The sequence below is a fragment of the Papaver somniferum genome, unplaced genomic scaffold (genome assembly GCF_003573695.1).
Source record: "Papaver somniferum cultivar HN1 unplaced genomic scaffold, ASM357369v1 unplaced-scaffold_128, whole genome shotgun sequence".
NCBI lineage: Eukaryota > Viridiplantae > Streptophyta > Magnoliopsida > Ranunculales > Papaveraceae > Papaver > Papaver somniferum.
This window is the reverse complement of record NW_020621936.1, coordinates 11,499,696-11,571,784: the sequence shown is the minus strand read 5'-3', so window position 1 is coordinate 11,571,784 and position 72,089 is coordinate 11,499,696. Positions and strand designations below refer to the sequence as shown.

Genomic DNA, 72,089 nt, shown 5'->3' with positions numbered 1-72,089 from the left:
TGCCTACGTACCCGAGTGGGATCAAGCCAACGTAGCTCACGCTTAGTTTAGGAAATAAGCATCATCGTTGAAACCAATACATAAATGATAGGTATCTTTTGGATTTGAACCTTCACTTAGTGTAAGAAATTCAAATCCTTATCGAGGTTCAGTGGTGAAACTAGTCTTGAACCAAGTACCCCTAATGATAAAACCGGAATTTCAACACATATTGATTTATGAGAATAGTGTGTTCTGTAGCTCGCACATTAATGGCCATGTGCTTAAATCCTGGATTCCTGAGTCTTCTTTAGAGAACGGTCTTCTTCTCTTAGGAAACAGCCTGATTTCCATACTCATATAGGTAAGTCTCGAAGGTATTTCTGCGAGACACCTTGTGATAAAAGTTAGACTTATTAAGGATTTTAATCCATTCTGTTTTCTTGCAGAAAACCAGCACTAATTAGAAATGGGAAGTTTTGTATTAGTGCTCCATAATCACCTCCATAACTTGTTGGTACCACATTGAACCTTTTTTATCCTTTCCAAAACATAGGTTGGGTTTCTGCTATGGGCGATCAAACTTCATTCACAGACCTTAGTCCCAGGTCGATCACCGTATAACTTTGCGTAGTGGCAAACCTTGAAAATATCCAACAATAGTTGAATGGCAGCAATATGGACAGGGAGCTATGGAAGTCTCTTGTTCTTGATGAGCTGCGATCATGTTGATGCTTGTCATTGGTGGTATCCATGTCTGTGATGCTACTATGGGTTATGAAGAATGAGAAGAGAGATATCAGTTGAGTTCGAGATGAACTCTAAGGAGGAGTTATCTGGTGATTCATGGAAGACGATGAGAATGGTTGTTAATGGCTTTGGTACGCATATGGAAGTTGTTGATCGAGAAAATGTTTGCTGCTATCATTCACGCCATTGCTGTTGTTGATGAGAAGGCAGGGAACGAGGTCAGCGATGGAGATAATGGAGTTTGAAACTGGCATACAGTGATGGTGATTGGCAGAGACAATGAGTATCTCGTATGATGACTGGTGCCATTGTTGGATCGGTCATTGGAGGAGTTGAACGTGGTGCTGGTGACTTATGGACGTGGGTTTGAGCTGCTGCCAATATTGGCAGTAATAATGCCGATCGTGCTGAATAAGAAAGAGGAGGAAGCTGTTGATGGATTTGCTGGCAGTTAATGGTGGTCACTGGTGATGACAAGAATGGAAAATGAAACTGTGAGAAGACAGAGGTGAGCTCGATATAAAACAAAGGTCGCTGCCTGCCATTCATGGCAGTGTGATAATGATCATCGGTGAAGTGAAAGAGTTTGACTGGCGGAGTTGGATCTTGGCAGTGAAGGTGATGGGAATAATGATGGAGTTGAGGTCTGTTGGGTCGAGTCTGAGACGAGAAGATGAAGTTTGCCGTGGAAAATGAGGAGCTGCTGGAAAGAAAGGTTCAGGAATTGATACGGCTGGAAAGCCTCAGTCGTAAAACTGTTTAGAAAAGTAGGAAAACATCCAGGAGAAGTTACGGCCGGATTACCTGGCCGTGGTGGAAGAAGAAAGATAGAGGTTGTCAGTTCCACGGAACTGAAAAGCCAACTTCGATAATAATAAGTTGGGGCTGAACTTTTCAAGCTTTGGACGCAGGCCCATTTTGGAATTCTTTGCACGACATACTTTGGCAGCAACCAATTTTGGAATTTGATGAGTATTTGGCAACTGTTTTGGCACGGAATTAAGCACGTGCACTTCTACAACTTGGAGACTATTTAAGAGAATTCTTAACCTAAATCATATATCATATCACACATCTCATAATACACTTTTGTTCTTCATTAATATTCTAGGGTTTACCTCTTTAGGGGGAAACCGGGTAATTGTGTAATCATGAGAAGCTAAACTTTTGTTGATTGAGGATGAATTCAATGTTCTAGCGTGAAGCTACATTATTATATAAATCTATTCGGCGTTTTATCATCTTATCGTTTGTTTTCACTATAATTAGGGTTTATGATTGATTTCTAGATTGTTCAAGTGTACAATTGGATGAATCTATTGATCATTCTATTGCTAGTACAGGGTTAGGATATCCGTGTAATTGTTGAATAACCCTTACACAAGTAGAGAACGCGAGACCTCGCAGAGGGATTCTGTGGAGCAATCGTGTGTGAAGACAAAACTAGTAAGTGGACCTTGCGCTAAGAGTCTAACTGCTAGGATCAACCTAAGTTCACATAACTTAAAGCTTTCGCTGGATTACACCTTGAGTGCGCTACTACTTGGTGGTTCGGTTGGATAGAACTTGATGTGCGAGCGCTTCGGTATCCGGTTACACAAGGAACTTTGGGGATATCACTACTCTAGCTGCTTTCCTACGGTTGGTGATGAATGGTTCTAACGAAGATAGATAAGTATACTATTGAGTCAGAGTTTGGTAACGGCGAAGGACTCCTTCATCATCCCTTTTATCTTATTCTCTTTTTATTCTTTTTTATTTATTTCATAAACCAATCCCCCTTTGTTTTATCTTATTTTGCTATCTAAATAACCTGTCAATTACACAGCTCTCTGTTGGAACGATCTCTTACTACCGCTATATTACCAGTTAATTAGTGGGAAATATCTTAATTAATTTGTTGTGGTTACGACATGCATCAATAAGTCAAGATAAGCTCTACCTTGTCATCTAGTATTGTTCATCTAAAAGATATTCAATAAAGAACCGGACCAACACATTCATGATTTCCCTTTCAATTATGAAACAAGTTCATAAATCTACTTCCTTAAACCAATATAATAATACATAGTATTTTCGGATGAAATCACACCTATATCCCACACATAATCAAGTAACTAAATACATAGATTATGTTGATTCGTATTTATGAAGTTCAAAAGATAAGCGTTATACTTCGTAATATATTTTTTTGATACTTTGATCATAATTATATGATCAAGTCTAATCACTAGAGTATTATATATACAGCTTCGCATGTTATGTTTTCAATATAAAGAGACTTCAAAGATACGTTAGGAATGGAAACAAGATCAAGTCAATATTACTAACCTCAAGAGGAAGGATGATGTCTTCGTTTCATTCGTTACTTCTTCACTTACTTCAGGTCTTCAGAGTAATACTTGTACGCCTCAAAATTACTAGAATTTCTAGTCTAACCTAAACGAAGTTGAATCTAGTGAATAATCAAGCGACTCTAGATGAGTTTTGATACTAAATTATGACAACCAAACTTGAAATACCAATGTTTGGTGGGTTCAACCGAGCTATGCTCTAACAGTTAAGAAGTTCTTTTTCAGGACCTGAAGTTGAAGCCATCATGTCCATATACATACCACAAAGCTATTGTGTTGATCGCTTGGTTTGGACCTAAACCCATGCTGGTATGCTTACTTCAAAATCAGTTTATAAGCTACTTTAGTCTGATATGTGTTCTCCTTCGGCTTTAGCAAAAAGTTTTTCATGGAAGTATTTTTGGAAAATAAAAGGTGTAAGCCCAAGGATTTCACACTTCATATGAAGATTAGTAAGAGGAGTTTTAGCACTCAGGGTTGATATTGCTCGTTTTGTTAGAGAAGTAAACATAACTTTCCCTCTTCGTAAAATTTCTGGGTAATCAGCTATGCACCTTTTTTTTAGTGTGATTTTGCAAGAAGGGTGAGTGGTTCAACTCCGATCCTAATGAATTTGGTCTAAGATTTGCATGTCACACTTTATGGAAGATTTGGAAGACTAGAAATGAATGTATTTTAAAGAAAACAAAACCTAATCCTTCATCAGTTAACTTCTGTACTGAAAAATCGGTTTAAGACTACGAGAACCCCTAAGGTTTGGAGGAAATAATGAAAGTCCGTATTATCAACAATGAGGGAGGTAGTAATAATCATTGGAATAAGCCTTCTCCAGGTTACTATAAGATCAATGTCGATTGAGCTTTCCTTGATTCTGCCAACGAAAGTGCTTGGGCGGCTGTATCTAGAGATGATCACGACCAATACCAAGGGTACGGAGTTCTTTTGGACGCTCGTTTTCCCCTCTAGAAGCTGAAGTAAAGGGTTTTCATTTAGGCATAATACTGGCTAATGATTTAGTTATCAAAAATTCATTTTGGAAGGAGATTATTTAACTGCGGTACATATAATTAAAGGCGGCATCAACTGCTTCTCATGGAAGATTCAAGGTCTGTTGCATGATATTCGAAATTAGTTATCCAATTTTGAAGATTTTAAAGTCAGTTAGAGCAGCCGAGACACAAATAAAGCTGCTCATGATTTAGCTAAGTTTTCTTTGTCTAACAGAACTTCTAATGTATGGCTATACATACCCTCACATTGTATAACCAAAACTATGCCCTCAGAATATATTATTCTTCCTTCAAAAAATAAATAAATGTATTTTAAGCCCACTACCGTTAGAGTGAGAGAGAGTGAGGAGAGGGCCAAACATTTAATTTTCACCTTTTAAAAAAATAGTATTATGGGAGATTAAGGTTCGTACACAATATTGGGTGGTAACCAAGCAACAAGCTGGGCACCAACATCTTTCTGAATGGCAACACCTAGTCTATAAAAAGAAAACTTTCCTACGCCACTACTAGCATCATTACTAATTAGATAATTCTTCAATCTCTTAAAAAAAAAAGTATCCTCACTAAGCTCACCCAAAGTAGAGAAGGCTAACACACCCAAACCATATCCGCGTAGTACACATTTGTCTAAATACTTAGTACGCGTGCGCAATAGAACATTATGAATAGCTTGGCCCGGAATAAAACACGAATACTTTCACCTGTGAAGGGTGAGACGCCTGTGACATCCATACAAACATCCTGTCCATTCTCCCAATTGCAAACGAGAATATCTGCATGCCTCAAATCTCGGTTATCGTATGACAAAAACCTCAGAGCTACCTCTTTATGCACATGCACACCCACCTTGTAGCAAATATCAACAATTACATCACATATAAGGTCATGTCGGAACTTGAGTCCAACATCTTTGGCACAATGGAGCGCGCGATCACCAAAAATATCCATAGGACTGCTACAACTTGAGCACAAGCCACCCTCGACAAACAAAAGAATACTGAGGCGATAACAAACTACGATTCTAAATTGTCTTGGCCCGAGACACTGATTCATCCCACTAATGGGTACAACCAAAAGATAATATTGAGCATGCTTAATACGGTTGGATTTCCATAGAATGGAATCTCTCGCAGACATGGAAAATTGGTTGCGGATTTACTTCTTAACTGCTGAAAAGCGGGGGTCTAACAACAACACCCAATAATTTGATTAACAATCTGTATGGACTAACTCCGAAATACTTTACTATAGAATCAACTAGACAGTCAGACTCAATCTAGAGAAAATTATCTCAAGGAGTTAATATCTCTCTCTTGGTTTGATTTTTACTCAAGCTAAAAACAATAGCAAGTCTTTATCAAATACAAGGAATAACTTGGACGGTACCAAAGACCAATATCCAAGGATCAATCAATTTCAATCAACAACCAAAGGTTGGATTTCCAATTGATGATCATGAACGCACAACATGTATTATTTCAATTATATAAAATATAATGCGGAAAAGAAATAACACAGACACCAGAAATTTTGTTAACGAGGAAACCGTAAATGCAGAAAAACCCCGGGACCTAGTCCAGATTGAATACACACTGTATTAAGCCGCTACAGACACTAGCCTACTGCAAACTAAGTTCGGACTGGACTGTAATTGAACCCCAATCAGTCTCCCACCGATCCAAGGTACAGTTGTACTCCTACGCCTCTGATCCCAGCGGATACTGCGCACTTGATTCCCTTAGCTGATCTCACCCACAACCAAGAGTTGCTGCAACCCAAAATCACATACTTGATAATAAACAGATCTGTCTCACACAGTAAAGTCTATCAAAGGATAAATCTGTCTCCCACAGATAAACCCTAGGTTTTGTTCCGTCTTTTGATATGAAATCAAGGTGAACAGGAACCAATTGATAATCCGGTCTTATATTCCCGAAGAACAGCCTAGATTAATCAATCACCTCTCTACAATCCTTCCTGACTACACAAGCGGATTCTCGAGGAGTCACAAACAGTGAGACAAAGATGTTTGTGACTTTTTTTTATCTTTCCTATCGGAGAACTCTCACGATCTCAAGCCAATCAATCGATTGTACTCGTACGATAGAAGATGCAAGATCAGATCACACAACTACGATAAAGTACTATCGGTCTGGCTTCACAATCCCAATAAAGTCTTTAAGTCGTTAACCTGATTTTAGAGAAGAAAATCAAAGGTTAATAGAGATCGACTCTAGCGGGCGCACTAGTAGCACACAGACGTGTGGGGATTAGTTTTGCACAATGCTAGATGTCTCCTTTATATAGCCTTCAAATCAGGGTTTTTCCTTAGGTACAAATCAATCCTTATTCACCGTTAGATGAAAACCTGATTTAGATTCAAGCTAATATTTCTCAACCGTTAGATCGAAAACTTAGCTTGTCATACACACTTGGGTAGACATTTACTGGGTTCGTGAAAACTATGCCCAAACGTGTACGTGTATGTTGGTTCAACATAGTAACCCAAAAGGTTAACCATATGAGCATTTCATATTAACCTTGTTCTTCTTCACCATAACTAGTTCAATTGACTCAAATGAACTAGTTAAAGAGTTGTTCAATTGTTATGAGATCTTATGTAACTACACAATACACAATTGAAACAAAGATGATTCGATTCGATTGAATCGGCTCATGAACATTATAGTCACGGTTTGCATAAAGCATCCCTTAGTAATTTAATGTTTCATGTTCAGAGCACATCTTTAGATCATAACCTCTTAAGTTCACAAACAAGTTCGCGGACTTAAGTTAATCGGTTGAGTTTTCCAAACTCAGCAAAAATTCTCGGAAAGAGAACTTCCTCCAGTTCTAGGACTGGGTTCGCGGACTTAGCACACAAATGACATTTGGAAAATCCAGCAGAAATTCTCGGTCGAGAACTTCCGACAGTTCGCGGACTGAGTCTGCGGACTAGGTTCGTGGACTTGGCAAGCCAATTCCACAATCCTCCTGATTTCTCTTGATCAACAAAGTTCGAAAACTTCGGTTGAAGGAATATATGGTTATGTAATCTAAACTCTCATTTCAATCATTGAGACATTCTCAGAGAACGCTATGTAGCCGTTATTCACAGACCGATTCACGTCATATCAATTCTCAAAGTGATTGAAACTTTTCATGACTTTCGTCACTAGGTGAAGAAAACTTGATCAAAGCAAAACGCTTTACCAACACACGATTTCGAGATAAAAGATAAGCAATGAATGCTCAGCTCGAAATGTCAAATATGTATGATCTAGTCTATATAGCATACGACTTTTGTTTCATAAGAAGTAGGAGATAGAAGAGATAGACTTTTGAGTGATAGATAAGTTCAAGTCTCCACATACCTTTTTTTAGATGAAGTTCCACGGTTCCTTATATAGATCTTTGTCGTTGTATGATGAATCGCCATGAAGTCCTTGAGCTCAACTTCATTTTCTATCCTAGTCCGAGGCTTAGTTATGTAGGCTAAAAATCAAGACTTATAGTTTTGATCACTAACATTGACAAACATGCTTGAGATAGCAACGCATGCGAGGTTGACTGAACTATGCTCTAACAAATGCGTCAAAATAAGTAACTGTCAGGGAGTGCATAGAAGGGGGGGGGGGGCAACATCGTTATCGCAATAATTAGAAGGTAATCCACATACCTGGATGAAGTTCTGAAGAGCCAACTGATAATCAGATCCTTTATTCAACGGGAATAAGCCACCAAGTATCACCTTTTGAATGGGAACAGTCTGACTCTGGGAAGCAACATAATAATAAGTGCGAGTATCCGCCATAGTAGCCACCATCTTTGTTAGGCAAGGTAGTTAAACGCCGCTGTGGAGGCGCAAAACTAGCCCCATCTCCCGTGAACAAAAGTCTCAAATACTGAAATAAATGGTCATCAAATATTTCAGTGGCTTGATGCAGGGCTACAGGGTTGGTAGTTCGCATTGCAAAATATAATCTGGATACACCGGTGCAGTTGCAAAGCAATAACATCTCACTCTGAAGGCCTTTAAGGTTTTTGATGGAAGACATTAACTGAATAGTATTATGGACCCTACTCAGCATCATGTCACTTATAAAACTCAGGTCCTGGCTCACTAGTCCCCCAAAAAGTTTAACTCCTAAGGAAGGTCTACCAATATCCCGAGGGAAAATACCTTCTGCAATACTTCGGGGATCAATAGAGGGTCAAAAGATCTCTGTTTTCTTTATATTGAGATGTAGTCCCCTGAACGGGCCTTCAGATTCTATTATGCTCAAAGGTTTAGCCACCTCAAGAGTGTCTCCAATAATTATGCCATTATCCAGGTATCTAGCATGCAAATCAAGTTTACACCGAGAGGCAATGGATTTCACAAGGGGATGTAGTGTCAAAGCAAACAACAATGGACCAATAGGGTCTCCTTGTTGGATAAAATAAATAAAATAAAAATACACCATGGGTAAACAAATAAGCAATTGTATTACGAATTAACAAACAACAACATAAAAATAATCCTTTATTACTATTCTCTTCGTTTCTAAAAGATAGGTTTGTTTGGTTTTTGTTAGAGAACTGCTCGGTCGAACTCGCAAGCGTTGCTATCTCAAGCTTGTTTGTCAAGTTTAGTTGCCAAAACTATAAGTCTTGATTTCTAGTCTACTTATAGCTAAGTCTCGGATTAGGATGGAAAGTGTAGTTGAGAATTAGACTTCACGGCGTTCATCGATTAAAGACGAAGAATTACTAAGGGGAGCTTGTGGAACTTCATCAACAAAAGGTATGTGGAGACTTGAACTCATATATCACTCAAAAGTCTATCTACTCTATCTCTAATTTGAGATAAAATTCGTATAGCTATATAGACTTCAATTATGCACATTTCATATTTAGAGTTGAGTTTAACTCGCTTACACATTTCTCGAAATATGTGTTGGTAAGCTTTCGCTTTAACCAAGTTCATCTTATATTCTTGATGAAAGTAAAAATATGATCATGTGAAAATCGCCTTGTAACATCTTACATGATTTGTGTGAGACAGTCATTTGATGTAGACTCGGAATGTTTCGTATTGATCATTCGATCACTTGAAAATTGCTTAGAAGCTAATAGTTTGTGTGAGATAACTATTCCCGTCTTCCGAGAATGTTTCAATGGTTGAAATGAGAGTTTAGAACAATTGGATATAAGCATGGTATGCCTGCTTGCATATATGTAATCCATGTCCGGGAACCATGGTATGCATACCCGTATACGTACTGCTTGGTTTAGTGAAAGTCCAGGAACTTTGTATGCATACCGGTACGCGTACTGGCGTAGGTTCAAGTCCGGGAAGTTTTGCTGAGTTTGGAAGGTATGCGTACCTGTTCACATACTGGCGAACCCAAAGTTAGTCCGGCCATTAAGATATGCATACCCGTTTGCATACCTAGGTGGATAATGTTCTAAAATCGGTTTGTTCATGAACTAATACATTTATATAATAAGGAATGCAATCTTTTGCAAACCGTGGCTATAATGTTCATGACTTGATTCGAGTGAATCAATATCGATTTTGCTTCAATTGTATCTTGTATACTTCTATGAGAATATAAACAATTGAACAACTCTAGAACTAGTTTCATTTGAGTCATTTGAACTAGTTATGGTTAAGATGAATAAGGTTGATATGAAATTTCCACATGGCTAACTTCGGTTAACTGTTGTTGAGCCAACAAGGTGTACACATTTAGGTACGGTTACTCATATCTAAATGAAGTCACTTTTCATTTGTGTATAACAAGCTAAGTTCGATCTAACGGTTGAAAGATACTGCTTGAAGTCTAATCAGGTTTTCATCTAACGGTGAATATTGAATGCTTTGTTACCAAATACCAAGGTAACATTGATTGCAAACCATGATTTGAAGACTATATAAAGGAGAACTCTAGCAACTGGTAAACCTAATCCCCACACCTCGTGTGTGATACTAGTTGCGACTAGAGTCGATTCTCCTTTAACCTTAGGTTTTTCATGAAACCATGTAGGTTAACGACTTGAAGACTTCATTGGGATTGTGAAGCCAGACCCAACTATTTTCTCTGTAGTTGCGTGTTCTGATCTTGTTGTTTTTTATCGTGATTGAGTACTATCTTCTCTAATATTTGGTCGAGATTTAATCTCTGATAGGAAAGATAAAAAGTAGTCACAAACATCTTCGTCTCATCGTTTGTGATTCCACAATATCTTGTTTCGCTACCATACGATTAAGATTACTGTGAGGTGATTGATATTTCTAGGCCGTTCTTCGGGAATATAAGTCTGGTATATCAATTGGTTCCTGTTCACCTTAATTTATCAAAAGACGAAACAAAACTCATAGGTTTATCTGTGGGAGACATATTTATCTATACAATAGACTTTTCTGTGTGAGACGGATTTGTTTATCAAGTCTTTGACTTTGGGTCGTAGCAACTCTTAGTTGTGGGTGAGATCAGCTAAGGGAATCAAGTGCGTAGAGTCCTGCTGGGATTCAGAGACGTAAGGAGCGCAAATGTACCTTGATCAGTGTGAGATTGGTTAAGGCTCAACTACATTCCAGTCTGAAGTTAACTTGGAGTATGCTAGTGTCTGTAGCGGCTTAATATAATGTGGTTTTCAAATCTGGACTAGGTCCCGGGGTTTTTCTGCATTTGCGGTTTCCTCGTTAATAAAATTTCTGGTGTCTGTGTTATTGCAATGTTAGTCATCTGAAATCAAGACTTATAGTTTTGATCTTTGACCATGAGCATACATCCAAAGTCGGTAAGGATGTTGACTTTAAAGCACAGAAGAGCACTAAATTACTTGCCAAAGGTAAAAGTGTTCATGTCTCTGAGGATGATCAGTCTGAGAATGATTTTTAAGATGAAGACCTTGACAAGTCGGTCTCCTTGATCACAAGACAGTTTAGGGATCTTCTGTTAAAGAGAAGTAAACAGTTTTCAAGAGATAAACCTAGGTCATCAGACAAACCTCACGGTCGCGTACCTCCTAAAAACAGAGATGCTGACGAGGATAATGACGAGGACATGCCTCAGTGCTTTAAGTGTAAGGGTTTTGGCCATTTTGCTAACGAATGACCAAATCGTAGAAAATACACTGGGAACAAAGGTCTAGCTGTAACACTTGATGAAATGTCTAAAACCTATGATTCCGATGAAGATAGGAAATCAAGTGTAGGGCTCCTTGGTGAAAACATCGATTTTGATACTTGTATCAATACATATATCAACCTCAATGGGTTCGGAGAAGAAGGAAACCCAATCAAGCTGGAAGACTCTCTAACTGGAAACCCTGTCAGTAATGTTTCAGGATCTACTGTATGTCTAGCTGCTTGCACATATCAGATGCCTGAATATTATCCAAGTTTGACGTGCTCGTTTTGTTCGATGAAGGGACACGAACTATCAAGGTGTTACAAGTACAAGCACCAAATAAGGCACGCCAGCAAACTTCAACGAAGAGCAGATCGATTAGCAAGGAAGCTGAACCTTGCTCAGAAGACCGTCGAGGTATGTAGGATCTTATCTTCGTCTAAGAAGTTGGTTTCCAGGGATAGAGTAAGACCATTTGAAAAGAAAGTATGGTCGAATCGTTTTGATAGGCAGAATTCTGAAGATTACTCCCTTGAGGAAAAAGATGGACAAATCGTTGTTCATCGCAACACAGCTTGATTGTGTTGTTGGGAAAATCTTGTCTCATGTGCCTGATCGAAAAGAGACAAGATTGAGTGATGTTTCAGGCTTCAATAAATTTTTTCCTTATTTTCTTAGATTTGTTATTTTCTGTCTATCAAGTAAAATAAAGGGTTATTATCGACAATTCTACTCTTTATAGGGTTTTAGAGTTGGGCGTATACGAACCTGTCAATAGTTTTCGAACCCTACATTCCTTTTTTCTTTTTGACATCCTATATAAAATTGCTTGTTGATTTAAGTGATTCAATCACACAAATCCAGTTGTTTATAACTGTTCTCAAAGCACCATGTCAGATGGAAAGGATGTCAACATGATTGTTAAATCTTCAATCAAGGAAAAAGAAAAATCTCTTGTTTCCAAGTCCCTGAAAAGAAAAAGAAGGAATACAAGAAAGCCCAGGGTTGTGCCTTCTAACTCTCAGAAGTTTTCCGATGTTCTTGATGAGTTGAAGGAAGTAAGAAAGGAGATTCGTGAAATAAAGGCTTTCGTGTCAAAGTCCTTAGAAATTCAGAGAGCCTTGGTAAGACATAATCAGCCAAGACAGTTTGTTGATATAAACTCCTATCTTCGTGAACCGTATGTTCCAATGGCTGTTGACAACAAGGAGTTTGGGAATGATGCTGAATTTCTCAAAGGCATTGTCGCCTAGGATGTCTTGTTTTTCGATTAGTTGGAAGAATAACTAGTGCTTTGAATAGCGATGATTGTGACTACACATAGCTATTTTTTGTTTTCATTCTTATGTTATTTTTTAGGTTTATTGGTATTAAATTCTAAAAATATATGGAGGATGATGTTTATTGCAGTATTTTAATGGTTTGTGATATTGCAATATTTTTATGGGATATGTATTGTTTACGTCCGTGAACTTGAAGGTCCCATATTGCAGTCAAAAGTAAAGTCGTTCATGAATCGTTACTCGTATTGATGAAAGGACGAATTGACTTTTGACATATACAAAAGTTATGCATATGCAATCATGTATTTGATGAAAAATAGGATAAAATCTTTTGTTCAACAAGGATAAAGTCTATTATGTCATTATGATGGAAAATAGAATAGATCTGTGTATGTTATCCACGGTATTGATCTTCATTGATCCATTTTATTATGTTTTACCATGAAGGCTCCATTGTGTATCTTATGTTGAGCACCTTACAACTAAGTCGATTTACCTTGGCTTTGTTGGTTGTTCCATAAGATGCTATATGTCGAGCATTAGGAACTAAATTAATCAACTAGTTTGGTTATTTAGTTAGTACTCCATAAGTCTTATTTCTTATGTTGAGTACATGTGGTTAAGGTTGTCATATTCTATGATGAACTTAGTCGGGGTTCCATAAGTTCTCTTATGTTGAGCCCAAAATAATTAAATTAATTACTTCGGTGATTAGTTTGGTTATTTGTATTCCAATTAGATTAATCATAGGTTCTCTTGTAATTAATCTAATTGAGTTTTCATATATTCCACAAGTTCTTGTGTTGAGTATATGAAAGGCTACACTATCATGTTCTTTGGTTAATGTAGTCATATATTCCGTAAGGTTTTCCTTATGTTGAGTATTTTAACGGTTAAGTTAGTCATCTCCATATGATTGACTTAGTCGTAGCTCCGTGCGTTTACTTATGTTGAGCACTTTCAATTAAATTGATCACTTTTGTGGTTTAATTTAGTTGCGTATTCTAATTGAATTAATCATGGGTTTACTTTTGGTTAATTTGGTTGAGATTTGGATATAGAAAATCATTCCTATGGTTTTTGGTGTCCAATACAAAATCCATTTATTCTCTCGAAATTAAGGCCGCTCTTGTTGTTGTCTCGGGAATGACATCAAATGGGGGAGAGTTCTTTTAAACTTGTGCTTAATGGTAATATCTTGCGGGGAGTGCGGCAGTGGAATTTTATAGGGGTTATCTTGTATCTTAAAACTCCTTGATGAATAACGGCTACATAGCGTCCTCTGAGAATGTCTCAATGATTGAAATGAGAGTTTAGATTACATAACCATGTATTTCTTGAACCGAAGTTTTCGAACTTTGTTGATCAAGAGAAATCGAGAGGATTGTGGAATTGGCTTGCCAAGTCCGCGAACTGTCGGAAGTTCTCGACCGAGAATTTCTACTGGATTTTCCAAAACTCGTTTGTGTGCTAAGTCCGCGAACCCAATCCGCGAACTGGCGGAAGTTCTCTTTCCGAGAATTTCTGTTGAGTTTGGAAAACTCAACCGATTAACTTAAGTCCGCGAACTTGTTTGTGAACTTAAGAGGTTATGATCTAAAGATGTGCTCTGAATATGAAACATTAAATTAATAAGGAATTCTTTATGCAAACCATGGATATAATGTTCATGAGCCGATTCAATCGAATCGAATCATCTTTGTTTCAATTGTGTCTTGTGTAGTTACGTAAGATCTCATAGCAATTGAACAACTCTCTAACTAGTTCATTTGAGTCAATTGAACTAGTTATGGTGAAGAAGAACAAGGTTAATATGAAATGCTCATATGGTTAACCTTTTGGGTTACTATGTTGAACCAACATACACGTACACGTTTGGGCATGGTTTTCACGAACCCAGTAAACATCTACCCAAGTGTGTTTGACAAGCTAAGTTTTCGATCTAACGGTTGAGAAATATTAGCTTGAATCTGAATCAGGTTTTCATCTAACGTGAATAAGGATTGCTTTGTAATTAAGGCAAAACCCTGATTTGAAGGCTATATAAAGGAGACATCTAGCATTGTGTAAAGGAAAATTTGTTGTTTGGTCCTAGGCCCAAAATATTAGTTATAGCAGGGTCCAACCGGAGAATAATCTTAGCTTAGGGTCCATATTTGTTTAAAATATGGAAAAGACATATTTAGCCCCTGGCGTCGAGCGTGCCAAATAAATAAGAAAATGATCATTTAACAAGACCAAGGCGTAAAACAAAAACATAAAAAGAAAAAGAAATAACATAAACTTTTGGACAACTAGATTCGCACTTTCCTCCTCCAAGTTACAAAATTTACCATTGACATTAGTTACTGGAATCCTTTTTTTTCAAGAATCCTCACAGTAGGCAGTAAATCTGGACATGCCTCCCATAACATAAAACAAACCTTAGTGGAATATGCTTAGTGCCACGAGTTTCCAGCTTTCCCTACCACCTTTCCAACTTTCCCTACCACCCAACGAGCCACTACTAGCCGAAACACTCCCTACTGCTCCACTTTCGTTGAACCTTATCCTCCCAAAGCACCAACAGCCTCATCAAAAGAAATGTCGAAAATGTCAGATCCAATTCAACCTGTCCTCTTCGAGTCTACACCAACACTGTCAGCAGGTACCTCATCATTATGAGGCACCACTCAAAATCCAGGGAATTGAATTAGGCACAATTGTTAGTACAACATATATGTACTGTTCAATGACTACTCTGCAAAGTAGCTTGAGAGATTCCACTGTAGTACTAGTGGCTTCATGGGCTTCACGAGTAGTGTATTCGCAATGTAAAGAATCTATGTTTAATTGGGGCACATAATATGTATTTATAAAATTGGTGCAGCAAATATGTACTCAATACAAGAGCATATTTTGTCTGCACTAGAAAATGATGACAATATGTTGGAATCTTGCAGTCAGCATGCTAGTTAGCTATCAACAGTGGTGCCGAAAATTAAATTACCATGGTCTACAAGGGGAAACACACCCTTGATCCCATTTTCGATTTCCAGTTGCATAAAATGCTAAAAAAAACTAAGAATATATCAGCATACTTAACTACCCTCAGTAACAACCTATGCGTTACACCTTCATGCAAATTTACAGCTAGTTTGGAACTAATCACTGATTTCTAATCATTACCTGACCATCTGAACCAACAAAAAAAATACTTTATTATGAATAGGAGAATATGCCAAAGCATTGACATTACCCTTGTGGCAAAGAATGTGTGTGGAAAGGAATTTTTTGTTCACCGTCCAAAAACTGTACACTACCAATACTATCTCGGCTAACCACGGTACTGTACCTAGAAGAAAAAAAGACAATGATTAACGACTGCAAATCGAAACAAGACAAAATCAGTAGATGATTGAATATTAAACAACTTATGCCAAAGCTTTTTGTTCCTGCAATACAAACGAAATGGCAATATTAAACAGTCGAGATTTGGTACACAAGTTAAATCAGTCTTACTGGTAACCACACAAGTTATTGAAGTCTAACACTCAATGCAAAGTAAAACTTTGGAATACATCTAGTGCAACTGAAAGATCCGTAGTGCGATTACAAATCCACAACGCCTAACACCAGCTACCCAAATAGCAAAAAACGAAATGCCAAATCCGACAAAATTAGTAATTAAGAGTGCAACCTCAGTCAGATTGTCTAAACTATTTGCTTTGTCTCCTCCAATATATTTGAGAAATAACACATAACAACATTTATACAGTGATTTTTTCTTGAGTGTGTCCGGTGGCGATTATACACTGAGAAGTATCACAGTACATCATTTATACACTTATTTTCTCAGGAGTGCAGCGCTTATACACTGTGATTTTCGATTAAATTATGGGCCAAAGGAGGTAATCTCCGTAGCTCACCAAATACGACATTGTCAATTATATACTCTATAGTTATACTGCAGAGAGACCATAGGTGCTTACACCCATGTAATTCACAATTTTTATTTTTATGAATATGAAAATTGTATTCGGAATTTCTTGTTTGCAAGGTGGCTTGGAAAGTTACTTTCTCAATTATTTGCATATGCACCATCGGCTAATGAACATGTTATCGAGAACTTAAAGAAATGCTTCTAAAAAGAGTATTTAGTTATGTGCAAGTGTAATCAAAATAAGATCAAGTGGCAGATACAATAGTAACAAATGGAAATTTATTTTTAGGAGTACGTCATTTATGTACTATGAAAAGTTCTTATTCCCCGATTCATAGAATGCCAGCAAATCTACAAAATTTCATAGTAACATTATTGGTATGTTTACACAACATAACCTATGCGTAATGCAAAGAAAGGAAATTCTTCTTGTCACAACAGTCAGTACATATTAGCTACACTCATACTTTCATTGGATTTTAAACATCATAACAGGGATTGCATTCTAAAATATAACTAATTCCATCTAAAACCTTTGCATAATGCTAAGATAACAATTCTTCCTTTCACAACTGTGTCAGTACATATTTGCTACACTCATATTTCAGTGGATTTTAAGTATCATAAGAGGGATAACATTTGAAAAGATAACTAATTCCATCTAACACCTATGCATAATGCGGCACAAACACAAATCAGGCTAATGTAAATTTCATTTTGGAAAATGGTGCACTTGTCTTCACAACAGAGAGATGAGTCTGTAGTAAATCATGGTGTACTGTAATTTACACAATAAGAGAGAATAGACTTACATATCTTGTAGATGTTTTCTTTAGATCTCTTGTTTGTTCATCAAATGCTTGTAAAGTCTAGTAGCACCACCACCTTTTGAGTACAAAATGAACAACACCATCAACACCATTAATGAAACGGAATAGAAAAAATTTAAGTGAAGTCGTGGCGAAGATCTCAAAGATCTAATTTAACAAAACCAAAAATTACCAAAAATCAAAAAATAAACTCAAGATAATCCTCTGAATATGAAATCAAAAACAACAATATTATAAGCACTACTGTCAGCTAAATCATTGACAAGGACCACTACTCAGTCATTGGTTTAAACTACTCCTGACAGTAATGAAATCTGTATATGTGTATGAAGGCTTCGCCACATATAAATTTAGGAAGTACGAAGTACATCGTTTATGCAACGATTTTCTCTTGAGTGTAGAGTTTTCAGCAGTGCAACATATATATACATTGTGTCTTTTTAGCAGTGCAGTGTATATACACTATGACTATCGAATGTAAGCTAAACGAGGTTTAGGATTGTGGAAACATTGGCATTAACATATGAACAAGGTTAAACCAGTACTCCATAACATTAATCTTTCACGAAATAACTACCATTCTAATCAAATTTCTAAATATTGTAATTATGGGCGAACCTGTGTATGAAAGCTTGTCCTATACAAGTTTAGAAAGCATTGAGCTGCTGCTGGTGCACTTTCATATCCATGTAGAAGGCATTTATGCAGGAGCTACAAAGACTATCTCTCCATGCCTGTAAAAAAAGAAAAAAATGCAACATCAGAAACATCTAAAATCTAAAAATTCAAGTACAGTTGTTATGCATTGTTAAAAAAATCTAGTACAGCTGTTATGTAGTGTATGTTCTACTCTAGTCTCAAACATACTGCGTTGGGTAGTAGTGTGAAGACGGGTATGCAGTAAGAAGAAAAATTACTTCAATAACAAATCCAGTATAGTTGTTATGCACTGCTCAAAAATCCAATACAGTTGTTATGTATTGTACATGTTTTATTCTATAATTTTGAACATAGTGCATTGGGTAGTAGTGTGGAGATTACCAGCCTCTGATTTTTCAGTAAACCAAATATACTCACATCAAAGATTAACTCGCATGATGGGTACTATACTCTCATCAAAAATTAACAACAATTTAAGAGCCAAAAGCACAAACATATACAACCAACAAAAACATAGGAATATATCAGAACCGAAACACTTTCAATTCAGTATTTCATATGTACTGCTAGATCATATGAATTAACTGAGTATAACTATGAACACAACAGAATTACAAGCAATTATTTTCAGTATTCCATATATGTACTTCTGATTCGTAAACTAAAAATCAACTGCATGTCAAAAGTAACTTATAAACCTATGAATCTAACAGAATAAAAACAACTCCATTCCAGTATTGGATACAGGTACTTCAGGATCAAATAAAAAAAGTAATAAAACAATGAATATAACAAAATTAAACCAGTTTTTTTCTTCAGTATACCGTTTATGTACTGTTGAATCAAATAATCTGTAACAACAAACAATCATGATTTTAACAAAAAAAAAAAGAAACAAAAAACAAAATTATGGCTATATTACTGAATAGTCTAAACAATAACAATTTGTGTTCTCAAATCAACACATCAATTCTTCCTATAACGTTTCAGTGGCCAAAGTGAGATCCATTAATCCACTACCAAACGTAACAGATCATTACATCGAACCAATTCACGGATCAGCAATCAAACATCCAAAATTAGATCTATTTTACTAGACTGTAACTAGTAGATCGAATCCAACAAATCATTCAAATTTCAGTAAAAACCAATTAATTGATGATAAAAAGAACTCGAACAACAAAGAAGAAGATACTGAAAATATCAAAACCCTAAGAAAACAATAAAAAGAAGACTAAATTAAGAATCTCACCATTTTTTAGGGTGTTAGAAATGATCAATCGAAGGAGATACAGAGGAATAAATCTAGGGAACAAAATCTTGCGCGGAGAAACTGATTAATCGATCAAAGACCTCGTAAGAATCTTCATCGCAAGTCGCCAGAGCTCTTCAAATCGAGAGAGAAAATAGAGAAAATGAAGAATGATGAATTGTGAATTGGTCTGTAAAGTAGAAAGGTTATTTCTGGTATTTTTAAGTTACACATAAATGTTCCCGCACGTGTACAGGACCTGGGATTAAAAGGTTGGGTCCATTTTACTGTTTTCTTTTTATTATGGACCTCTGGTTACTGGGCTTTAGTGGGTGGACCTGCCACTAACCAATACTAGGATATTAGTACCTATAGGTAATTCACCAATCCCCACACGTCTGTGTGCTACTAGTGCCCCCGCTAGAGTCGATCTCCATTAACCTTTGATTTTCTTCTCTAAAATCAGGTTAACGACTTAAAGACTTCATTGGGATTGTGAAGCCATACCGATACTACTTTATCGTAGTTGTGTGATTTGATCTTGCATCTTCTATCGTACAAGTACAATCGATTGATTGACTTAAGATCGTGAGAGTTCTCCGATAGGCAAGATAAAGAAGTCACAAACATCTTCGTCTCACTGTTTGTGATTCCTCGACAATCCGCTTGTGTAGTCAGGAAGGATTATAGAGAGGTGATTGATTAATCTAGGCTGTTCTTCGAGAATATAAGACCGGATTATCAATTGGTTCATGTTCACCTTGATTTCATATCAAAAGACGGAACAAAACCTAGGGTTTATCTGTGGGAGAAAAATTTATCCTTTGATAGACTTTTCTATGTGAGACAGATCTGTTTATTATCAAGTATGTGATTTTGGGTTGCAGCAACTCTTAGTTGTGGGTGAGATCAGCTAAGGAAATCAAGTGCACAGTATCCTGCTGGGATCAGAGGCGTAGGAGTACAACTGTACCTTGGATCGGTGGGAGACTGCTTGGGGTTCAACTATAGTCCAGTCCGAAGTTAGTTTGCAGTAGGCTAGTGTCTGTAGCGGCTTAATACAGTGTGTATTCAATCTGGACTAGGTCCCGGGGTTTTTCTGCATTTGCGGTTTCCTCATTAACAAAATTTCTGGTGTCTGTGTTATTTCTTTTCCGCATTATATTTTATATAATTGAAATAATACAGGTTGTGCGTTCGTGATCATCAATTGGATATCCAACCTTTGGTTGTTGATTGATATTGATTGATCCTTGGACATTGGTCTTTGGTACCGTCCAAGTATTCCTTGTATTTGATAAAGACTCGCTATTGTTTTTAACTTGAGTAAAAATCAAATCAACAGAGAGATATTAACTCCTTGAGATACTTTTATCTAGATTGAGTCTGACTGTCTAGTTGATTCTCTAGCAAAGTATTTCGGAGTTAGACCATACAGATTGCTAAGCGAAATATTGGGTGGTAGTGTTAGACCCCCGCTTTTTCACTAACATTGACAAACATGCTTGAGATATCAACGCATGCGAGGTCGACCGAGCTATGCACTAACAATCTCCCCCTTTGTCAATTTTAGTGACAAAACTATTAATACATATGGAATACAAAAAAGATAAACTTTAGTGGCTCCTATTCCATAGTTTAATCTTCAACGTTCCCTGAAATCTTCGTCCTTCCAAGTACTCCAATGATCCCAAAGGTTGTAAGTTTAGCATCACCGTTGTTGAAGATCCGTAGCTATAACAATGAGAGAAATCGAGATTCTCGATCATTATTATACAGTGTCATAGTATTATTGTGTAATATCAAAGTCCAATTGTATCACGACTTTAACAATAATACTACGGTGATATGTATCACTCCCCCTTAGTCAATACTCCATCTCGATCATGGAAACCACTCTCCCTTACACAATGATCCGAAAACCATATGTATTTGTAGTGTGAACTACATTATTTCTCCCCCTTTTTGTCAATAAAATTTGCAAAGGTACAAGAACGGGATCATAATGAAATTTCCACAAGAGACATTTCATAGACTAAAAGAAAAATACATACCAACTTAATTTAGATGCAATCATAAAGCCGAAGCTAAAAGCATTCATCAAGGTGTTTTAAGATACAAGATAACCCCTATAAAATTCCACAGCCGCACACCCCGCAAGATATTACCATTAAGCACAAGTTCAAAAGAACTCTCCCCCATTTGATGTCATTCCCGAAAGAACAACAAGAGCGACCTTAATTTCGAAAGAAAAGAAGGATTTTTAAATTGGACACCAAAAACCATAAAAATGATTTTCTATATCCAAAACTCAACCAAATTAATCACAAGAAAACCCATGATTAATTTATTTGGAATACGCAACTAAATCAAACCACAAAAGTGATCAATTTAATTAAAGGTGCTCAACATAAGTAAACTTACGGATCTACGACTAAGATAATCATACGGAGATGACTAACTTAATCGTTCACATACTCAACACAAGGAAAAACCTTACTGAATATACGACTCTATTAACCAATAGAACATGATTTGTATAGTCGTTCATATACTCAACACAAGAACTTGTGGAATATATGAAAACTCAACTAGACTAATTACAAGAGAACTTATAATTAATCTAATTGGAATACAAACAACCAAACTAATCACAAAAGTAATCAATTTTATTGTCAAAGGATTTGCTCGACAAAAGAAGACTTTCAGAGCAAATAACTAAATAACCAACCAAGATGATTAATTTAGTTCATAATGCTCAACATATAGCATCTTATGGAACAACCAACAAAGCCAATAAGAATAATTGACTTAGTTGTATCGTGCTCAACATAAGACACACAATGGAGCCTTCACGGTAAAACATAACAAAATGGATCAATGAAGATCAATACAGTGGATAAAGTACAAGGATCTATTCTATTTTCCATCATAACAACATAATAGACTTTATCCTTTTCAAACAAAAGATTTTATCCTATTTTCCATCAAATACATGACTGCATAGGCATAACTTTTGTAATTGTCAAAAGTCCATTCGTCCTTTCATTAATACGGATATCAATTCATGAACGACTTAACTTTTGACACAATATGGGACCTTCAAGTTCACAGACGCAAACAATACATATCCCATAAAAATATTGCAATACTTCAAAACAGATTAATACTTCAATAATATCATCCTCTAAATATTTTTAGAATTTAAAAAACCAATAAATATAAAAATAATATAAGATGAAAAAGTTGGACATAGATATGTGTAATCACAATAATGGATATTCCAAGCTCTAGTAATCCTTCTCAAAAACAAGAATAAATTCTCATAAGAAGTTTCTTAGGCATCAAGACAAACTCGTAATGCACATATAAGATGATTTGTCCTTAGAGGGTAGAATCAATCTTTTCCCCCCGGATTTACACCAAGAATAGCTACCAAAGGCGTATAAAAATATTTTCACAAAGAAGAACATACAAAGTCACGAACGATCATGCACCATAGTTCACAAAGGATGATTGTGAACATTCAAGAATCCCATAACAATGCGTACTAATTTCCATTCTTGAACTTCCTTCTTTGTGATTCACCAACAACATTCTAGTAAAAGCTAGCTTAGAAGAGAAAAACCCAAAAGGAACTGTTTTTATAAGTCTATCAAAGATCTTCAAGAGAACCCAAAAGGATTTGTGTTTATGATTTCTTGTTTTCCAACTTATAAAAAACAGTTTCTGCAGATAGTTTTTAGTAATGCGAGGGGAAACTCTTTTGATAAACAGAGACATCCTAGCTTCTTCATAAAAGAAGGCAATACTACTATCTTGATATGAAGTATCAGGAATTGAGCAACGAATCAATTCATGCTTTGAGGTGATACACTCAGATGACTGAGATTTAAACTTCTATTGTAATTCGTTTACTTTGTTACAACTAATTGGATTACGCAAAGGAGTAGCATTGCTCTCACTGATTAGTAAATCAATATTAACCTCAACATGAATATTATTCATCATAACTTGATTTAGACTGTCAAGAGATTCTTGCTCTTTCTGGAGGTATAACTCAACATCAAGAGATAAGCTCTCAAGCTTCTTTTCAAGTCCTGAAAACACTTCAAGGGATTTTAAACCTAGTGGAGGTTTATATAGAATTTCTTATACAGATTTAACTAAATCATTCATGGAAGAGAATTCTGAAATCCCTGAATCTTGTGATGTATTTATTGAGATAACACTACTGTCCATAGAGTCAGATCGCTTACAAACACAGACTTATAAGGTCTTTAATGTGTTTTCCTGCTCTGATACCAATTGAAAAAGCGGGTGTCTAACAACACCACCCAATATTTCGCTTAGCAATTTGTATGGACTAACTCCGAAATACTTTGCTAGAGAGTCAACAAGACAGTCAGACTCAATCTAGATAAAAGTATCTCAAGGAGTTAATATCTCTCTCTTGATTTGATTTTTACTCAAGCTAAAATCAATAGCGAGTCTTAATAAAATACAAGGAATAACTTGGACGATACCAAAGACCAATGTCCAAGGATCAATTAATATCAATCAACAACCAAAGGTTAGATTTCCGATTGATGATCACGAACGCACAACCTGTATTATTTCAATTATATAAAATATAATGCGGAAAAGAAATAACACAGACACCAGAAGTTTTGTTAACGAGGAAACCGCAAATGCATAAAAACCCCGGGACCTAGTCCAGATTGAATACACAATGTATTAAGCCTCTACAGACACTAGCCTACTCCAAGCTAACTTCAGACTGGACTATAGTTGAACCCCAATCAGTCTCCCACCGATCCAAGGTAAAGTTGTACTCCTACGCCTCTGATCCTAGTAGGATACTACGCACTTGATTCCCTTAGCTGATCTCACCCACAACCAAGAGTTGCTGCAACCAAAATCACAGACTTGATAATAAACAGATCTGTCTCACACAGAAAAGTCAATCAAAGGCTAAATCTGTCTCCCAAAGATAAACCCTAGGTTTTGTTCCGTCTTTATATATAAAATCAAGGTGAACAGGAACCAATTGATAATCCGGTCTTATATTCCCGAAGAACAGCCTAGATTAATCAATCACCTCTCTACAATCCTTCCTGACTACACATGCGGTTTGTCGAGGAATCACAAACAGTGAGACGAAGATGTTTGTGACTTCTTTATCTTGCCTATCGGAGAACTCTCACGATATCAAGCCAATCAATCGATTGTACTCGTATGATAGAAGATGCAACATCAGATTACACAACTACGATAAAAGTAGTATCGGTCTGGATTAACAATCCCAATGAAGTCTTTAAGTCGTTAACCTGATTTTAGAGAAGAAAATCAGAGGTTAATGGAGATCTACTCTAGAGGGCGCACTAGTAGCGCACAGACGTGTGGGGATTAGTTTTGCACAATGCTAGATGTCTCCTTTATATAGCCTTCAAATCGGGGTTTTGCCTTAGGTATAAAGCAATCCTTATTCACCGTTAGATGAAAACCTGATTTAGATTCAAGCTAATATTTCTCAACCGTTAGATCGAAAACTTAGCTTGTCACACACAATTGGGTAGACGTTTACTGGGTTTGTGAAAACCATGCCCAAACGTGTATGTGTATGTTGGTTCAACATAGTAACTCAAAAAGGTTAACCATGTGAGCATTTCATATCAACCTTGTTCTTCTTCACCATAACTAGTTCAATTGACTCAAATGAACTAGTTAAAGAGTTGTTCAATTTCTATGAGATCTTATGTAACTACACAAGACACAATTGAAACAAAGATTATTCGATTCGATTGAATCGGCTCATGATAATTATAGCCACGGTTTGCATAAAGCATTCCTTAGTAATTTAATGTTTCATGTTCAGAGCACATTTTTAGATCATAACCTCTTAAGTTCACAAACAAGTTCGCGGACTTAAGTTAACTGGTTGAGTTTTCCAAACTCAGCAGAGATTCTCGGAAAGAGAACTTCCGCCAGTTCGCGGATTGGGTTTGCGGACTGAGTTCGCGGACTTAGCACACAAACGAGTATTGGAAAATCCATCAGAAATTCTCGGTCGAGAACTTTCGACAGTTCGCGGACTGAGTCTGCGGACTGGGTTCGCGGACTTGGCAAGCCAATTCCACAATCCTCCCGATTTCTCTTGATCAACAAAGTTTGAAAACTTCGGTTCAAGGAATACATGGTTATGTAATCTAAACTCTCATTTCAATCATTGAGACATTCTCAGAGGACGCTATGTAGCCATTATTCACAGACCGATTCACGTCAGAGCAATTCTCAAAGTGATTGAAACTTTTCATGACTTTCGTCACTAGGTGAAGATAAACTTGATCAAAGAGAAACGCTTTACCAACACACGATTTCAAGATAAAAGATAAGCAATGAATGCTCAGCTCGAAATGTCAAATGTGTATGATCTAGTCTATATAGCATACGACTTTTGTCTCATAAGAAGTAGGAGATAGAATAGATAGACTTTTGAGTGATAGATAAGTTCAAGTATCCACATACCTTTTTGTTGATGAAGTTCCACGGTTCCTTGTATAGATCTTCGTCGTTGTATGATGAATCGCCATGAAGTCCTTGAGCTCAACTACACTTTTCTATCCTAGTCCGAGACTTATCTCTGTAGGCTAGAAATCAAGACTTATAGTTTTGATCACTAACATTGACAAACATGCTTGAGATAGCAACGCATGCGAGGTCGACCGAGCTATGCTTTAACAAGAAATACCCCATATTTCCATTGGGTCACTCTTTTCAGGAGAAAAAGAAATGCCATCAGTTGGATTAAGGACTCCTCTTGTACAGTTCTAGCTGATAGAAAGAGTATTTCTTTTGTTGATTATTTTTAATCTTTATAATACTCCCGCCCTCAGCAATATCAGGATGAGATTCTTGAGAACCTTCCTGTTAAATTTTCTGTGGATCAGAATACCCAGTTGGATCCCCCCCCCCCACCCCCCACTGCTGAGGAAATAAAAATTGTTGTTTTTCAAATTGGTGGTAAAAAAGCTCATGGTCCTGATGGTTTTACAGGCCTATTTTATCAGAAACATTAGGACATTGTTGGTGAGGCTGTGATTGATATGACACATACTTGTTTTCGAACTGGGTATATTGCAAATTTTTTAATCACACCAATATTGTTCTTATCCCTAAAGTTCTTTTGGATGAACTAGTTTCCCATTATAGGCCTATAGGGCTTTGTAATTTCATTTACAAAATTTGTCCAAAATCGTGGCTAATAAAATCAAACCGTTCATGGATAGTTTAATTTCCCAAAACCAGAGTGTTTTTGTCCCTAAAATAAGTATTTCTGATAATATCCTTCTAGCCGATGAAGTTGTTTATGCAGTAAACTATTATAAGGGTAAAGATGGTATTGCTGCTATAAAACTGGATATGTCTAAACTCTAAAGCCTATGATAAATTAGAGTGGTCTGTCCTTGATAAGGTTCTGAAAAAAATAGGCTTATCTGATCATCGGGTTAACTTAATTGGTTAATGTATGTCTTCTGCCTCTTACTCTGTTTGCTGAATGGTAACCCTTCCTGTCTTATTAAACATGAGAAAGGCTTGACACAAGGAGTCCCCTTATCTCTATATTATATGTTTTGAAGCTTTATTTTCTTACATAAATGCTCTTACTAACAAAGGCCTTGTAGAGGGTATCAAGGTCTGCAAAGATGCCCCTGCATGACTCATCTTTTGTTTGCTGATGATTCTCTTTTATTCTCTAAAGGTACTGTTAAAGATTTTAAATATATCAAAGACTACCTTAGAAAATATTGTTTAGCTTCTGGACTGGAAATAAACTTTGATAAATCTGGTATTCTGTTCAGTAAAAGATTATTCGATCCCCTCATGAATCATCTGTCTGATATCATGATCATTCACAATAGAGACCTAGGAAAAATATCTTGGTACCCTATTGCTTTTCAGACCTCTAAGATTCAAACTCATATGGGTATTTGCAAGCAGTTGATGCTAGAATTTCTTCCTGGTTTCATAGACTGCTATCTTAGGCTGCTAGAACCACTTTGATTAAGCATGTTGTCCAGATTATTCCCCTATATCAGATGGGTGCCTTTCTTATCCCTAAAAATTTATGCAGAAAAATAGACTCCCACCTCTATAAATTCTGGTGGGGGAGAAACCCTTGATCCCAAGGACATGAAGCTTCATCTTATTGGTTGGGATATTCTCTGTTCCCCTAAATCTGTGGGTGGTTTGGGTTTAAGAAAATCTGAACTGAATAACTTAGCTTTGGCTAGAAATGCCTGGAAACTTATTGAAAACCCTGATTGTCTGCTAGGTTTTGTCCTAAAAGTTAAGTATTCCCCTAAAATTGATTTTCTCAATTCCAAGTACCCTAGTGTTTGCTCTTGGACTTGGAGATGTCTTCATACTATAAATTAGATGATTAAGCCTTTTATATCCTGGATTGTGGGTGATGGAAAATTTATTGACCCCTGGTGTGATAAATGGATCCCTAATTTAGGTTTTGCTACTCCTAATCCTCTTGTTCCTACTGACCATAGTGTTAAAATAGTCTCTTATTTTATTGATGATGAGTCCAGATCCTGGAACATTGATAGATTAAATACCCATTTTGATGATGCTTCTGTTCATAAGATCATCACAATTCCCATAAGTCAGCTTTGCACTTCTGATAGCAGCGCTTGGGAGCTTTTAAAGAATACAAATTTTCCTCTAAATCTGCCTACCTGGGACTCATAGATCTTAGGCCTTCCCCTGGTAGCAAACTTTGGAAGTGGATTGTGAAACTTCGAGTGCCTCTCCATATTCGAATTTTTATTTGGAAAGCAACCAGAAATGTTTTGCCTGCTAGGACTGTTTTACATATTAGAATGCCTATGCACTCTGTTGACTGTAGTAGATGCTCTGATCCTAGAGAAACTATTATGCATGCTTTGGTCATCTGTCCTTTTTCCAGTCATGTTTGGTCTTTGGCTTCTTTCTGTGCTAATACTAATGTTTTTATTGATAAATCTTTAACTGATTGGTTAAATTTCTGGTTAATTGATCTTGCTTCTAAGGTTCCTGATGATATACACTGTTTATTTGTTGCTATCATGTGGTATTTATGGAGTTCTACAAATAATTTGGTATTTAAGAATCTTCAGGATAATTATGCTATTGTCATTAATAGAGCGAAAGTTATGCTTCTGACCATTACACTAAAATCTCAGAAGTCAGAACCTTCCTACTCCACCCCCTACCTACAGTGATACATGGATTCCCCCAACTTTTGGATGGATAAAGTGCAACGTTGATGGAGCCTTTGATGACACTACGTTGGCTAATGGTGCAGGCTATGTGATGAGAGATTTCTCCAGTAAAGCTAGTTTTTGTGCATCTATTGTCTTTGATGTTACGTCGATTGAAGAGGCGGAAGCAAGAGCAATCTGGGCTGTGTTGAAGAAGGTTGTGGAGCTAAAGCTTACCCATATCACTATTAAGAGTGATGCAAAAGACCTAATCAACCAATTTTCTACAGGAAAGTTTGATGGAAATGCCAGAACTAATGTTGTTTACAAAGTGGTAATTGAATATTTGTCTCTACTTTTGATGGTATATACAAATATCCTTATCACACAATAAATATGTCCATCTTCATCCCTAAGCCCATCAGGGGTCCAATAAGGTTTTTATTTCTTCCAAATTGTCCCTCTTATCTATTTTTTTTTATTTATCCCTACTTACTTCTTCTTCTTCTTCATTTAGCAGAGAACCCTCCATTGTTCCACCACCATCGGCATCATATCCATCGTCACCACCACTACCATCTCCATCACCACCGGCAGCGAACCCTCCATTGCTCCACCACCACCATCACCATAACTACCAACACCATCTCCTTAATCACGATCTACATCTCCATCTTTTCAGATCGAAAATTACTTTCTCCTTCTCTTCTTAGAACAGCCATCGTCACCATCACCACCATCTCCGTTGTTTTTCATGCTTTTTTCGCCGTTGTTACAATCGAAATATCGATTGAGAGAAAGATTTTCGATTGAGAGATATTTCAATCGAAATATCGATTGAAATTTATTTTAGGTTTCATTTTAGGTTTCAGAGATTTTTCAAAATTGATTTTGTGTTGATTTCAGTTGGGAAGAACACAGATGATTGTGGATCTAAGATGATTCATGAAGGAGATGTTGTTGTTGTGTGTCGATTCAGCTTGATTTCATGACCTTGTGCTGAAGTTGAGAATGAAGCAGAAATGGTGATTTAGTGAAATTAGGATTTGATTTTGTGATTTTGAAGAAATTGAAGCTAGGGTTTGAGCTCATGGTGGTTCAGATGGTTTGAATTGGTGTTGAAGCTTCAGAGCAGACAATGGTGGTGCTGCTATGGATTATAGATGGTTTTTGATGGTTTTTTTGGTGGATCTGAAACTGCATTTGGTGGAAAAATGGGTCTGTGTTTTAGCATATATGAATTGCTGCTAATGTATGTCATAATGGATTGGAGATAAATAGATGTATGTTAGGGTGCAGTTGAGCAGGGGACGATGTTGGTGGCTATTGCAAGAAGGAGATGAAATTGTTGTTGTTTATGAAGCTACATGTGATGATCAATTTTTGTTTGTTTATATGTTTTTATGGGATCAACTCCTGTTGTTGACCCAATTTTTTATTGGATCAACTATGGTTGTTGATCCATTTACGGAACTCCTGTTGTTGACCCAATTTTTATTAGATCAATTATGGTTGTTGATCCATCTATATGGATCAACTCCTGTTGTTGACCCAATTTTTTATGGGATCAACTACTGTTGTTGATCCTTTGAACTCCTATTGTTGACGATATTTCCTTGGATAAGTATAATCATGCTTGTAGTTTAAATCATGTAAATTTCTTCCAATGTTGAACTTGTGGTCCAATGGTAGCATAACTGACTTCATGTCAGATGATGTGTGTTCGACTCACGCCAAGTTCACTCCATTTTACATGGATCAACTTTCATTGTTGATCCAATTTTAGTGGATCAACAACGATAGTTGATCCAAAAAAAAAGGATCAACAGTAGAAGTTGATCCAATTTAGTGGATCAAAAATGGTTGTTGATCCCCTAACTAGATGAACTTCTACTGTTGGTTCTATTTATTTGGATCAACTACTTTGTGATACAAAAAATATATGAACCAGTGGTGGCGGCGGCGGTGACGGTGGCGGTGGCGGCGACGAACTAGTAGTGGTGGCAGCAACAGACTAGTGGTGGGGAGGAATGGGGTGGTGTAATGGTGGTGTTTAAGGAGTGGTGGTGAAATGTTAGTGGTGGTGGCGGTTGGTAGGTGGTGGTCGTTGAACGGTGGTGGCGGAATGATAGTTGAAATGTTAAGGTTCCTTATGATATACACTGTTTATTTGTTGCTATCATGTGGTATTTATGGAGTTCTACAAATAATTTGGTATTTAAGAATCTTCAGGATAATTATGCTATTGTCATTAATAGAGCGAAAGTTATGCTTCTGACCATTACACTAAAATCTCAGAAGTCAGAACCTTCCTACTCCACCCCCTACCTACAGTGATACATGGATTCCCCCAACTTTTGGATGGATAAAGTGCAACGTTGATGGAGCCTTTGATGACACTACGTTGGCTAATGGTGCAGGCTATGTGATGAGAGATTTCTCCAGTAAAGCTAGTTTTTGTGCATCTATTGTCTTTGATGTTACGTCGATTGAAGAGGCGGAAGCAAGAGCAATCTGGGCTGTGTTGAAGAAGGTTGTGGAGCTAAAGCTTACCCATATCACTATTAAGAGTGATGCAAAAGACCTAATCAACCAATTTTCTACAGGAAAGTTTGATGGAAATGCCAGAACTAATGTTGTTTACAAAGTGGTAATTGAATATTTGTCTCTACTTTTGATGGTATATACAAATATCCTTATCACACAATAAATATGTCCATCTTCATCCCTAAGCCCATCAGGGGTCCAATAAGGTTTTTATTTCTTCCAAATTGTCCCTCTTATCTATTTTTTTTTATTTATCCCTACTTACTTCTTCTTCTTCTTCATTTAGCAGAGAACCCTCCATTGTTCCACCACCATCGGCATCATATCCATCGTCACCACCACTACCATCTCCATCACCACCGGCAGCGAACCCTCCATTGCTCCACCACCACCATCACCATAACTACCAACACCATCTCCTTAATCACGATCTACATCTCCATCTTTTCAGATCGAAAATTACTTTCTCCTTCTCTTCTTAGAACAGCCATCGTCACCATCACCACCATCTCCGTTGTTTTTCATGCTTTTTTCGCCGTTGTTACAATCGAAATATCGATTGAGAGAAAGATTTTCGATTGAGAGATATTTCAATCGAAATATCGATTGAAATTTATTTTAGGTTTCATTTTAGGTTTCAGAGATTTTTCAAAATTGATTTTGTGTTGATTTCAGTTGGGAAGAACACAGATGATTGTGGATCTAAGATGATTCATGAAGGAGATGTTGTTGTTGTGTGTCGATTCAGCTTGATTTCATGACCTTGTGCTGAAGTTGAGAATGAAGCAGAAATGGTGATTTAGTGAAATTAGGATTTGATTTTGTGATTTTGAAGAAATTGAAGCTAGGGTTTGAGCTCATGGTGGTTCAGATGGTTTGAATTGGTGTTGAAGCTTCAGAGCAGACAATGGTGGTGCTGCTATGGATTATAGATGGTTTTTGATGGTTTTTTTGGTGGATCTGAAACTGCATTTGGTGGAAAAATGGGTCTGTGTTTTAGCATATATGAATTGCTGCTAATGTATGTCATAATGGATTGGAGATAAATAGATGTATGTTAGGGTGCAGTTGAGCAGGGGACGATGTTGGTGGCTATTGCAATGAAGGAGATGAAATTGTTGTTGTTTATGAAGCTACATGTGATGATCAATTTTTGTTTGTTTATATGTTTTTATGGGATCAACTCCTGTTGTTGACCCAATTTTTTATTGGATCAACTATGGTTGTTGATCCATTTACGGAACTCCTGTTGTTGACCCAATTTTTATTAGATCAATTATGGTTGTTGATCCATCTATATGGATCAACTCCTGTTGTTGACCCAATTTTTTATGGGATCAACTACTGTTGTTGATCCTTTGAACTCCTATTGTTGACGATATTTCCTTGGATAAGTATAATCATGCTTGTAGTTTAAATCATGTAAATTTCTTCCAATGTTGAACTTGTGGTCCAATGGTAGCATAACTGACTTCATGTCAGATGATGTGTGTTCGACTCACGCCAAGTTCACTCCATTTTACATGGATCAACTTTCATTGTTGATCCAATTTTAGTGGATCAACAACGATAGTTGATCCAAAAAAAAAGGATCAACAGTAGAAGTTGATCCAATTTAGTGGATCAAAAATGGTTGTTGATCCCCTAAACTAGATGAACTTCTACTGTTGGTTCTATTTTTATTTGGATCAACTACTTTTGTTGATACAAAAATATATGAACCAGTGGTGGCGGCGGCGGTGACGGTGGCGGTGGCGGCGACGAACTAGTAGTGGTGGCAGCAACAGACTAGTGGTGGTGGAGGAATGGTGGTGGTGTAATGGTGGTGTTTAAGGAGTGGTGGTGAAATGTTAGTGGTGGTGGCGGTTGGTAGGTGGTGGTCGTTGAACGGTGGTGGCGGAATGATAGTTGAAATGTTAAGGTTCCTTATGATATACACTGTTTATTTGTTGCTATCATGTGGTATTTATGGAGTTCTACAAATAATTTGGTATTTAAGAATCTTCAGGATAATTATGCTATTGTCATTAATAGAGCGAAAGTTATGCTTCTGACCATTACACTAAAATCTCAGAAGTCAGAACCTTCCTACTCCACCCCCTACCTACAGTGATACATGGATTCCCCCAACTTTTGGATGGATAAAGTGCAACGTTGATGGAGCCTTTGATGACACTACGTTGGCTAATGGTGCAGGCTATGTGATGAGAGATTTCTCCAGTAAAGCTAGTTTTTGTGCATCTATTGTCTTTGATGTTACGTCGATTGAAGAGGCGGAAGCAAGAGCAATCTGGGCTGTGTTGAAGAAGGTTGTGGAGCTAAAGCTTACCCATATCACTATTAAGAGTGATGCAAAAGACCTAATCAACCAATTTTCTACAGGAAAGTTTGATGGAAATGCCAGAACTAATGTTGTTTACAAAGTGGTAATTGAATATTTGTCTCTACTTTTGATGGTATATACAAATATCCTTATCACACAATAAATATGTCCATCTTCATCCCTAAGCCCATCAGGGGTCCAATAAGGTTTTTATTTCTTCCAAATTGTCCCTCTTATCTATTTTTTTTTATTTATCCCTACTTACTTCTTCTTCTTCTTCATTTAGCAGAGAACCCTCCATTGTTCCACCACCATCGGCATCATATCCATCGTCACCACCACTACCATCTCCATCACCACCGGCAGCGAACCCTCCATTGCTCCACCACCACCATCACCATAACTACCAACACCATCTCCTTAATCACGATCTACATCTCCATCTTTTCAGATCGAAAATTACTTTCTCCTTCTCTTCTTAGAACAGCCATCGTCACCATCACCACCATCTCCGTTGTTTTTCATGCTTTTTTCGCCGTTGTTACAATCGAAATATCGATTGAGAGAAAGATTTTCGATTGAGAGATATTTCAATCGAAATATCGATTGAAATTTATTTTAGGTTTCATTTTAGGTTTCAGAGATTTTTCAAAATTGATTTTGTGTTGATTTCAGTTGGGAAGAACACAGATGATTGTGGATCTAAGATGATTCATGAAGGAGATGTTGTTGTTGTGTGTCGATTCAGCTTGATTTCATGACCTTGTGCTGAAGTTGAGAATGAAGCAGAAATGGTGATTTAGTGAAATTAGGATTTGATTTTGTGATTTTGAAGAAATTGAAGCTAGGGTTTGAGCTCATGGTGGTTCAGATGGTTTGAATTGGTGTTGAAGCTTCAGAGCAGACAATGGTGGTGCTGCTATGGATTATAGATGGTTTTTGATGGTTTTTTTGGTGGATCTGAAACTGCATTTGGTGGAAAAATGGGTCTGTGTTTTAGCATATATGAATTGCTGCTAATGTATGTCATAATGGATTGGAGATAAATAGATGTATGTTAGGGTGCAGTTGAGCAGGGGACGATGTTGGTGGCTATTGCAATGAAGGAGATGAAATTGTTGTTGTTTATGAAGCTACATGTGATGATCAATTTTTGTTTGTTTATATGTTTTTATGGGATCAACTCCTGTTGTTGACCCAATTTTTTATTGGATCAACTATGGTTGTTGATCCATTTACGGAACTCCTGTTGTTGACCCAATTTTTATTAGATCAATTATGGTTGTTGATCCATCTATATGGATCAACTCCTGTTGTTGACCCAATTTTTTATGGGATCAACTACTGTTGTTGATCCTTTGAACTCCTATTGTTGACGATATTTCCTTGGATAAGTATAATCATGCTTGTAGTTTAAATCATGTAAATTTCTTCCAATGTTGAACTTGTGGTCCAATGGTAGCATAACTGACTTCATGTCAGATGATGTGTGTTCGACTCACGCCAAGTTCACTCCATTTTACATGGATCAACTTTCATTGTTGATCCAATTTTAGTGGATCAACAACGATAGTTGATCCAAAAAAAAAGGATCAACAGTAGAAGTTGATCCAATTTAGTGGATCAAAAATGGTTGTTGATCCCCTAAACTAGATGAACTTCTACTGTTGGTTCTATTTTTATTTGGATCAACTACTTTTGTTGATACAAAAATATATGAACCAGTGGTGGCGGCGGCGGTGACGGTGGCGGTGGCGGCGACGAACTAGTAGTGGTGGCAGCAACAGACTAGTGGTGGTGGAGGAATGGTGGTGGTGTAATGGTGGTGTTTAAGGAGTGGTGGTGAAATGTTAGTGGTGGTGGCGGTTGGTAGGTGGTGGTCGTTGAACGGTGGTGGCGGAATGATAGTTGAAATGTTAAGGTTCCTTATGATATACACTGTTTATTTGTTGCTATCATGTGGTATTTATGGAGTTCTACAAATAATTTGGTATTTAAGAATCTTCAGGATAATTATGCTATTGTCATTAATAGAGCGAAAGTTATGCTTCTGACCATTACACTAAAATCTCAGAAGTCAGAACCTTCCTACTCCACCCCCTACCTACAGTGATACATGGATTCCCCCAACTTTTGGATGGATAAAGTGCAACGTTGATGGAGCCTTTGATGACACTACGTTGGCTAATGGTGCAGGCTATGTGATGAGAGATTTCTCCAGTAAAGCTAGTTTTTGTGCATCTATTGTCTTTGATGTTACGTCGATTGAAGAGGCGGAAGCAAGAGCAATCTGGGCTGTGTTGAAGAAGGTTGTGGAGCTAAAGCTTACCCATATCACTATTAAGAGTGATGCAAAAGACCTAATCAACCAATTTTCTACAGGAAAGTTTGATGGAAATGCCAGAACTAATGTTGTTTACAAAGTGGTAATTGAATATTTGTCTCTACTTTTGATGGTATATACAAATATCCTTATCACACAATAAATATGTCCATCTTCATCCCTAAGCCCATCAGGGGTCCAATAAGGTTTTTATTTCTTCCAAATTGTCCCTCTTATCTATTTTTTTTTATTTATCCCTACTTACTTCTTCTTCTTCTTCATTTAGCAGAGAACCCTCCATTGTTCCACCACCATCGGCATCATATCCATCGTCACCACCACTACCATCTCCATCACCACCGGCAGCGAACCCTCCATTGCTCCACCACCACCATCACCATAACTACCAACACCATCTCCTTAATCACGATCTACATCTCCATCTTTTCAGATCGAAAATTACTTTCTCCTTCTCTTCTTAGAACAGCCATCGTCACCATCACCACCATCTCCGTTGTTTTTCATGCTTTTTTCGCCGTTGTTACAATCGAAATATCGATTGAGAGAAAGATTTTCGATTGAGAGATATTTCAATCGAAATATCGATTGAAATTTATTTTAGGTTTCATTTTAGGTTTCAGAGATTTTTCAAAATTGATTTTGTGTTGATTTCAGTTGGGAAGAACACAGATGATTGTGGATCTAAGATGATTCATGAAGGAGATGTTGTTGTTGTGTGTCGATTCAGCTTGATTTCATGACCTTGTGCTGAAGTTGAGAATGAAGCAGAAATGGTGATTTAGTGAAATTAGGATTTGATTTTGTGATTTTGAAGAAATTGAAGCTAGGGTTTGAGCTCATGGTGGTTCAGATGGTTTGAATTGGTGTTGAAGCTTCAGAGCAGACAATGGTGGTGCTGCTATGGATTATAGATGGTTTTTGATGGTTTTTTTGGTGGATCTGAAACTGCATTTGGTGGAAAAATGGGTCTGTGTTTTAGCATATATGAATTGCTGCTAATGTATGTCATAATGGATTGGAGATAAATAGATGTATGTTAGGGTGCAGTTGAGCAGGGGACGATGTTGGTGGCTATTGCAATGAAGGAGATGAAATTGTTGTTGTTTATGAAGCTACATGTGATGATCAATTTTTGTTTGTTTATATGTTTTTATGGGATCAACTCCTGTTGTTGACCCAATTTTTTATTGGATCAACTATGGTTGTTGATCCATTTACGGAACTCCTGTTGTTGACCCAATTTTTATTAGATCAATTATGGTTGTTGATCCATCTATATGGATCAACTCCTGTTGTTGACCCAATTTTTTATGGGATCAACTACTGTTGTTGATCCTTTGAACTCCTATTGTTGACGATATTTCCTTGGATAAGTATAATCATGCTTGTAGTTTAAATCATGTAAATTTCTTCCAATGTTGAACTTGTGGTCCAATGGTAGCATAACTGACTTCATGTCAGATGATGTGTGTTCGACTCACGCCAAGTTCACTCCATTTTACATGGATCAACTTTCATTGTTGATCCAATTTTAGTGGATCAACAACGATAGTTGATCCAAAAAAAAAGGATCAACAGTAGAAGTTGATCCAATTTAGTGGATCAAAAATGGTTGTTGATCCCCTAAACTAGATGAACTTCTACTGTTGGTTCTATTTTTATTTGGATCAACTACTTTTGTTGATACAAAAATATATGAACCAGTGGTGGCGGCGGCGGTGACGGTGGCGGTGGCGGCGACGAACTAGTAGTGGTGGCAGCAACAGACTAGTGGTGGTGGAGGAATGGTGGTGGTGTAATGGTGGTGTTTAAGGAGTGGTGGTGAAATGTTAGTGGTGGTGGCGGTTGGTAGGTGGTGTTCGTTGAACGGTGGTGGCGGAATGATAGTTGAAATGTTAAGGTTCCTGATGATATACACTGTTTATTTGTTGCTATCATGTGGTATTTATGGAGTTCTACAAATAATTTGGTATTTAAGAATCTTCAGGATAATTATGCTATTGTCATTAATAGAGCGAAAGTTATGCTTCTGACCATTACACTAAAATCTCAGAAGTCAGAACCTTCCTACTCCACCCCCTACCTACAGTGATACATGGATTCCCCCAACTTTTGGATGGATAAAGTGCAACGTTGATGGAGCCTTTGATGACACTACGTTGGCTAATGGTGCAGGCTATGTGATGAGAGATTTCTCCAGTAAAGCTAGTTTTTGTGCATCTATTGTCTTTGATGTTACGTCGATTGAAGAGGCGGAAGCAAGAGCAATCTGGGCTGTGTTGAAGAAGGTTGTGGAGCTAAAGCTTACCCATATCACTATTAAGAGTGATGCAAAAGACCTAATCAACCAATTTTCTACAGGAAAGTTTGATGGAAATGCCAGAACTAATGTTGTTTACAAAGTGGTAATTGAATATTTGTCTCTACTTTTGATGGTATATACAAATATCCTTATCACACAATAAATATGTCCATCTTCATCCCTAAGCCCATCAGGGGTCCAATAAGGTTTTTATTTCTTCCAAATTGTCCCTCTTATCTATATTTTTTTATTTATCCCTACTTACTTCTTCTTCTTCTTCATTTAGCAGAGAACCCTCCATTGTTCCACCACCATCGGCATCATATCCATCGTCACCACCACTACCATCTCCATCACCACCGGCAGCGAACCCTCCATTGCTCCACCACCACCATCACCATAACTACCAACACCATCTCCTTAATCACGATCTACATCTCCATCTTTTCAGATCGAAAATTACTTTCTCCTTCTCTTCTTAGAACAGCCATCGTCACCATCACCACCATCTCCGTTGTTTTTCATGCTTTTTTCGCCGTTGTTACAATCGAAATATCGATTGAGAGAAAGATTTTCGATTGAGAGATATTTCAATCGAAATATCGATTGAAATTTATTTTAGGTTTCATTTTAGGTTTCAGAGATTTTTCAAAATTGATTTTGTGTTGATTTCAGTTGGGAAGAACACAGATGATTGTGGATCTAAGATGATTCATGAAGGAGATGTTGTTGTTGTGTGTCGATTCAGCTTGATTTCATGACCTTGTGCTGAAGTTGAGAATGAAGCAGAAATGGTGATTTAGTGAAATTAGGATTTGATTTTGTGATTTTGAAGAAATTGAAGCTAAGGTTTGAGCTCATGGTGGTTCAGATGGTTTGAATTGGTGTTGAAGCTTCAGAGCAGACAATGGTGGTGCTGCTATGGATTATAGATGGTTTTTGATGGTTTTTTTGGTGGATCTGAAACTGCATTTGGTGGAAAAATGGGTCTGTGTTTTAGCATATATGAATTGCTGCTAATGTATGTCATAATGGATTGGAGATAAATAGATGTATGTTAGGGTGCAGTTGAGCAGGGGACGATGTTGGTGGCTATTGCAATGAAGGAGATGAAATTGTTGTTGTTTATGAAGCTACATGTGATGATCAATTTTTGTTTGTTTATATGTTTTTATGGGATCAACTCCTGTTGTTGACCCAATTTTTTATTGGATCAACTATGGTTGTTGATCCATTTACGGAACTCCTGTTGTTGACCCAATTTTTATTAGATCAATTATGGTTGTTGATCCATCTATATGGATCAACTCCTGTTGTTGACCCAATTTTTTATGGGATCAACTACTGTTGTTGATCCTTTGAACTCCTATTGTTGACGATATTTCCTTGGATAAGTATAATCATGCTTGTAGTTTAAATCATGTAAATTTCTTCCAATGTTGAACTTGTGGTCCAATGGTAGCATAACTGACTTCATGTCAGATGATGTGTGTTCGACTCACGCCAAGTTCACTCCATTTTACATGGATCAACTTTCATTGTTGATCCAATTTTAGTGGATCAACAACGATAGTTGATCCAAAAAAAAAGGATCAACAGTAGAAGTTGATCCAATTTAGTGGATCAAAAATGGTTGTTGATCCCCTAAACTAGATGAACTTCTACTGTTGGTTCTATTTTTATTTGGATCAACTACTTTTGTTGATACAAAAATATATGAACCAGTGGTGGCGGCGGCGGTGACGGTGGCGGTGGCGGCGGCGGTGACGGTGGCGGTGGCGGCGACGAACTAGTAGTGGTGGCAGCAACAGACTAGTGGTGGTGGAGGAATGGTGGTGGTGTAATGGTGGTGCTTAAGGAGTGGTGGTGAAATGTTAGTGGTGGTGGCGGTTGGTAGGTGGTGGTCGTTGAACGGTGGTGGCGGAATGATAGTTGAATGTTGGCGGTGGTGGTGCTAGTGGTGGTGCTAGTGGTGGTGGTGAAGTGGTAGAGGAAAAAATTTGTTCCATTTTAAAATAAAGAAAAATATTATATGGGTGAGGGTATTAAGGTAATGTAATATTAAATGAATAAGGTTATAAAAAAATAGGGACATATTTATTGTTGAATAAAGATATATTTATTGGGTGTCAAAAATAGGGATATATAATTAATATACCCGTTTACAAAGACATCCAGCTTTTTGCTTCTTCTTTAATCGGATGTGTCCTTACTTTTCAACCTAGAACTTGTAATTCTATTGCTCATGAACTTGACTTATCGCAAAACAAAACAATTACACTATGTACTGGTCTGTTCCTCCTATCTGGCTTAGACCGGTAGTTGAGGGGATCATTAGCCTTATAGAAGGCCCTTGCTTAAAAAAAATAAAAATAAATAAATAAATGATGTGGTTAATCAAAAAGGGAGATTATTCGTTAATTAGTCTGATCAAACGCCAAATATTATTCATTATGTACCCGATCAAAGGTCGACAATAAGTGCTACTACCCAATGCTTGGAAACCAAACTGCGTTCTAATGAGCCCTCAACTAAATTTTAAAGGAACCCAAGTTTTAGGGATGCATCATTAACTCTAGCATAGAGTTGCAGGAAGGACTTGGAATTGTAAACGAGGATGATTCTTACTAGGGATGTCGTCTATGTACACACAAGAAATACCAACTAATGGACCAATATTTGAGCTTGAGCGAAATCATGTGAATAGTCATAAAAAGCTTTCACTTTACTTCCACCCTTTGTTCTTGGTTGAAGAAGCTGTGGCAACTATTTTGCTGGAACCTGCAGGAAAGAGAAAATAGAAAGACAATGAGAAAGGTTGATAATGGTCTCAGTTGTTTCCTCCTATGGTCGTCGCCTAGTATTACTGCAGTTGCATTTTACTACTAAAAGATAAAACAAGGCATACTTTTTGACACTTTCAGTGGAGAATCCTTTGGTGATGACACCCGAGACAGAGCTGCCGACGAGGACGCCCGTGCCATTGGTGATGTTGTTTGTGTCTGCTTTACACGAATTCTAGATGGTCCTTCAGGACTGTGCAGGGGCACAAAAATAAGCAACAAAAGGAAAATAAACAATCTAAAAATCCAGAATTAGCAGAGAGAAAAAAATGAAGGGTTCTCAGAAAGAAAATTACGGACTTCTCTATGCTATCTGCTGGTAATTGCGAATCACCGACAAGGCTCTCGGGTGTTGAGCCATCAGCATCCATTCCAGTTGGGTCACTTGTCTTCTCCTCAGCATGATCTGCTGCACAAGCGATAAATGCATTTTGCAGAAAATATGGCCAATCAGTAATGAATGAGTGTATAAACTGATTCACGAAAAATACACTTGCTCTGTAGCATACCTTCCATTGAGTGGTGAGAATCAGCATGGTCCGAGTCATTGTTCTCCTGGTCAGATGAATAAGCTGCTTTATCACTTCGATCAGGTAGTGCCAAGCCTTTCTCACTTAACAGTCTGTTCCCACGTTGTACTGCTACCCCACCACCAGCACTAGCTTTTCTCTCACTATTGGAACTGGGAACTGCATTACTCAAATCTTTAAGCAGTTGTAAATGTTCAATCTCCTCATCTTTCTTTGCTATCGTATCCTTAAGAGATGCCACCTGAGATTTGATAAGTTAGACAAAGAATCTGCAACTGTGAAATAGAAGATAACAGTTGAAGAGGAAAGAAGTTATAGGTGATACAGTGGTGAGGTGGAAAAAGTTGTGAAAACATTGCTCTTTTTTTTCCTTTTAAGAGTTACTTTGGCTTCAGCCACATCCAGGCATCAGCTTTCACACCCAAAACTATGTTGAACCCTTTTTAGTGCCCATTTTGATCTGGTCTTACGCACAATATTGGCCACATTAGCCTCTAGTGCCTAACCTGCCTCAATCATCCATAAGACACAATACAAATATGTGATAATGTACATCTCACTACTAGCTAGGTAAAAATCGGAACAAAGGATAAACTCCCCTTAGTTTGTGATCCATCACGATGTCCACTTGTTAATTTCCTACATTTAGGTGATGAAATATTTAGGTAGGCTTCAACATATTGCTAAATTGGTTTACAGCGAATATAAGTAAACAAGTCACTTTGAAAGACTTTTCATTGAGATTTATTGCAGAAGACTTTACATTGTTTTTGTATCTCTTTTCGACTTGAGGATGATTCTATTTCGTAAAGGCATGCAGTCGCATTGGTATTCATAGCGGTGACATTTAATTCAGCATTTGCACTAGCATTGGCTGTTTGACCATTTGCAATAGTACATTGGATTGTATTGGAATTTTCATTCACGTTCATTTTTTATTTTTGGCTTGTATGACATCAAGAGTTTCTGAAGATTGCATTAAGAATTATTTTAGGCATTTCACGCCCAATGTTTTTTAGTTTGTTCATATTCTAGGCTTGAATGGGCTGACACCATGAGTTTGAAGATCAAGTTGTATGTTTGTTATCGTTCTAATTTCCTTGTTTAACCATAGTTAGATTTTCATTTGATTAAGTTTTTTAAGTTGCTTGCTTGTGAATTTCATGTAATACCTTAAGTGAGTGATGGAGTAAAGTTTGCAAGTTTTTGAGGAAAATAACATAAAGATACTGGAAGGTGGTGCTGTACCTGTTAAACGGAGACGGGTAATACCACAAATGAGATATTTGCGATGAAGGTAGTCTGACGATGACGAACCTCACCTACAAGTATATGTTTTCTTTGGTGGCGGTCATGATTCTTGATTTGTTATTCCAGGAGTGATGACGTGAACGACAAAGCTATCGACTGCAAAGGTTGATGACGATGATAAAGATATAGCACACAATAAATAAATAATGTTGCAGAATTCAATTTCCCACAAACTCTCTTTTTTAATAGTGTGGCGATGGTATTGGATTTTGTGAAGATTACACTTTTAATAGTGTGGCGATGGTATTTGATTTTGTGGAGTAATGTTGTAGAATTCTGTTTTACGGTTCTATGAGGGGGTGTCCCCTTGGTTTACCTATCTCAACAAAGTATATGATTAGTTCGAAGAGCGTCTCAATCCCTAGAGTGGGTCGTTTTATCTTGAGAGTACTGAACTTGAACTGAGAGAGCAGCCAACCTGGCAATCCAATTCCGATCAGTGTTGGTGGCAGAAGTCGAGGCGACAAAAGAAGATATGGCGGTGGCCTAACATGGGATATGAGCATTAGCTTTCACACCAGTTGATAGTAGCCAATTTGGTTCTTATCTACGGCCAACAGAAGCAACCTCATAAATAAAACCGATTTTAAGAACTGGAGTAACCAAAACCATAACATTTTTTATAGAAAAATCTTCTCCTTTTTATAGATTTAGTCTAATTTCTCCTCGATAATCGCCAACTACATCTGCTATTTAAGGGTAATACGTCTGAGGTATTAGTATTTAAGATTTAGCTCATAAAACAGGAATTTATGAGGTTCCTCGAAGGTGCTACCACGAAAAGTCTTCTTAGTGAACTTTTCAGTGTAGTAACGCAAGTTTCTGCAGTGATTTTGATTGTGGGTGCACCTGCTGCTGTTTGGAAGGAGCACTATGCTTAACACCATAACAAAGGAGGTTACTCTTTTTGTGATGAATTTTTGGCGGTTCCCTTTTTAAATGGTGATAAAGAAGGTTACACTTTTTGAAATTAGGGTATAGGCTTTATTTCAAATCGAGGGTTCAACCCCCCAACTGACTCTGTCATTGCTGCTAGAGAGGCACCTACAGTTGTCTGTGTATCGTGCCTTCCGTTTCTTGAGGGAGGAAACTTCGTAGCTTGGCACAACAAGATTCAGTGGTAGCTAGGTCTAATGCAGAAGCGGAGTTCAGAACTGCCCCCATGGAATCTTTGCGTTATTGTGGTTAAAAGAATATTGTTGAAAGAGATTGGATTCAGCCCTATAGGTCCTTTGAAGTCGTATTGTGACAACAAGACTCTATCAGGATTGCTTACAATCCAGTCCAACATGATAGAACCAAGGAACCAAGCATGTGGAGGTGGATAGACATTTCCTCAAAGGTATGTTGAATGAGGGGAATGTTAGCACTTTCTTTTAAGAACAGAAAACCCGATTGCAGAATTCTGACAAAAGGAGTTCCAAGTCCTCCATTCAACTCTTTCCACGACAAGGTAGGCATGCAAGATATCTACATATCTGCTTGAGAGGGAGTGTTGAAGTAGTTTCATGGTTAAAATTCACTGTACAGTTAGTGTGTTAGGAATAGTGTAACTAGATATTTTTACCTACCTAAAGTGAAAACTGGTGTAAGTTGTAACTATACCTAAGATTAGCTTGGTGTCCGATTGTAACGTACGAATTAAAGTTTCCAATGTGACAGAACTGTTTTGATTTTACCACAATGACATGTTTTGGTTTGATTGCATCTTTAGTATCTTTAAATTATACTCATGTAGTATTTCTGAATATCTTGGTTATCAAATTTCATTGCTTTACACTAAACGAAATATGATGCATCCTGATTATGCTGATGTAATTATGTAAATATCACTATAACCTTTAATCAGGAAGGCGGACTCCACTAATCCTTTGAGCCGGTTTGGGCTAAAAAATCGGCTAACTACCCCAACCCATTACTACGGGTCTACATAATCTGGGAGTGCATCCAACATATCCCTATATGTTCACATTGTGCTTAACTTTCAAGGTGATCATAAAAATATAAGAATTTGTTGAACAATAAAAATTATATGAGTAAAAGAGAGGTACCTGTTCCATTAATTCCCTAACATCCTTGCCCTCTTTGTTGCTCTGTGCAGCACCAAGCTCAACTCCAGACACCCTCTCAGCAAACTTCAAAGTACTCAAAGTCTCAGAATACGAATCAGGTTTTGGATTAAGCTGGACAAACATTAGAGTCTTCGCCTGGCCACCTAAAGCATGAATAGAATGATGTTAATGAAGCTGGCATAACAGAAATACAATTTATGCTTACTTTTATGCAGAAATTAAATTTGAAAAAGAAAACAAGTATACGTTGAACGTAGTTGGTGATTAAAATTCATGAAATACAAACCTAGAGAATTCTGAAGAACTTGAGTTAGCTTGCTATTTCTATATGGTACGTGAGGGCTCTTTTGTGCCAATGCAAATATGACATCTCCAAGCGAAGAAAGTGATTTGTTTATATGTTGTGCTTCCTTTAGCCTGTCGCCAGTTACCTCAGACCGATCAATTCTTTCACTCCCGGCAAGATCTACCAAATGAAGACTACCCCGAAAAGCAGAACCACTCTTCAGGTCCTTTGCTTGCACATGAACTGTTACAATACTGTGCAATATCTCAAAGTAGTTAGCAACTAGACACAATGCCCTCACTACCACCACAAGAAAAAAGTAGTTTATAGCACGCTTCATGGTAGTTCACATGGATGCGTGCACAAAACAAAATACAAAAAAGTCAGGAATAAAAAGAACCTGTGGGATCTACTACTTCTTTCATTCATTGCAGTGGCACTTACAGCCCTGTTATTCAACCCAATATGCATCAACTCCAAGACATCAGCAGTTGATTGGACTGTATGCATACTAGCACCAGGAACAGCTAATCCATTCTGTTGAGTAACACTAGAACGTATCTCAAGTGTGTGCACAGTCAAGGGAAAGCAAAATAATCATTTAATGAACGATAATCAAAGAAATTACATAATAAGGAAGTTGTTTGTTGCTGAAAAAAAGGCTAGTATTTTTAAGAGGGAATGGATCCTAGTGAAAGGATATCTTTTCTGTGAACCTTCGGAAAGCAAATCCCGAACTTGTTCATTATATATTTCAACCATTTGAACCGAAATTTCATATGAAAAAGTGCTTCTCCTATTCCAAGAGATATCGAAGAGGTCATTTAGAGCTCTGTAGTTGACCCCCCATTCATCTTTAGATGCATTATTGGGGCCACTCTGCCGACATGCAAGATAAAAAAAGAGTCAGATAATCCTTAATATTCATTTGTTTGTGAATATCATCTACTTGTATATCAGTGTAGGTGTGTACTACTCAAACAAAGGAAGACGGAACAACAAGTCAACAATGCTTGTGTGCGGCTGACTCTGAGTTTTGGGGGCCAAGGCCAAAGAATACTTGTAAAAAATAATTTTGAATTATTATCAATTACCATGACAGTTATGTGCTAGTGTCTGTTGATTTAGTAAATTAGTACAGTTTTAGTTCTTCTCTGCATCTTCCTTCACTTCTTAGGCATTGTCAATACCATCAAATAGCATTTCGGATATCCCGAGAGGATATTTTTCTCTGTTACTATATGTGGTTCCTATGGGTAGAAATATCTCTTACATGAAAACGATGTCTGTTTATCGATTACCAACCACTACATTTCAATAATCTGAAGCCGTCGGAATAGAGTCAATAGACACTGAAAATTTGGATTCAGGAAGATCCTAATGGGTTCTCTGCAAGATTACCGTCTGAAATTCTTTGATGTAATGTTAAGCCTATCTTTTGCCAATTTCGAAATCAATAGTAACTAGGGAAATTTAAGGTATTAATCCACACATTGGATTCTCTTTTTCACTTCTATATTTAATGTTCTGCTTCTGCTAAAAGAACAAAAGGATAAAAAGATGAAAGAAAAGGTTTGTTCCATACCATTGTATAAGTCTTTCCTGAACCAGTTTGACCATATGCGAAGATGCAGACATTGTACCCATCAAGTACAGATCGTATTAAAGGTTGAGTGTCCAAATACACCTCCTCTATTGACGAAAATGTAAGACAGAAAAAATAATGTAAATTTGGTTAATTACTTCAACCGGAAAAGACTTGATGCGGAAATTGAATGTGACAACCAAAAATGAGGAACTGAAGAAGATAACATGGTTAGCTATTTAACCATGATTCGTGTAAATTGTAAACTGAAGAAGATAACTAGTGCACATGACCTTATGTTGTAACCCATGATTCAACTCGTGGGTATATTACAGTAAAAATAAACACAAATACTTTACCTAACTCATCAACTGGGAGCGAACTTCGACATGTTTCACTTCCACTATAGTGAAGCTACGTAGTGAAGAATGGTAAATCATCTTGTGTAATTCATAGAACTAAAAATTACACGATCAACTTGCATAGTACTGCTAGACATTTCAGTTGCTATCCCAGCATATCACCATGCAAATAACTAACAGAGCACCATGGATCTTAAGGTACAGACTAAACAGAAAAGATAAAATATAGATAAATCGAGATTGGCGAAGATCAAACCTTGAGTGGATGACGGACCAAAGACTTTGTTAAACTTGAAGTTGCGGCGGCGTTCTTTCCCTAGTTTATTAGGATTTTCAATAGACATCTCTCCATTCTCACCAATATAATCAATGCATGTCTTCTTTCCACTCTGTCCAGGAGAGGATGGTCTTATACGACAATAAACCCTGATGCTTCCTATCCAAATAAGAAAACTGAATAAATATGCATATCGAAGATTTGAATACCAGGACAGGAACATTAGATTCTGGATATGCTAAGCAGTGAGACGGACCTTTTATATCTTGGATTTCGTTATGTAACTTTATGTTTTCTGCAATAACTTTATTACAATTTTCATCTGCATCTGCTAGTACTTTGAATTTTTCCCCTACACAAGCAAGATCAAGCAACGTATCAACCTAGGTTCAACATACCTACCTAAAAGACATACGGAACAACAGGTGGATTCCTACTCAATTGGTGAAATTGTTCTGTATATGACATTTGTGTATTCACAACTTCCTGCTTGATGTCTTGGGATGCTGATCGTACATCCTGCATTCTTCCACAAATTTGAGTTAAACACCTTATGACTTATGTTACGCATCATATAATGAAATATTAAACAAGCTGACGTAGGGGTACCTGTAAGGCTTGGAACAGAGAATCTATGAAACTCCGATAAGTATGTTCTTTATCATACCAAATCCGAGCCTTTAATGCAGAGGCTGACTCAAGTTTTTTCTCCTTCGTTTTGGAATCCTCTAAGAGGCACTGAAGCTCCTTCAACCGTTTCTCTAACTCAATTTGAGTTTCCTTTGCAAGTGTTTCCAAATGTTGGCAACGTTGCTCATGCTTTTCCTTGTTTATTTCAAGTTCTTGCTTTAATTTTGATACTTCTAGATCTTTACTGCCCTTTAATGTTTCCTGCAACTCATTTTGAGTTTTCTTCGCTTGTTCTTCCATATGCAAACAACGTTGTTCATATTTCTTCTTGGTCAGTTCCAGCTCTTGCTTCAGTGCTGAAATTTCAAGATCACTATTAGACTTTAATCTTTCCTCCAGTTTATGTTGAGCTTCCTTAGAATGTGATTCCAAATGCAGGTAACGTTGATCATTATTCTTCTTGTTTATTTCAAGCTCTTGCTTCAATGCTGCAATTTCAAGTTCATGACTAGATTTTAATTGTTCCTCCAACTCATGTTGAGCTTTCTTGCTTATCTCTAGTTCTTGCTTCAGTGCTGAAATTTCAAGATCGCTGTTGCACTTTAATGATTCCTTTAAATCATGTTGATTTTTGTTAGCTTGGGCTTCCAAATATTGCTCATATTTCTTCTTGATTACATCCAGTTCGTCCTTCAATGCTGAAATCTCAAGATCTTTACTGAACTTTTCTTTTATTACACTATCCAAAAGCTGCTCCTGAAGTTTATTTCTTTCTTCTGTTTGATTGTTGTCCTTCTGCAGGGAGCGAGCAACCTGAAATACTGGCAAGTGCTAAATTAGAACAATTTTCTAAACAGGAAAAGACATACAGATAGTATCACTTCAATGGCAATAGCTATTTGCTTCAGTAAGGAATTCCAACGAACTAATATACGAATGCCGAGTTTATGGTGTTCACAAACATGCTGATGAAAACTGTCAAATTACCATCTGATCAGTTGTATTAGCAGGGCCGTACCTGAGAATTTTTTGCCCCGCAGCAAAAAAAAAAAATTGTGTCCCCCAAATATTTTTTTTTTGCCACAACTCTGATAATAAAAAAAATAATTATTACTTCAAAAGTCTAAATTCCAAACTTTCAATTTTCAAAAAACACCAAAATTAACGAATTGAACACCCTCAATAAGCTCTAATATTTTTTGAATTAATCTTGGTAATGAGGGAGGATCCCTCCACATTTTTATTCTGACACTATATTATACGTCAATTTTGTGAACAAAATCCAAACAATAACAGATTTGAAGTTAATATATTAGGGATATGTTCGTCTTACAAAGCACTACATACGCACAAAAAAATGAGCACATTCGGAAACATATAACTCCACCATCTACTGCTTTGAAAATCGAACAACCGTTAAAATTAAAATTAGTAGATGGTGAGATTTAGTATTTAGAAATGTGCTCAATTTTTATAGTTACTGGAGCATTATAAGACGATCATATCTCCAAATTATTAAGTTTGATACGCTATCGTCTAATTTTTGTTAAGACAAATGTCTCCCAAAATGCGAGGTAGTGTGAATTTAAGAGTGTGAAGGGATCGTCCTCGTGTTAGAATTAGAAAATGGAGAAATGAAAAGGAATTATTGACTTACATTTTTCAATCAATAATCAAGACTCACACAAAGAGATTCAGGTGGTTATTTATAACACCTTTCTTTTAGTTTTAAGCTCCAAAACGCAAAAGGATAAAAAATAACCGGACAAAGACTAGAAAGAAATTAAGGAGTTTATAGAATATTCAAAAATAAATCCCCAAATATTTATATCAATTAACTTATGTTCTAAATATTTATGTAGGTTCATCAATAAATCCCTACCTGTATTTTATTTTTAAGAATACCCCCAATGTAAAACTGGGCTGTTGCTGGCCCAAAGTGGGTGTTTCCCTCATTCTTGTTTCAAATTTTTAGTTTGCAAGCTCATTTTATGGGAATTATTCAAGTACTGAAAATTGTAGGCCCATGAGAAAACGATACCAAGAAGGCAGCAAAGTCGAACGCATATCTGACGATCTAAGCAAGTACCCAAGAGATTAACCCAAAAGCACAATATATAATACAATAGGTAGATGAATTTGGCCACAATTAAACTTTATCTGATGAGCAATGCTTGTAAAATCTGCGACATAAAAATATTCAGGACCACTATCATGATGAAAGATACAAATCCAACAACCAATGACATTTATCGTTTAAACTTTATTTGATGGCGAGAATCCAAGGAGTTATTCTATTGTTGAATTTCCTAATCAAGTCGTTCTTATTACCAGAAATTGCCCATTGATTAATCTCCATGTAAGGCTCACAAACAGGCGTAAGCCGTCCAAACCATACATTTTGAACTCATTTGGATTCTTAAGTTGTAAACTGGGCACTACTACATTTTAAAAAAAAATTTAACCAGATATATTGGATCAAAGCGCCAAAGAATGTGATGTACACAGCTTGTCCTTCTATCTCAATTTCAACTAAATTTAATGCTGAACAATGTGATCTTCAATAGAACATTACTGGAAATTAAAAATAAAAGAAATCAAACTTTTGGGATTATGAAAATACCTGACTCTCTTCGCTACTCCCAGTTGCAAGGGTTTCAAGGACACGGATTCGCGATTGATACTTTTCCTCGCGAGCTTTATACGTATTGTTTTGCTGCAAGTACCAAAAGATTTAGAAACCAATTATATGGTCCATAGCACTTCTAAATTTAAAATCATTAAAGTACTTTACAGTTCGTATATGTTCTGCTTGGGCAGATATCCGACGCTCGATCTCTTGCACCACCTTTCTCAACAGGCATGCTACACGCTGTGCAGAAAGCAAAAAAAAAGTTACCAGAATCCAAAATATTACATAAGACAGAGAACTCTTACATCATTAAATGAATAAAGTAACATAAGAACAATCCAAACTTTGTTATAGCACAAATAATTCAGACTTTGTATCAGTGCCATACATGAGGTATTTCTCCATTCTTCCTGTCAATGCTTTCATCAAGAATCCCATTCACAACACTCAGAAGTGACTGAGTCGGAGCATTCTGCAGAAATTGGGTGATATCATCAGATTAAGCATTAAGTTGAAGTTCAAATATAAGTGAGGTTGACTCTTAATAGCTTCATGAATTTACATCTAAACTACTCGACTTCATCATTTCCGAAATACTAGCAGCAGGAAGATCGGCATAGCACCCTTGTTTCAGCTGAAACACCTCATGGAACTTATGACCAGCATGATGATTCAACGAAGCTGATGGCTCTACAAGACAAAATTTAATAGTCAAATACTTTCTACTAACAAAAAGAATTTGGGTGTAACTCAGTGTCAACAACTGACACGTGGAACACAGATTTAGCATTTAAAGTTAAAAAGAAAAACATATAATCACGAGTACAGATCATTAAGAATAAGTGTTCTCAATGATTAGATAATTAAATGCTTTGCAATAAAACATCAAAACGAGAGGAGGTTGAAAACCCGGATTAACAATTCGATGTTCATGATTTAGAGCTTACAGACATTACGTTTCAGCAGAGCAAATGTTTTAGTATAAGAGGATCCTTCTGAGGTTTAGAGACTTAAGATTTGTGACCAGGATGTTACTCATCAATTCCGCTAAACAGATAAATTTCCATTCATTATTCTCTTTCATAGTAGGAATAAAATGGTCAACAGTGATCATAGTCGCTGCAACAGATGGACAATAGTAAACTTCAGTTTGACCTATGCCAAGTACACCACGGGAAGAAACTAACTTCCAAGGGATCATATGCAGAAAGGCCATGCTTGGCTTTTTCATTAACCATGAAATTTAACAATATGAAAACTTCTGCATCAACAAATTCTTTGAATGACATGCTTGTTTAACTTCTAATTATTTCTTAATAGTAGTCCACATGTGCGACATCTTCAAGGACATTTCTTTGTGGAAAATGCAACAAGGCCCTCATCCGCAACCATGGGATCAAATGGACGATCGGCAGGCATTGTTTATAAGACTCTTATATGGGTCACCACCTATCACAAGGTACAATAGAAGACGTGTACAACAACCAGGTCCTCCCCAGTTGTCTAGCTATGTTTTCTACGTTTTAGAATAACAAGTTGCATATAATTATCATCTTCTCATGATGAGAATAATATTTTACCTGGCATAACAGGACTACAGATAACACGTTCCAAGTTCAACGGACTCTTTCGGCTCTCTCCTGCTGATACGGGAAAACTTGGCAAACGTGACAATTAGTACACCTGTGAGCCTGAACCTTCTAAGCGTCTTTCTGAGGGTTTTGAGTTCTTTCTAAATCTATCTACCTTAACATTTGAACTCGTAATATCAAAGTTATCTTCCAGCAAATCAACTTGCTGCTTACCTGAAGCATGCATATGACTCGATAAATTTTGAGCATGGGAAATGTAAAATATGTTAGATATATATAGATTAATCAAAGAAACACCTCTTACCATCATTCAAAGGGTTTTTATTCATTGTCCAAGAAGCAATGTCAAATTCTGCAACATCTGGTTTTAAAGCTCAACTATAAACCTGAACGATAAAGTAGAACATCCCATGTTTTTCCCAGCAAAAGCAAGTATACTGGAGAGCAAGACATCAAACCTATAAAACCAATGCTAACAAAGAAAATCACAGGAAGCGTGGGTGTATGCAAAATGTCAAATAAAAAAGGCCAAGGCACAAAAATAAGGTAAAAAAGTTCTTCTACTTCTGTATTTTCATGCAGCGAGTTGTTTCCTTAAAGACCTAATAGTACAGCAATCATTCTAAGCAGTAATGGTGTAAGAACATTCTCAGTTTCTCATGGTGATGCACTTGAACAGAGGCTGATTTGACATTTAGGGTTGTTAGGTAGCTTAAGTTGATTCAATTAACGGTCAAATGTATCTCTTCTGAAACTTTCAACTCCATCATCTTTTGGTTTTAATTTTTAAGTTTTTTTGTTACGGAATCACCTAAATCAATATATGATTGGGGCTAAAATTTTCAGAATTAGCTAATTGTTCGTGCTGATTATATATGTAATGACTACAATAATATTCCATTACACATCAGTTTTTCATTCATTCCAATTGGATTTCACAACTCCATTGGCCTTGTAAGTTATATGGATACATATTAGAACACATCTTGACATTTTGGAGGTTGCCGTACAAAATCGTTTTGAGTAAATATTATGTAGAAATTAGGTGCCAACGAGTATGGAACAGCTCGACTCATGAAAAAATGAATCCAATTCACAATTAAGTACCACATGGAAATAACTGATTTTTTATTTTGCGAAACCGAACGGCAAAAGGAAAGAAAAAAAAGAAGAAGAAAGAAATACCTCTTTGAATTGCAACGCAATGTCTTCTTTCTTTTTGATTTCTTACGAGTCTGATGGATTGACGTAAATGAGAAATCAATACTAATTTTGTTCGATTCATCTCTCCAAATGAGATGTTCAAATAGATTAATCATCCCCAACCAAGCAACTAACGAATTTCTCTCTCACTTCTCTCCCACCGAAGACCACGTCTTTCCAAATTCAACGCGGGAAAATTGACAAGGAAAATGGAGTGGATAGAGACGAACAACAAAAGGGGCGAAGTGGGCAGAGGGTTTTGTTCCACTAACGGAAGTTCCCGTATTTGTAGTTGTCTTTGTCTCCCGTTAACAATACAAGCAGATGAGCTTGGGAAATTATGGTGATAATTTATTTTTATTTTCCGAATTTAGTGCTAACGGATTTGAAACCCATGTCACGATATCATCACCAAATGACGTTATTACCATAATATCGGTTAAATAGGAAAATTATAGATAAATATACAATCATGTGGAGAATCATACGCGTTGTATAATCAGTAGAATGCGAAACTTCAACTGTAAAAAAATATCTGCAGAAACATGTTTATTAAATTTAAAAGTATTGAGGTAGTGAATAAGGATGAAATTTATCAGCATGATGGTCTAGCCAATTTTGATGTCGAATTAGGAGATGAAGATTGGGTTGACGAGGAACCTAGAGGTACGTTCAGTCCTATATTTGAAGCCAGTTCTCCAATGGAAGATGTCTCTCTCTCAAATTCAAAGACGGAAATTCCTAGGGATTCAGATATGGTTAATGGATCATAAAATCTTGTCATCGAATATTAGGGGTCCAGGTGATGATGCTAAGATTACCGCAATTCGTAACGCAATAAGGAAAAATGGACCATCAATTGTTACTATACAAGAAACTAAGAAGGAGTCTGTAGGTGATTCACTAATCAGGTCTTTACGGGGAAATAACAGTTGTGATTATATTTTCTTACCTTCTGAAGGTAGATCTGGTGGTATCATTGTTATGTGGAATCCAACATTGGTGTCCAAAGAAGAAGATCTCTTAAGAGCTTTTTCAGTTTCTCTAAAGTTCAGAAACACTAATGACAATTTTGTTTGGATTTTCACTGTCGTTTATGGAACTTCTGATCCTACAGATTATGACTATTTTTTGCAGGAGCTTCATGATATCAGAACCATTCTGACTGATCCATGGTGTTTAGGGGGTGATTGGAATGTCATATTGTTTCAGTCTGAAAGAAACCAACCCGGTGGTTGTATCACTAATAGAAGACATTTTAGGAAATTCATCAACCGCAACAATTTGATGGATATCCCTATATCTGGTGGAGCATTTACATGGACTAATTCGTAGAATCCTCCAATCTTGAGCAGATTAGATAGATTTGTTTCCACTGCTGACTGGGAAGAAAAATGCATCTCTCTAGTTCAATTCATATTGAAGAGACCCGTATCTGATGATACTCACATTCTTCTAAATTGCAATGCAGGGAAGTTGCAAAAATTGATTACAAGAAGGCTTCTTTAAATCTAGCTAGGAAGTTGTTTTCTAGATCTAAGGGTCAATGGCTTGCTGATGGGGAGAGGAATTCTCATTTTTCTCATAAGAATTCTTCTTACAATCAAAGGATAAACTCTATTCATTACTTGCTTATTGATGGTAACATGTGTCATGACAGGGATATGATAAATGAAGAAGCTAACGATTTTTACATGAATCTGTTCAGTGAAGATATTCATATTAGGCCTAGTTTTGATGGCTTGGAGGTTCCTTCTTTGAGTGTTCAACATGCTATCTTGTTAGAAAAACCTTTTGAAGTGAAAGAGGTAAAGAAAGTCATATGGGGTTTTGGGACTAACAAGTCACCTGGACCTGATGGATTCACAATGGAATTCTGTAAAGCTGTCTGGGATATTATCAAAGGGGATCTTATGTTAGTCAGTAAGGAATTTGAGTCAACAGGTACATTAGATTGGAGACTAAATTGTAACAATATCATTTTAATTCCTAAATGTGAGGGTGCTATTAACATGAATGATTTCAGGCTTATAAGCCTAATTGGAGATGTTTACAAAATCATCACTAAGTTGTTGGCAGATAGACTAAAAGTGGTGTTACCTACTATAATTTCTGAATTTCAGGAGGCATTTGTAGACAATAGGCAAATCACAGATGGTATTCTTATTGCTTCTGAGCTTGTTGATTCAAGAGAGAGAGATAATAATTCAGGTTTGGTAGTGAAGGTTGATTTACAAAAGGCATTTGATAGCACTAATTGGGGATGTTTGGATTATACTTTATCTAGATTTGGTTTTGGAACTGTATGGAGGAGATGGATCAAATGGGTAGTGACTGAAACTAGATTCTCAATGGCTATAAATGGCAGTGCTTCTCCTTTATTCAGAAATGGAAAGGGGGTCAAGAAGGGTGATCCCATTTCACCTTTTTTGTTTATTATCGTTATTGAAATTTTATCTTTAATGATCAAGAAAGCTGCCTCTCTAGATTTAATCACTGGTTTCAGGCCTGCTCATGATCCTGTTGCTATTAATAATCTACAGTTTGCAGATGATCTTACTTTATTCTTAGATGATAGGGGGAGCAGATTGTAAACTTGAAGAACATTTTGTTAGCTTTTGAACTAATATCTGGTATGAAGGTGAATTTAAAAAAAATGCAATTGTTGCAGTGGGTCAAGCTCAGAATGCAGTTGAAAGTGCTGACAGTTTTGGGTGTCAACTTGCTGCTTTTCCTATGAAGTACCTAGGTATTCCATTAGGAAGTAAGTCCAAAGCAGTTGGAGTGTGAGAGGTTATTTTACAGAAATTCCAGAAGAAGCTCAGCTCATGGCAAAGAAAATATTTATCAAAAGGTGGTAGGTTAATGTTGATTCAAAGTGTGCTTTCAAGTTCACCAGTTTATTATTTGTCTCTGTTTCAATTACTTGTTTTAGTGGGGAAAAAGATGGAGAAGATAATGAGGCACTTTTTGTGGGGATCTTCAAACAAGAAAACTAAAAAATGTTGGGTTGGTTGGAAAAATGTAAATTTTCCAAAAGAGGGTGGTGGTGTTGGTATTGAAAAGCTAAGGCTGATGAACAATGCACTTCATGCTAAGTGGATATGGAGATATGGTGTTGAGGATGAGGCTCTTTGGAGGAAGATAATCAACCAGAAGTTTGGTGGTAATCCTAATGTTTTTTTTCCTAACTCAACTACAAATTCAGTAGGGAAGAGCTTATGGACAAGGATTCTAAAGAGTAGTTCTCATGTTTTAAGCAGTACTACTATTCACATCAATAGTAGTGATAGATGTTTATTCTGGAAGGATAAGTGGGAAAATGGTTACTCTTTGAAGAACTTATTTCCTGCTCTTTATAAAATCAGCAGATCAAAAGATGCTACATTAAAAGATTTATATACAGGTGTAGAAGGTTGGAATTTGAATTTTTGCAGGTCTTTGAAGGATAATGAAATTGATGAGATTGCTCAACTGATACCCATTCTCCCAAACTTAAACCATGACAATGGTGAAGATCAAAGAAGCCGGCAGTTTGGAGATAATTTTTCAGTGGCAAGTTGTTACAAATCTCTTGAGGATGATGGACTTATTTCTCTTCCTCACAAAATTTTATGGAACCAAAAATTCCACAGAAAGTAGTGTTTTTTGTTTGGTGTTTGTACTATGATGCTGCTCCAACAGTGGATCAATTAAGGGGTTTTATTATGGTGAATGGGTGCTTGTTGTGTAAGAATGATGCATAGTCTAACCATCACTAATTCCTGCATTGCCAGACTACTAGATCAATCTGGTTATATTTCTTAAAAGGCTACAATCTGCAATGGGGTTTTCAGCAATCTGTAAGACAAACGCTGTGGGAATAAAATAGTAGAAAGGGTGTTAATCTGTCAAGGATGAGGAGATTATGGGATCTAATTCCTTTTGAAATTTGGTGGGGTATTTGGATTGAAAGGAACAACCGAGTATTCAATGGCAAGTACAAAACACTAAATGAGATCATTGACAGTTATTTGTGGGTGAAAACTGTTTCTGCTGATTTTGGTAATTTCGGGTGTGTGGATGAGAAACGAATCTAAACCCTAAACAATGCACTGCACGGGAGTACTTTTGATTCAAGAGACCAATCTGTACAATCCTGGCCTAAACCAATAAATGGCTTCTCCAGGCTTGCTTCGATCACAAAGTGAAGGCGAAGGGTTGGTCTTAGGGAGGGAAGCGAAGAGAGTGTTGAGACCAGAATAGTTGATTCTGAAGGTGTGGTTGTTTATGACTCGTATCTGAAAGTAGAACTAGCTAGTAGAATGGAAAGCTACCAGGTGATTTCTAGATATTGTGTTGTTGCCGACCAAAACCCGTTGTTTGGTGAAAATAGGTGAAGCCTATTTATACAAGTCATATTGAAATGTACCCTGGTCTCGTAGGAAGTGGAAACGATTGAGTGGTGGATGAATAGAGTAACATGTAACCGTCAGACGTTATGCTTCCATGATGAGGGAAGTGAATTCGTGTAACCTTCAGTCATTACGCTACCATGATGAAGGTAATGAATTGTTTACACCGTTACTTTTTACCACCACTAATTGTCCTACTTCATGACACTTTCTTGTAACGGGCGCATTGCACGCCGCATGCTGTAAACCGCCAGACCAATACCCTGATGAGTATCCCCTAGTTTGTGACATGTTTGATGTCTCGATTGTTTTCGTGGAAAACGTGTAGCATGTTGTTATGCGTGGCAAGTAAAAGTCAAGAGACTTTGCCATAGGAAATAGCATGTGATGCTATTAGGCTTGCCTTGGTAGGTCGCCTAATACTTGACACAAGTCCGTCAGTTTGGTGGCGAACTTGAATGGCTGAGATTACATATGATGAGGAAGGGTAGTCGTTGATTATGGCCGCATCTTGTTGTATAACGAAGTGACGCCATTGGCATAGTAGCGCCTGGTGGAGCCGTGGCATGCTAGTAGTCGTGGCATAGCGGCATGCCAGTAGCCGTGGCATGGCGGCATGCCAGTGGCGTAGATGTGACATGGCGGCATGCTAGTAGTCGTGGCATGGCGGCATGCTAGTGGCATGGCCACGCATGTGACGTTGTAGCATGGCCAAAGCTAAGATTTGGCTCTGTGGCCAAAATTAGGGCTTGGCGGCGTGGCCAAGGCTAGGATTCGGCACCGTGGTAAAATTAGGGCTTGGCGGCGTGGCCAAGGCTAGAATTTGGCGTCGTGGTAAGAATTAGGGCTTGGCGGCGTGGCCAAGACTAGGATTTGGCGTCGTGGTAAGAATCAGGGCTTGGCGGCATGGCCAAGGCTGGGATTTGGCGCCATGGTAAGAATCAGGGTTTGGCAGCGTGGCCAAAGCTAGGATTTGGAGTCGTGGTAAAAATCAGGGCTTGGCGGCGTGGCCAAGGCTAGGATTTGGCGTCGTGGTAAGAATTAGGGATTGGAGGCGTGGCCAAGGCTAGGATTTAGCGCCGTGGTAAGAATCAGGGATTGGAGGCGTGGCCAAGGCTAGGATTTTGCGTCGTGGTAATAATTAGGGCTTGGCGGCGTGGCCAAGGATAAAGTAGCATGCTACCGCGGTAGAGTGGCATGTTGGCATGCCGATCAATATGTTGTTGTGGTAAGGCGCGTTTGGCTTGCCAGTATGGTGGCGCGGCAGGGTGCGTTTGGCATTTAATGTATGGTGGCAAGTTCAGAGTGACTTGATTGGCCAAGGAAAGGGGCCGGACGAACATAAGGCGCGGCTACACTTCTGGTGAAAGTGTGGCGGCTTTAGAGCTACCTTATTGGTCGATTAAAAGAGGCCGACCAAGCATGGGCGTGGATACACTTATGGTGAGAGTGTGGCGGCTTTAGAGCGACCTGATTGGTCGATGGGAAGTGGGGCCGGCAAGTATGGGCCCGACCACAACTTATGTGCGTATGGCTAATTTGAGGCGACACGATTGGTCGAGAGAAATAGGGCCGGTTTAGGAAGGGGTGTGGCCAACGACAAGTGGCGCCAGTTGGCCTAAGGCATGGCCACGCCTCCCTTTGCTGCTACGGATCACTGTTTTCTGATTCTGAGCAAGGTTTTTGCACCTGCTAATCCATGGAGGATTAATTACCTAGTTTGCAGAGGTTTAATTTCGACGAGCAAGGTCTGATATACTGCGCGAGGCGCAAAACCCTAACTTCTGCAAGTTAGTCAGGGAAATTGATTGAATTATATGTATTGACACAAAAAAATTTTAAGTTCATTGCCAGAGAGCATCATGCTTTTTCTGATTGAATACCTTATGCAAAGACCTTATCCTTGATATTTGGAAATTCGTGTTACTCTGATGCGAGTGAATGATAGGTGTTATAAACACCTTAATTATTATCTATTGTTTATTCTTTCTTTGCGATTTTTCTTGTAAATTATGTATCTTATGATTGATTTTGAGTTTATCAGGTGTCATGGAGTCATTTGGAGCAAAAATGAGAAGAAATCGTTCATTTGGAGCGAAACGGGCAAAAAGGTCATTTCAAAGGAGATGTTATGCGGAGTCTATCCGTGGAGAAGGGGTAGCCAGCTGAGCTAGTTTGCTAATGTGGCTGTCTGCATCAATTTGCTGGGTGACCATAGTTTTTCATACCATTACCTTACCCTAAACATCAATTTGGTGGATGTTTTCATTACATTCCACCTGAAATTCAGAGAAGAGAGGAAAATTGAGGTGCAACTTCTCTGAGAACGAGAAAATAGAGATGAACAAGATCCTGCTCTGATAAGAAGAAGAAATGATGGCTTTTCTGGATTTGAGGGTTGTTGTGGATTCATGGGTGCATACTGCAGAATAAGGAAGATAGGGTTTGGTTGCAGGTCAAGGAAATGGAGAAATTGATGAAGATAATCATGGATTTGATGTTGATTCTGTAATGAAGAAGAAGATCCTGGTGATCATTTCGATGGGGTTGTGATGAAATGGCAGAGAAGAAGACTTGTGCCAAGAACTGATGGATTGTGTCTGAAGCAGAAATTGTGGTTTGTGTTATTGTGTGGATTTGAGTTTTCATACAAAAAAGACGATGATAATGGTGCGTATGTGGTTCGGTTGGACTGGAATTGAGCAGCTGAGAAATTGCAGGTTATGATGTCAAGAAGCTACAAAAGTTGTTGATGATTTTCAAGGGTTTCATGGCTGAATTAGGGTTTGAATCAGATCGAGTATGAACTGCAATGAACTGATAAATTGATGCAGTACAATGAGGCAGTGAAGAGATATGAAGTTGAACAGTGTTGTAGGTTGGCAGCGGGATGAATTCGAGGTACATCGGCTTTGTGGAGTTATGATTATGAGGGTTCGTGCTAGAGCAAGGTTGAAATGTCAAGAAACTCATGACAAAGATGGGATCAGCTGGTTGCAGGAAGTGGATGCAGCTGATGCCATGGAGAGAAGAACATGGAAGAGGAGGAATGAGTAATTGATAGGTACTGGTGGTCTGTGCAGCTGAACTGAAGCAAGAGGCGTTGGTGCTGATGCAGAGAAATAAACCAATTCAGGTGGTATGTGCTGTTGAGGGTGATTGACAAGAGTTTGTGGAGTTCACTTTGGTTTGTTTGCAGTAAATGGAACAATGGGTTTGTCTCTAATCCATGTTTACAGGGAAGTAAGAGCATCTGTTTTTGTTGGTAATGGTGATTGCTAGCAGGATTTAGTATGTGGATTCATTGAGGTGGTGGACTTGAACTGTTGCAATGGAGCATTGAAGCTGCAGCTGGTTGAGTTCTGGACTACAGGAAATAATGTTGCAGTTCATATTTCCCATGGCTAGTTAAAATGGTGTTGATATTCATGGGTCTGGTGGCATTGGAACTCAGGGAGAAGATTATGAAGTTGCTGTTGTTGAAGTGACATGGAGTTATAGGCCGGCGCATAGTAGCGCCTGGTGGAGCCGCGACATAGCGACATGCTAGTAGCCGTGGCATGGCGGCATGCCAGTGGCGTATCCGTGACATGGCGGCATGCCAGTGGCGTAGCCGTGGCATGGCGGCATGCTAGTAGCCGTGGCATGGCAGCATGGCCACGCCTGTGGCGTTGTAGCATGGCCAAAGCTAAGATTTGGCTCCATGGCCAAAACTAGGGCTTGGCGGCGTGGCCAAGGATAGGATTTGGCGTCGTGGTAAAATTAGGGCTTGGCGGCGTGGCCAAGGCTAGGATTTGGCGTCGTGGTAAGAATTAGGTCTTGGCGGCGTGGCCAAGGCTAGGATTTGTCGTGGTAAGAATCAGGGCTTGGCGGCGTGGCCAAGGCTAGGATTTGGTGCCGTGGTGAGAATCAGGGCTTGGCGGCGTGGCCAAGGCTAGGATTTGGCGTCGTGGTAAGAATTAGGGCTTGGCGGCGTGTCCAAGTCTAGGATTTGGCTTCGTGGTAAGAATCAGGGTTCGACGGCGTTGCCAAGGCTAGGATTTGGCGTCGTGGTAAGAATTAGGGCTTGGCGGCGTGGCCAAGACTAAAGTGGCATGCTACCGCGACAACTTGTCATGTTGGCATGCCGATCAATATGTTGTTGTGGTAAGGCGCATTTGGCTTGCCAGTATGGTTGCGCGACATGGTGCGTTTGGCCTTTAATGTATGGTGGCAAGTTCAGAGTGACTTGATTGGCCAAGGAAAGGGTCCGGCCAAACATAAGGCGCGACTACACTTCTAGTGAAATTGTGTCGGCTTTAGAGCGACCTGATTTGTCGATTAAAAGAGGGTCGTCCAAGCATGGGCGCGGCTACACGTCTGGTGAGAGTGTGGCGGCTTTAGAGCGACCTGATTGGTCGATGGGAAGTGGGGCCGACAAGTATGGGCTCGGCCACAACTTATGTGTGTGTGGCTAATTTGAGGCGACACGATTGGTCGAGAGAAATAGAGCCGGTTTAGGAAGGGGTGTGGCCAATGGAAAGTGGCACCAATTGGCCTAAGGCATGGCCACCCCTCCCTTTGCTGTCATGGCTCCCTGTTTTCTGATTCTGATCAAGGTTTTGCACCTGCTAATCCATGGCGGATTAATTACCTAGTTTGCCTAGGTTTAATTTCGACGAGCAAGGTCTGATATACTTCGCGAGGCGCAAAACCCTAACTTCTGCAAGTTAGTCAGGGCAATTGATTGAACTCTATGTGTTGACACAGAGTTCTTTTAAGTTCATTTCCAGGGAGTAGCATGCTTTTTCTGATTGAATACCTTATGCAAAGACCTTATCCTTGATATTTGGAAATTCGTGTTACTCTGCTGCGAGTGAACACAAATTGTCATGCCATATCAACGTTAAGGATTCAGCCAGAGAACATAGCATAGAAGGCATTCAAAGGAACTTATATTAAGTGAATATAGGCGAGGCGCCGAAATTTACAGAATATCTGGGATGGTTGCTACATTCGCCAGTCTGGATAAATTTCATGTAAGTATATTGAACGGCTCAATAAATATGTTGGTGGAGAGGTTAACACTCACGGCACCGTTTCCTTACAGAGTGACGTCACATAAGATGCAAGGGTTTACGATTTCAACCCTAAGCTAAAAACCACCATCAACAACAGTGTAAAAGTTTTCATGTTTAATTGGTCTGCGGGTACTAACTTGTTTGAGGGCATTATTCTTGATTTAGTGTTGAGTAACTGGGATGCAACTTTAGGACTTTTGTAATTTTAGCTATATTATAAGTGAGCTTTGTATCTTTTTTTCTGCTCAGAAGCTCACCATGCCCTTAATGGTGGCTTTGACTTTTTGATTTATTTCCCTTCTTGAGTCAAAAAAAAAGTATAATAACTACTGGCACAAATATTTCTTTATTCTTTGATACTTGGTGTGGTAATTTCTCAATTGATAAGAGATTGAGAGTTACTTATTTTGGAAGGAATGATATCACTTCAAAGGTTAGTGATTTGGTTGTTAACGGAAGTTGGGTTATAAGCTGATGCATAAAGCTGGTGTAGACATAAATTCTTTACCACTTATTGTTGGTGGTTATGACTATAAAATTTGGGACTTTGATTAGAAGGGAGTTTTCTCGGTTGAGTCTGCAAAAACTGCGATAAGAACCTCTTATGAACAAAGTTCTACAGCTAAACTTTTTTGGAATGTTGTGCAACACAAGATCAGACGATAAAGAAGATAGGTAAGGAAATCCCAACCAGATATTACTTATGTAAAAATGATAATGAATCCGTTAGTCATATTGTTTGGCACTGTAGATTTGATAAGCGGATAAGGGCATGGGCTGCTAGGATTTTCGATTTACAATCAGTTGAAAATATTGTGGCCTCTTATACGGTCACAACTGGGAGTAACCGAATGATTAAATAAGGACTTGTGGCTTGATGTAAATCTTGCAATATGCGCAGAGTTACGGAAATTATACAATAAAACTTTCTTTGAAGATGCAGGTGTTATTTAGGTTGGATTTAAGGGTAGGATTTATCAGGTTATTATTGACAACTCTATTCATACGAAGGGTTTTATATTTAACTATGTGGAAGATTTGCGCATAATGAATTATGTTATGTGTTATAAGAATCAATGACATAATATAATCAAGTAAGGTGAAATGTGAAAATTTGAGTGGGTTGTCACCATCAATTTTTTTAAAGTTCTCTATCCATTTTCAAATTTAAAGAAACATTGAGAAATCTCTATGTAATTTGAAGGACGGGTTATATGACAATCTTTTTACGTTATGCGGGAGATTTAATAAAAACTTAAAAGTCTATAATGGAGTTTTAAAATTTTTAAAAAGTTATAATTTGAAGTGGGTCCTATAATTTTAAGAACAAAACTTGAACGAACGGTATATCAGTAGTCTTTTCACTTTTATTTTTCATAGGGCATTCCTAACACCATATATCAAGACTTTCAACAACTTTTGAACGAGCAGTGAGTTAGGGGTTGAAAAGGGGTTTTACTCTCCCCCATATAGTAGGATCAAATTTGATAATCATTTTGATTGAGAAACACAAACCGATAGCCCTTGCTTTAAGAGTCTAATAAGGCTTGAAGAGGTGAAACAACATATTAAATGAGATTTTACATGAAGTATTGAGGCTCAGGCGACGTTAGGGGAAAGAATCGTGAGAGAAGAAATCCCAACAAAAATATCTAAGAAAACTAGCATTATATAACCTTCCTAGTTTGGGGGCTATCAAATTCCTCTCCCAACTTTTACAAATGGCTATGGGATGCCAAACTTGACAAAAAGACCTATCTAGCCTCAAATTAATTCCTAAAACTAGCCCATATAAATATTAATCCATTACCATTTTCAGTAAAAAAACATAAAAACCTAAACAAAAAAAAACTTTCTTTCCAAATTCCATAAACCCTTATTATTTTATTATTATTTTTTTATCTTCTTCTCCAACGATCTCCGATCCAACCAAGAAAAGGTAAGTCCTCATCAACCCATTCTATTATTAGCATTTATTCATTGATTTGCATGTTTAAAATCCCAATTTTGAAAATAAAAAAAAAAAATCTTTGATTTACGCAGAATCTGTAGGATCAGAATCTCGCAGCAATAATGCCTCAGCAAAATTATTAACAACACAACACGACAATGTGGCAGAACAGCTTCAGAAATGACATAATAAACGACGTCAGCTAAATCATGAGAAAAATGTGATGGTCCTGCGAAAATTAGGGAGTTTGCGAGATTAACATTTGTAAGGTTGCGAGAATGTCGCAAGCCATATCCGAAAATAAAGGACAGATTAGCTGTCATCCACTATGTATTTCCCTATAAATAGTCATTCAGTTGTAAAGGAAAAGGGAGAGATCTTTTTTGAGTGAGAAGCAAGTAAATAGGAGAGAGAAAATCTAGAGCAGTGGTTATTCTTGATTCCTTTATCTTTTCTTGTAAGATTGTCCAAAGATTCATCAATAAAATTAAGATTGTTAATCCAAAAATGAGTTGAATGTTAATGAAATCTTGTGAGGGGTGTAGTGTAGGATTTCCTGCAACTACATAATGGCGCTAGAAAAAGGGACTGAAGATTGAAAGTTGAAGATTGTTGTTGAGATTGTTCAAATCAAGAAAGTGATTAAACAATTCAGTGAACCAGTTAAAAGAAAAATGATTAGAGTCAATGAAGATGACAAAAGATTGGAGTGTAATATGATAAGAAAAACAATGGTTAATGAATTCCATGAAAACATCAAAGGAAGGATACATAAACGAGATTTTGAAGGAAGGAAGGTTATGGCGGTAGAAAAAACATCACCCTTGAAAGATTGGGAAAAGCAAAAAACCACATTCATGGCAACAGAAATACCAAAAGAAAATTTGAACCACACATCTCCATTGGTTATTACAGTACCTATTACACGAAAATAGAAGGGGACAACAACAAAATCCATGGAAGAATGGATATTGAACAGAACTTTAGTCGATACAGGAAGTTCAGTGGATATAATATTCTATCATGCGTTCAAAGAAATGGGATTCAAAGATGAAGAAATGTCTTGTTCAACATATCTTGTTCATGGCTTTGGAAAATCCACAACAAAACCTAAAGGAGAAATAGTGGTGCGAATTCCACTAGGAGAGATCGAAACACAAGTAACACTGTGCGTAGTAGATATGGAATCACCATATAACATGTTGTTGGGGAGACCACGGATACACGCAATTAAAGCTGTAGCATCAACGTTGCATCAATGCATCAGGTTCCCCATGCCAAATGGAGTAGGTGAAATTATAGGAGATATTGACAATGCGAAATTATGTTATCAAATTGAAGTAAAGCATTATGAAGGACGAGCAAAAAAACGACAATTTCGCAGAAAAATACCAAAAGAGGCAAAGAAAGAGGAAGAATTTAAAGTGTACATGATAAGAGCAAAAGAAGGTAAAGGAATACCCATCGAAATTTCGGAGGAAGGAGATGGACCTGCGAAGATGATAAAAGAGCCAACACCAATGGAAGAACCCAAGTCCAGTTACACTGCGACAGAACCATCAAAAGAAGTAAATGTTGGAACTATGGAAGAACCCCTAATACTGAGGATTGGAACCAAGATGGATGCAGAAGAGGAAGAAAGAACTGTCAATATTTTGCGGGAATATAAAGATATTTTCGCGGGGAGCATGGATGAGATACCTGGAATAGATCCGTAAATTGCATGTCATAAGTTGGAGATTAATAAGAATGTGAGACCATTTAAACAGAGAATAAGAAAAATCGCAACGACCAACCATCCTCAAATAGAAGAAGAATTACAGAAAATGCTTGAGGCGGGAATTATAAGAGAAGCTAAATACCCAGAGTGGATAGCAAACATGGTTGTTGTTCCAAAGAAGAATAAAGGGATAAGAATTTGCATAGATTTCACTGATTTAAACAAGGCTTGCCCTAAAGATAGTTTTCCATTGCCGAATATTCCTCAAATGTTTGAATCAGCAGCGGGAAATGATAGAGTGTCTTCTTTAGATGGGTACAAAGGTTATAACCAAATCCCTCTCGCTGAAGAAGATCAAGAGAATACTGCCTTTTTCGCTCCAAGAGGTTTATACTGTTATACGAAAATGCCGTTTGGTTTGCGAAATGCAGGAGCAACGTATCAAAGAATGGTAGAGAATGTGTTCGCGAAATGGATACACAAAACATTAGAGGTGTACGTGGATGACATGTTGGTGAAGAGTAAAGAAGCCAAAGATCATGTACAAGATTTGAGGGAGATTTTTGAACAGATGCGGCATTATAACATTAAACTGAACCCTGAAAAATGCATTTTTGGGGTTGCATCGGGAAAATTTTTAGGATACATTGTATCAAAAGAAGGAATACAAGTTGATCCAGAAAAGGCACAAGCAGTTCGTGACATGACAACACCAGCAACGATAAAAGATTCATTTCGCGATCATCAGACAAATGTAAACATTTTTTCAATATACTCAAGAAGGGTGTGAAATTCAAATGGACTGATGAATGTGAAAAAGCTTTTCAAGGGATCAAAAAGCACCTCATGAATACATCTATTTTACAAAAGGCAGAACCAGGAGAAGAACTATTGATCTATCTTGCAACAACATCACATGCTTTAAGTGTTGTGTTATTGCAAACGGATGCAGGAGTGGAAAAGCCCATTTATTACATCAGCAAAACATTTAATGCTGCAGGGAGGAATTATTCAAAAATTGAGAAGCTAATTTTAGCATTAGTATACGCCGCATTTAAGCTTCGCATATATTTTCAAGCACACAAGATAAGGGTGCTAACAAAAGTACCAATTGAATCAGTGATGAAGAATTCAAAAAGATCAGGTAGGGTGGAGAGATGGAATGCACAAGTAGGACATTTCGAAATCAAGTATGAAATATTATCTTCACCAAAATCACAAGTTGTCGCAGATTTCTTAGCAGAATTTCCTTTAGAAGATGATGAAGCGGTGGAGAAGATGATGGATATAGAAGAAGAACATGGAGATCCAAAAGACTTATTAACAGAACCAAATAGATGGGAGATATTGGTAGATGGATTATCAAATGGGGAAGGCAATGGAGTTGGAATTGTTTTAATTTCTCCAGAAGGAACGAAGATGGCTTTTCCATTCAGATTGGAATTCGCATCCACTAATAACGAAACGGAATATGAAGTTGTGGTACATGCCTTAAAGTTCGCAATAAAAATGAAACTAGAAAATGCAAGGATCACTAGTGATTCGCAACTAGTTATTCGCCAAATAAAGGGAGAGTACACTACAAATGAACCATCCTTGAAGAAATACAAGAAGCTCATTGAAGAATTGTCAGAGAAAATCCCAAAGATAAAATGGAGGCACATTTCAAGGAAGGATAACAGACTCGCAGACGCTTTTTCTTTCATCTCAAGCATGATGACAGATCCAACTGCGAGATGCATAGAAATACAGACACTTCTGCCACCATCAATCAATAAAGAAGAAGAAGAAGTGAACGTAATGATAATAGAAGGTGGAGAAGAAGAACAAACAAACAATATCGCAGATTGGAGAACAGAACTTCATGCATATTTGGCGAAAGGAGAAACACCAAGAAACAGATTGGAAGCACACAAGATAAAAAGCCGCGCAACAAATTATGAATTAAGAGATGGGCTGTTATACCGAAAATCCTTTAATGGACCATCACTCAGATGTTTGACAAGAGAAGAAGGAGAAAAGGTGCTAAAAATGTTACATAGTGGGGATGCTGGCAATCATAGCGGGGGAAGATCTTTGGCACATAGAGCAAAAATGCAAGGCTATTACTGGACATACATGCACGAAGATGCAAAACAAATATCAAGACGTTGCGAAGATTGTCAGCGGCACGAAAAGAAAATACATGCACCTGGAGCACCATTGTCATCTTCAACCAGTGTATGGCCTTTTGGAAAGTGGGGCTTATATATTGTGGGGCCATTTTTACCAGGATCTGCAAAAAGAAGATACTTAATAGTCCCAACAGATTATTTCACAAAATGGACAGAAGTAAAGGCAGTACAACATATTCGCGACAAAGATATCCTTACATTCATATTCGAAAATATCATTTGCAGATTCGGAATTCCCGCGCAGTTGGTATCTGATAATGGGAAGCAGTTTGAAGGACAGAACATAGAAATGTTACTTAATGCATTTAAGATAAAATGTGGAAAGTCTACTCCTCTGTATCCATAAGCAAATGGACAGGCAGAAGCAACAAACAAAACAATTGCAGATATATTAAAGAAAAAATTAGAAGGACGTCATAGAGCATGATGCGAACAAGTACATAATGCAGTATGGGCTTATAACACAACTAGGAGAGAAGCTACTGGAATGTCACCTTTTTGTTTAACATACGGAGTTGAAGCGGTGTTACCAACAAAAGTTGTTATTCCGACGACAAAGAGAGAAGCTTGGGAGAAGAATCTTAGTGCGGGTTTGATCTTAAGCAAACTTGAAGATTTAGAAGAAAAAAGAGAAAGAGCTTTACAGCATATGGAGAATTATCAGCGAAGATTAGCCCGGGAATATAATAAATGTGTCAAAGTACGCGAATATCAACCAGGAGATTTAGTTCTGCGAGAGACACCAATATATCAGCGAGAAAATGGTGGAAAGTTAGCGAAAAATGGGATGGACCTTACATCATTAAGGAGATAGTTGGGACAGGAGCTTATAAATTAATGGATCCAGAAGGTAGAGATGTTGGTCATAGACTTGACAGACCATGGAACGGAGTGTACTTAAAGAGGTATTATCTGTAAGAAGCGTTGAGAAGTTATGTATGACGCAACAAAACAATTGCGAATAAACATTCAATGAAAGAATAGTTGCGAGATTATTCATATCAAAACAAGATCATGATATGCGAAACTTTCGCAGAGATAATCAGAGAACAATGACAAAAGAGAAAGCGGCGAACCTTTATGGTGTACACCCTAGTTTGCGAATACAATTTCTCAAGAGGCAAATGTAAGACCTAAAGTACGTCATATAAGGGGGTACCTGTTGCATGGCTCAGGGAAAGGCTACACCTCCCCCGGAACCTGAGTCATGGAGATTTGGGGTCAATAAAGCCCATCTGGGAGAGGCACCTTGGATTCTCAGCTTAAGCATATGACTTAGATTGGGCGACTAAGGTAATAAGGACTCTCCCAAGGAGTGCAGAATCTGACCAAGGCGCCGAGGTACACGGTTGAGTCAAGAGTGCCAGGGGCGTCTGGAGCGTACCTTGCCATTCTTGACAAGTCTTGGCTTATACTGCACTCGGCCCGAAGAAAACCCCACTTATGGTGCAGTCTCGTAACCATAAGCCCTATAGGTAAAAGGGATAAGAGGCTGCAAAAACAACTGGTTGTTGTTAAGGTCGGATGGGAGGATCCAACCTTGTATGGTAGAGGTACGCCTCCTTGAAGGGGAAACCAGGGGGAAGATAAGGGCGGCACCCTCCATTAGGGAGCTGATAAGTGTCTTAAGACGCAAATGTCATGAGACTTTTTACTCGCAAGGGTATTAAGGCTTGTCATATTTGTGCGACAATCCTGAAGAGGCAATAATACTAAAGAGAAAGATAAGACGAGATCAATGGGTTTTCGCATGAAAGTGCGAAGACGTCCTGCGATTTCGTCGCACGACGACAATGTCATGGGGCTTTATTTTCGCAAGAATATTTAGACCTTTCATATTGTCGCAACAATCCTGAAGAGGCAATAATACAAAAGAAAAAGTTAAGGAAAAATCAATGGGTTTTTGTATGAAAATGCAAGGACGTCCTGCGATTTTGTCGCAATAACAAGAGGTGGCATAATAAGACCTTTAATTAGGAAGGCAAAATAAGACCACATGACAAAACAAAATATTTATAAATATTCATAACAGATCAATTCTCGCAAGAAATATAATGAGAGGCAAGTATGGGAATCAGTAAACAAGAGGCATTATCTTTCTCGCCAGCAAAATATTAAAAGAGAAAATTATTTCCAAAGTTGGTTGAAGAATATTATTCGCAAGAAATAATAAAGATGAAACAGTTCAAGAAGATAGAACTAGATAAGAAACTCTTCGCCAATGTTCTCATTATCGCCAGCCTTTTCTTCATTTCGATTCTGATCTTCACCAACAATAATTTCTTTGAGAGGGACTTCTTTTTCGCCGCCATCTTGATTATCGCCAACAATTACTTCTTTAGAAGGGATTTATTTTTCGCTTACATCTTGATTAGCACCAGCAGTTGTTTTCTTAGAAGGGATCTCTTCTTCATCTTCCAAAAGATCATTCTCTCCACCACTTTCATAATCATAATCACTGTCAGCATGACGAGGAATTTCATCATCATCTACTTCCAAAGGTTCGATTGATGTAGGAGGAAGATATTTGGACAATAAAATATCATTCACAAGAATTTCAGCCCGGAGATGAACTTGACAAAGAAGTGCTCTCTGATGATTCCTATCTTGAATATCCTTAAAGTAAGCAAGATAATCAAGTATTCTTCCTGCTCGGTCGCGAGAACCAGTAAGGACAGAGACGAGTAATGCATTTTCTTTGCGAATTTTGGCATATTTAGCCTCCAAAACAGAAATGGAGGAATGAAGATTTTTCTCAGACTCTGCGAAAAGTACAAAACGAAATTTCAGTAAGATGAAGAACTCAAAAAGATATGACAAAGAAAAGATAGTTAAGGCAGTCAAACTATTATGACTACCTTCCTTTTGCGAAATAAGGTGTTGAATCAAGGTCATACAACTATTCTCCCAACGGTTCATCACATCATCGAATTTATCTCCAACTAAACCTTTAAGTCGAGATAGAAGATTTTTCTCTTTAGAAATAAGAAAGGCATTTTTCTTCGCAAGTGAAGAATACGATTCTTCTAATTTGGAATATTGTTCTTTAAGTTGGTTCGCCTTTACACTTAGAGCAATTCTACCTTGAATGAGTGTATCTCTTTCAGCAATAGATGACTCTGTTACTTCTTTAAGTTCATTTCTTAAGGAGCGAAGAGATTTTTCTTGGTCACCACATACTTTATGAAGGATGCTAAGTTGTTGCGAAGATATCGCCATCTTGTTTAAATAAGTTCGCTTCTCTTGAGATAGAATTTTATTCTCATCTGATAAAGTTTTCATCCCTAGATTAGCTTTACTTAAAGAATAAGAGAGGCGAGATATTTCACTACTTAATAAATTTTTCTTTTGAACTAATTGGGTATTTTCATTGGTAAGATTATTTATATGATCAACAGAATATGAATAGAGGTTATCTAATTGGTTATATTGATCCGTCAAAATCTCTTTATCAACACAGGCTTCTTCAACAGCAGATTCAAATTGATATCTCTCCATTATTCGTTTATGGTTTAAGGCTTAACATGCGAAAAAAG

The 72,089-nt window shown here is 37.6% G+C and overlaps 1 protein-coding gene across 11 annotated transcripts; it reads right to left on the bottom strand.

Annotated features, from left to right (window-relative positions):
- Positions 1–40,324: 40,324 nt before the first annotated feature.
- Positions 40,325–53,493, bottom strand: LOC113331977 (kinesin-like protein KIN-14O). Of its 11 annotated transcripts, none has more exons than XM_026578625.1 (22): positions 53,237–53,346; positions 52,356–52,509; positions 52,206–52,264; positions 52,040–52,116; positions 51,022–51,149; positions 50,848–50,931; positions 50,622–50,699; positions 50,451–50,543; positions 48,846–48,915; positions 47,807–48,648; positions 47,635–47,716; positions 47,454–47,549; positions 47,177–47,356; positions 46,559–46,665; positions 45,677–45,852; positions 45,374–45,541; positions 44,974–45,227; positions 44,667–44,830; positions 41,284–41,545; positions 41,075–41,183; positions 40,840–40,967; positions 40,325–40,712 (listed from the first exon to the last, which is right to left on the bottom strand). In XM_026578625.1, the coding sequence occupies exons 2-22, from the start codon at positions 52,359–52,361 to the stop codon at positions 40,657–40,659; spliced, it is 3,219 nt and encodes a 1,072-aa protein (XP_026434410.1). In that variant the 5' UTR covers positions 52,362–52,509; positions 53,237–53,346; the 3' UTR covers positions 40,325–40,656. The 11 variants fall into 11 exon arrangements, 10 of the variants coding, with proteins under 10 accessions (XP_026434410.1, XP_026434412.1, XP_026434411.1 ...); XM_026578627.1 differs by having other exon boundaries at positions 41,075–41,180; XM_026578626.1 differs by having other exon boundaries at positions 52,356–52,523; positions 53,237–53,270.
- Between the last annotated feature and the right edge of the window lie 18,596 nt (positions 53,494–72,089).

Excerpts from the sequence above, each read along its gene's own strand:
- LOC113331977 (XM_026578625.1), bottom strand. Across the intron at positions 40,968-41,074 it reads CCAGCAGATAGCATAGAGAA|TCCTGAAGGACCATCTAGAA; the intron begins GTCCGTAATTTT and ends GCCCCTGCACAG. Across the intron at positions 40,713-40,839 it reads TCCACTGAAAGTGTCAAAAA|GTTCCAGCAAAATAGTTGCC; the intron begins GTATGCCTTGTT and ends TCTTTCCTGCAG.